This window comes from Homalodisca vitripennis, chromosome 6 (genome assembly GCF_021130785.1).
Source record: "Homalodisca vitripennis isolate AUS2020 chromosome 6, UT_GWSS_2.1, whole genome shotgun sequence".
Classification (NCBI taxonomy): domain Eukaryota; kingdom Metazoa; phylum Arthropoda; class Insecta; order Hemiptera; family Cicadellidae; genus Homalodisca; species Homalodisca vitripennis.
The window spans coordinates 97,378,626-97,450,714 of record NC_060212.1 but is presented as its reverse complement, the minus strand read 5'-3'; the positions used below and the strand labels follow the sequence as shown (position 1 = coordinate 97,450,714).

The 72,089-nt window shown below is 33.8% G+C and overlaps 2 protein-coding genes across 4 annotated transcripts in view; both read right to left on the bottom strand.

Moving 5' to 3' along the window:
* Positions 1 to 20,398, bottom strand: part of LOC124364602 (flocculation protein FLO11-like) — a 36,085-nt gene extending 15,687 nt beyond the window's left edge. The window contains exons 1-10 of one of the 2 annotated variants that reach the window (XM_046820197.1): positions 20,157 to 20,398; positions 15,217 to 15,297; positions 14,734 to 14,908; positions 13,507 to 13,688; positions 12,220 to 12,419; positions 10,478 to 11,092; positions 8,487 to 8,615; positions 6,843 to 6,969; positions 1,246 to 1,389; positions 528 to 662 (exon numbers count right to left, since the gene is read on the bottom strand). In XM_046820197.1, the coding sequence (XP_046676153.1) occupies positions 528 to 662; positions 1,246 to 1,389; positions 6,843 to 6,969; positions 8,487 to 8,615; positions 10,478 to 11,092; positions 12,220 to 12,419; positions 13,507 to 13,688; positions 14,734 to 14,908; positions 15,217 to 15,297; positions 20,157 to 20,175 (1,807 nt within the window). In that variant the 5' untranslated portion in view covers positions 20,176 to 20,398. Of the gene's footprint in view, positions 1 to 527; positions 663 to 1,245; positions 1,390 to 6,842; positions 6,970 to 8,486; positions 8,616 to 10,477; positions 11,093 to 12,219; positions 12,420 to 13,463; positions 13,689 to 14,733; positions 14,909 to 15,216; positions 15,298 to 20,156 lie in introns of those variants that run through there. The other variant, XM_046820198.1, reaches the window with a different exon arrangement.
* An 11,758-nt stretch (positions 20,399 to 32,156) lies between these two features.
* LOC124364601 lies at positions 32,157 to 71,119 on the bottom strand. 2 transcript variants are annotated; one of them, XM_046820196.1, is made up of 2 exons: positions 70,958 to 71,119; positions 32,157 to 34,203 (listed from the first exon to the last, which is right to left on the bottom strand). In XM_046820196.1, exon 2 carries the CDS (start codon positions 34,025 to 34,027, stop codon positions 32,477 to 32,479), a length of 1,551 nt encoding a protein of 516 aa, XP_046676152.1. In that variant the 5' UTR covers positions 34,028 to 34,203; positions 70,958 to 71,119; the 3' UTR covers positions 32,157 to 32,476. The 2 variants fall into 2 exon arrangements, with proteins under 2 accessions (XP_046676152.1, XP_046676151.1); XM_046820195.1 differs by lacking the exon at positions 70,958 to 71,119 and adding an exon at positions 46,626 to 46,725.
* Between the last annotated feature and the right edge of the window lie 970 nt (positions 71,120 to 72,089).

The window sequence follows — 72,089 nt, the reverse complement described above, 5'->3', positions numbered from 1 at the left end:
CCGTGGTCAGAATGGCAAATTGACGGATAACCCAAGGAGTAAAACCCTCTTTTCCAAGGCAAAAGTCTTTAAGTACTTGACAACAACCACTCATATAATAATATATAAGTGTACACAGTATTAGTGAAGTAATATTTAGAGTTTAATATTAATGAAAGTATATAACGTACTGTATACAATAACTAATTGAAGAAAATCCTAAAAGTCTGAACAAATAGTCGGACTCCAGGTTGGATATCCCTAGGAGTGGGTTATGCCGAGATAGGATACGAGGGGTTCTACTGTATTTCACTTTCTTTACAATTAACTACAAAATCCATTACTTTGACTGCAAAGTTCTGCAGTATATAACGTAAAGATTTTATAACATTCTTTTGATGTAAACTGTGGCAACAAAAGTATTAATAACATTAACACTTTCACTGCTGGTCTGTACCCAGTAACACGTACCACTCTCAATGACCATAAGACATCTGCTGCATTAAAGCAAATATAATTAAATGTGCTAAAATAAACTATAAACTTACCAACACTGGTGGCTATGTTGTGTGATCCCTGCGTTGGGTTGACGATGAACATGCTCTGAGGTTTAGGCAGGATCTTAGCATTCATCTTAGCAGTTCCAGGCACCACCGGAAGTCTCTTCATACTCGTATCTACCACTGTTCAGCAGTCATTTGTCAATAGTAGAAAATATATGCTCTCCGATATTGCATTTTATTTGCTTAAAAAGGCAATATAAACAATTATTGTTAGTGGGATCATATGATCACCAGGGCTACAGGTGCTGCACTGGATCACGTATTGTTGGGAGTAGGGTGAATAAAAAATTATCAAATAAAAGTAGAGTACCGTCTCTTTCCATTCTCTACTTTCTGTTTTAGTAACCTGCCAATATTCTGGACGTATTTAGCCAGTATAGTATACACCCACCCAACTAATCTCCCATTCTATCTTACCATGGTCACAAACTACCTGCATCCTCCCTTTTAGATTTTAAATCAGATTGTCACACCTTATATTCTGTCCTACTTACCAAACAGCCTGCACAAAGCGTTTTCTAGAATTTCTGTTCAAATCACAATATATGATGAATGGTACCATAAAGTAATTTGCCTTCATCCGATCTTGAGTCTTAGTTGTTAGTCTCTGTGTAATGACAATAGTTCTTTCATTCGTAAAAATTTTAAAGATTTTAAAGTTAAGAATTTTTCGCCATGTAAATGTTCTGAACGACTGACTCACCTGTGACATTGTCCTGTTTCAAAGTTACAGGGTTCTTCAGTTGGAGGTTGGGGATGATGAGAGGGCTGCCCTTGGGTCGAGCTTTGGGCACCGTCACCATCTTGGGTCTCAGCCTGGCTGTTCCTGCACTGGACTGTACCAACCCTGTACACGATACATCACTATAACTTGGACTAATAATAGAGTAGCAGTCCAAGTTTGCATACTGACATTGTTAAACAACGCTTTTTAATTTCCATAAATTCAAAATTTTACTCCAAGAAAAGTTAGAAAAGTAAGTTAAAAGAAAGTCACAGAGCATCTTGGAAGTGCTTTTGGGGATAAATATTGAAAGACTGTTTTTCTCCTTATAAAAATGAATCTGCAAAAGGATACTTGGAAGTTACAGGAAACTACAAAGTTTGTGGAGTAAAGTCTTATTTTTACCCTTTGAGTATGATCACAAGATATTTTACACAGGTTCAGAAATATTTTTCATGAGTATAAAGTCTTCTTCTTCTATGCGGCGGCCTACTGCCATGCACTTAAGCCTCAAGGGCTTTTTGCGCATCCCGGAAGCAGACCATGAGGCCTACCAGTCAATGATTTCAGCAGTTCCACAAACTGCCGAAAACATCCTTATTAGGTCCTCCTGGGGAAATTCACCACCTTGTCCAACCTACAAAAGATGGCATACTGCCTCCCTTGCTATTGTAGGACAACGAAAGAGCAATTGTTCAGCAGTATCATCCTGCTCATCACACATTCTACAGAGCGGACTCTCCCGAAGGATGGCGACTATGTCAAGATGCTTCCTCAGGTGACCATGTCCCGTGATCAGACTTATAACCCGAGAAGACATCGATCTACTTAATGAGAGAAGGTCCTTCGCCACTCTGGAGGAAGGCGACTGTTGTACCATTCTCATACCCGGATGCAGTCTCCTCCTTCTCTTATGTTCAGCGCGAACCCATTTCGAGACAGCCCCAAAGGATTCACACCTTGAAATGCTGCAGAACGGTTGAGAACCTGTCATAATTGACACTGAGTCCCAGTTGGAAAGGGCATCAGCTCTTTCATTCCCAGGATCCCCTCATGACCAGGAACCCAACAAACAGTCACAATGTTGATTCTGGCAAGGGAAGAAACGGCCAAAAAGTCAAACGACCTCAATCTGATGTCCCCATGGCTCATTAAAAAATGCTGCAAGCATTTAGTGAGACCCGTAACTGAATTAGTAAATTATTCATTCCGAACAGGAGTGTTCCCCTCTCTCCTCAAAATTGCAAAAGTTGTTCCAATTTTAAAGAAAGACGATCCAGCCTCTATAAATAACTACCAGCCTTTCTCAATTTTGCCAGTATTCAGCAAAATGTTTGAAAAGCTTTTTCTTATAAGAATGCTTTACTTTTTGGACAAATACAATCAGCTCTCAAATGAACAATTTGGGTTCAGAAAGGGTAAATCGACAACCGACGCAGTCGTTGGTCTTGTCGATATGATTGTAGAGGGGATTGAATGTCAGAACCACCCTATGAGTGTGTTCCTGGATCTGTCCAAAGCATTTGACTGCGTTGACCACAATATACTGCTCGACAAACTTGAGTCCCACGGCATTCGAGGCGTGCCTTTTAAATGGCTTAGCTCATTTCTAAGCCACAGATCCCAAGTTGTCCAGATATCAAATAAATCATCCAAACCAATAGATCTTAGATATGGAGTCCCCCAGGGGTCTATCCTCAGTCCTGTGCTTTTCCTGCTTTATGTCAACGACATAGAATCATCGCTTCTGCATGGAAGAACAGTGCAGTTTGCAGATGATACGACTCTTTTTTTCAATGCAAGATCAAGCGAAGTTTTGGAACAACAGGCTTTTGTTGATAACAACTGTGTCCATTACTTCAACAGCCTCAACCTCACAATAAACTCTTCAAAAACCAACGTTTTAAATTTTTCTTTGCGCACTGCGGGCAACCAGTGCGGACCTGCCATCTTGATGGCTGACTCCACACTGGACGAAGTCTACTCTTCAAAATTCCTTGGAATGTACCTTGATCGAGGACTGACATGGAATGTGCACATTGATCATGTTTGCGCCAAAATCTGCTCAGGCATCTTTGTTTTGAGGTCTTTAGCAAAATACTGCCCGAGTAAGGTACTGATTACGGCGTATTATGGCTTGATATACCCCCACCTGGCCTTTGGAGTGATCCTTTGGGGAGCTTGCGCTAACACTCAGTTCCAAAGAGTTTTCAGACTCCAAAAAAAAGCAATTCGAATCATCGCAAAAATCAAATTCAGAGAGTCGTGCAGACAAGTTTTCAAGAAATTGCAGCTCTACATATTGGAAACAACTATTTTTTGTGTGAATAAATGTACCTTAACCAGAGGACATGACATACACATGTATGAGACACGTGGCAGAGCAAACTACCGAACTGGTAGACACAGAACGGTGGTTTATGAATGCCTGCTTTCACAAGCGGTTCCTCAACAGACTGCCCAATCCAATCAAAGATGCTCCAACGCCAAAGGTGTTTAAGACTCGCCTAAAACGCTTCTTGGTGTCTCAAGCGTTTTATAATGCAGGTGAGTTTTTGGCTTTCAACTGGGAGGCCGCCCAATTTGAAGAATGACACCGCTGTTCGAAGTGGGTTGCATTGGTGATGAATGAAAGAGGTGTGACTTTAACACTTTGTACCCTGGGCCCTTAACCCTTATAACGTCACAGACGCCGTATGGAGCATAGACAAACTATCTCCAAACGGCAAAGACGCGGTACGGCGCATCGACACAAAACTGCGTCTATAGCAAATTTAAGTTCCTTTTAAATCCGATCAATGTCACTAACGGTATGCGTCAACCATGTGTGTGGGTTATTGACCTATGTCAAGCGTCAAAATATAGCTGTCGCGTTACATTGTTTGAAACAATAGAAGCGGTGTCTAGACACTCTCCCCGCCACACGGCACAGACGCCGTACAGCGCGCGCGCGCTTTTGTTTGCAGTTTGGCTTCAGGTAGTGCGTGTCTTAACCATCGCTGAGTCGGTTTCCTTCTTCGTGTTTTCTGTTTATATGGTTTTTATTTATTTGTTAAAAGTATTGATATCTTAGTTTTAGTATTTATTTAGTGTTTTTAGTGTTTAGTGTCACCTATTTAGTGTTCAGGTACTTTGGGATTATACCGACCACACCACAAGAAGAACACAAAAATATAAATTTATAGCTAAACAAACATGATAGAACAAAAAAAACAACTCTTTAATTACAAAATTACAAGCATTTCCAGGCATTGTGATCGGTATTGTTGTCGCTGTTATCTTATCTTTCTCGAGAATCCCGATTATGACAGGCCACACGGCATCACATGATTTGCGCGGTACATAATTGCCTTTCCATTACAATTCAATTTATATTTCTGATCAGATCCTCTAGAATTTGATATTTTACTGATAGGTACTATCTCGAGGGATGTTTTTCTTTCGTTGACATCAGCGAGAAGGCATGGCACTCGCATTTTGGGTGGCGGAGTATGATCAAGAATAAAAACAAGTTTTGAGTGGTTTTTCAATAAAGAGTTTAGTTTTAGTTTGATCATGTTTGTTTTTATTGAATTTTTGTGTTTGGAGAAATGTAGAGGTAAAACACGGAAGTACAACAAAGCGACGCACCAGCTGAACGGGCGGCGAGACTCTGCAATCACGTTATCTACTAGACCGCTCGACTTTGACCTCTGTCTGAGGATGGGGAGGGGTTTGCGATAAGAAAATTCCTGTTTTATATTGACGAAATATTGTTCTACGCTAATCTAGTAATCAGTAGAAGCAAAATTTCAAATAACGATTCATGTCTGGGTGTGGTCGGTATAATTCCAAAGTACCGTGTTCATTATTAGTGATAAATAACATGTCTCGTAACATTGACAATCCTGAGTACAGTGACTTTATAATTTTAAAATTTTTACTTTTTTATACTTACCATAATTATAGAAAGTAAAAATAAAAATGAACTTTACACATTAAATTTTTTTTTTTTAATATTGTGCCGTTTGCTGGAAGTCGTGAAAAGATATACTGACGTTATAAGGGTTAATACATGTTTCGGCGTGGCTCCCTGGGGGTTTTATGACGCTTTAAAAAAAATTCTGTGTTATTACAGTAATTATGTTATAAACTCATACTATATATCATTTTAAAGATAGAGATACATACTTTTTTTAAATGTATACAAATATAAAGTTTATTTTCAAAATAAAATTATTACATAATATTGAATTTTATGTAAAAAATACAAAAAAAGTTTTTGCTACATAGCTTGTTAGTTCAGGTAGTTCGCCTTAGTGTGGTAATTTTTAAAGCGCAATGGTCTGAATAAAATACAGGATCTCGCACATTTTTGTTTAGATCGTTCATAAAATCAATATTTGGTCCCAGGTGTGTATCAAAATCATCGTCACTTTCCGACTCGGAGTCAAACAAAAGATCGCGAATTGCATTACTTTTCTTTATTTGGTCCCAGGTGTGTATCAAAATCATCGTCACTTTCCGACTCGGAGTCAAACAAAAGATCGCGAATTGCATTACTTTTGATTTCATCACCCATATTATTTAAACTCGAAAATAATAAGTAAAGAATATAAAAGAAAATCAACGGAAAGTCAAGAAGAAAGAACAAAGCGAGTGTAAATACAAAACAAAACATACGGATAATCTCACATTGCTTGCCTTTACTCATTCAGTAAGAAACTAATGTTCTGATTATTTACAAACAGTTAAATTCACATTTAGAATAAATTATAATAACATTTGCTTCAGTATTTGTCGGCAAGATTTGTAGAAAACTTAGTAAGACATCACTAAGACTCACAACAACACACAAAGTGAAACACTAAAAAGCAAACTGACAGTAGGCCTACCGATGATCAGCCGCGGCGCCTACGATCAGCTGTCTAGACTCGCTTGTAGTACGATGAAAAATATACGTATTTCATTACTAAAACGTGACCCAGGGATCTCAAAACCAACAAATACGAACTTAGACAACCAATGACTGTAATCAAAATGTTTGAATCCAAAAATAAGATGACTGAGCTAAATAATACAATTTAATAACACGACCCGAGCTATACTCGGGCGCCGGTAGCAGGGGCTGCCGTCGCGGCCCGACCTATACTCGGGCTCAGGGTACAAAGTGTTAAACATTGTATGTCTGTATGTGTATATAGTATGAATGACTGAAATTTTAGGATATTATTATTAATTGACGTTTGCCATACGATGTATTATTGTCTCAGCAATAAAACAGATTTGATTTGATAGCAATCCCAGACTAGTTTGGAACTGAACACACAAGAGTCCAGCGCCATCAATGCCTGACTATCCGTGAAAATATTGATCGTCTTACTCCTATACAGCAGACGAAGATTCTCACGAGCACAGTCCATAATGACTGCGACCTCCGCCTGAAAAACTGTAGGAGTCTACATGAAGTCTACTTTCTAGTCCTTTTGAAATTGCTTTAATGCTTATTTAGAGCAAAACTGAGGAACCAACCAAGAAATTACAATTTAGGTAACTACGTGCTTTCGTAATATTGTTATAAGAACTATGTGGAGTACCTGTGGCCGGCTGTAGACGAGGTTGATGGCCCCGTACGACTGGCATTGCCACAGAACATGTGACTGGGACTCCATGGCGTTGGATTATTGGAGAGTTGGGAGCCGACGGATTTGATACAATAATCACCTAGACAGAGAAAACTGTAAATATCCAAACCACAAAGTCACTTTATATGTCTTGGAAAGGGCTAAAGGTGAATTTTAAAACATTAACTTTAGTTAAGAACAATCCAATTCTTGAGGCCAAGATGGGTTGATTTAGTATGGGAGAGGACAAATACGATATCAATGTTCACCAAGACTATACTATACAATAGCAAACACTATAGTCCTTTTAATAAATTACCTGGTCACATGAGTATTGTGAATAATTTTACAATTAGTTTTATTTGCTAGGCAATTCAATTATATTATTTCTTTGGTTATATGTAAAGGATGACTCCATTAACCCTTTCCCGGACCAGTTGTGCCACATGCTCCTAACAATACTAGGCAGAATTAATCTAGCCAACATTTCACGGAAGAACACTAACTACCATACCTTTTAGTTTTACAGAATCTGTTTGAACATAACATGTGTACATTATACATCGTTGTAAACCTTATTAAATCCTTTATACTGTGTTAAATCTTGAAAAGCTTAAGATTTATTTTAATATTACGCAATCCAAGATTAGGACCTGCCATCTTATCAATGAGAATAAACTGTCTTTGGTTAATCTGTAAAACAGGCATGAAAACAGGTGATGCAACTGATGATGTGGTTACATTAGTTTCAATTTTCAATAAATACTGTGAAGAAACAGGACAAGACAGATTTGTAGAACAAAATGAATATGCGAATGTCCACAGAGTACAGAATATGAGTGAATATGTGTATATGTGCAAGAGTTTAGGTCCAGTTCACCTTCCTCTTAGTGCAACGTTTGGAGTTTGGAATCTGATGTCACAGACTTGACTCCTGGAACGAAAAAGCTCAAAACGAACCCCTCAGAGACACCTAGACTGCAAAATATAGTTTAATCTAGATGTAGAGGTCTAGGTGTCTCTGACATCAAAACGATGTAAGAAGTTCAGTTCGAGCTTCTTCATCGCCGACCTTTTTTTTAATCTCTATAGACAAACATGATTCAACAAAAATTAGAAAAATGACACTAAAAATAAATTTTGTATAAAAAGTATATATATCCAAACTCTACAAACCAGTATCTGTAAAAAAAACAGTAAAAATTAATTCAATAAAACGACACAGTTAAGATACAAAAAGAAAACTGTTACGGGTTTGTGGAGGACTAGGCTGAAGAAATTGCACACTTCCAACCAAACAAGAGAGATTTTTGGTCACCAAAGGTATCAGAATCAACAACGACTCCACTTGTCAACCATTTTTTGACGAAATAAGAGTAAAATCAACCAGTCTCTTTTCATTCTTCCTTTCTTTTCGTTTTTAGAGCTGTCACATACAAAAGTGGAAGGTGAGCATCCACAGATATTCCATGCATGTGGAATATTTGACTTTTCTGCCGTAAACAAATTTTCTCACTTGATTTCAACTCAGCTATGAAAGAATGTTATATTTATCTCATTAGTAAAAATTAAATGATATAGTAAAATGAGAGACATAGAGTTCTCAGTTTAACTTACCTTCTGTGCTGACGAAGGGAGGGTGGACTGAGTGCTAGTGTTTCCCACCTTTGATCTGTTGATGATCGGAGTGACCTTGACTTGTCCTTGACCTGTGACCCCAGCTGCAGACACCATTATTGGTGTCATCTGTATCATCATTCAACACAAAATGTTACAACTAGATAAAATTTGTTATTGACAATAGAAGGTTTGAAAGGATAGTAGGATTTTGGACATTTGCCGTCATTACACGTTACAAAATGGATAGCACAAAGTATAGAGGACTGAAAACTACCCTTTCCCACAGGTGTACCAAAGACTTTTAAGATACTAAAAAACTAAAAAAATGCGACAAGGGACTGCCACTCAAAGTTAAAATAATTAATTAAGTGATACCTGACTAACTGGGTAAGTCCAGATTGGAGAGAATGAAACCACGCGAGCCAAAGGCACAAGTGTACCAAAGACTTTTAAGACACTAAAAAACTAAAAAAATGTGACAAGGGACTGCCACTCAAAGTTAAAATAATTAATTAAGTGATACCTGACTAACTGGATAAGTCCAGATTGGAGAGAATGAAACCACGCGAGCCAAAGGCACAAACACATCACACCTGAATTAACAAAGGTGAAGCAAATTTTATGAACCACAGATTAAAAAGTTGGATTTTTGTACAGATCTAATTTAGCAGGTTTTGTTCATTTACCTGCTTGTTTGAATGAGCAAAATACCAGATTACCCAGAGTGGTATTGCCTCTTAGTTTAATATCTGCCAAAGTGAGTAGTTTAATATCTGCCAAAGTGAGTCAATATGCAGGAAATTTGGATTTGTAACTCACACTTGCACTACATTTCAATTGAAACTAATTCTACTCAGCATTTTCACAGAGACTATGCAATAATGACGATTTAATTCATTAAATTTGTAGTTATTTAACAAGGGTATAAGAAAAATGTATCTCTCCCCAGAAACACCAGGAAGTGCTATTTCAAGGGTTCTGAAAAAATCAATAACATTCAGTTAATTTGGTATGTCAGTGAAACATTGGATATATACACATAATAATATTTTGAAAATAATTTTTATATTTATAAAGTAACATTTAAAGAAAGCCATGTCATATATTTTAGAATATTACATTTTTCAAACGTCTAGTTTAGTGAGGATTTTAACATTTATATTATACAGATTTTGTGATAACTGATGTAATACAAAAAGTGACTTACAGAAAATGACGTGACCGACAAAATAAAATAGTTTAAATACATTAAGCATATTATTTTATTATAATATATTACATTAACATTAAATATAATATACAGAACTGTGCTGTGTAACAGTGTTTTAACCTGGAACTGGCAGTTTCATTACTCTATGGTGGAGGACCAATTTTTATCATATTGCATTGTTTTAGATTTAAGTTTAAGTGTTACATTTATGTCAGAGCCATAAGAATAGAATAAAAGGAAATGAGATAATAATATTGCATTGGTAACAGACAGGGTCTTAAATGTACAAAAATATTGCTCTATATTTCAGTCACGACTAAAAGTTTAACCGTACCAGAAAGCTGCTTTGGTTTTCTTCCTTGACAAATTATTTATTAACACTCTATGAGTATTTACTTATAGTATTATTTATTTCAAAATTTGTGGTTTTATTTTAACAATTATGTCAAGTGAAAGTAAGGTTAGTTAAATTGCAAGGAATCATTGGAAAAGCAATGCTTTGAAAGTTCAAATTCTTGCCTGCAATTTTAACAGAGTTAAATTTGCGTACTAACGACTAAAAATCTAATTTTATTTATTTTTCTGGAAAAAAAAAGATAACGCCAAGAGTGTAATCCATCAGTAATATTAAATGAAGTCAATGAGAGTACTTTCAAAGTCATTTTAATTAGCAATTGAAGGTTTAATGATGATTTGTAACGAAAATAAAAGACAAAGAAGTATAACAATTACAATTTTTATACCTACAGAATAAAACTTCATTCTGAAATAGAATTACCTTAGTTATTTGAGTAAAAGCCATAGTCTTCACGGCTGGGGCACCGGAGTTGTGGGCGTCTTGTGGCAGAGTGCGCTTCCGGCTCTTGGTCTCCCCATCGTCCCTGAACTTGATGGACATCCCTGACGGCAGGACCAGGGTGGTGGATGTGGGAGTCACAGGGGGAGAGAAGGAGGAGGAGTGGGGTATGGTGATGACGGGTTCAGCAGGAGGGACCACAACCAGGGGTGGCAGGGAGTTATCGAGAGCCTCTGGGAACGAGACGAACTGTATCTCCTCCGACTCCGATAAAAGAGGTTCTTCATAGACAGGTACCTGCAGCTCCTCAGACACCGTGACGATGGGAGACGATACCGGAGACATCTGGCTTGGCTGTGGGGATGACGGTGTAGAGTCAGGGATTGAGGAGACAGGCAGGGTGGTCGGTTTCGGTGTTGTAGGCATGACCGTGATGCTGGAGGAGGGAGGAACGGTTATGACAGGAGTGGGAGGCACAGTTATCACAGCGGGGGGAGGGGCAGGGGGGAAGCTCGTGACGGAGTGAGGTACATTGACAATAGGAGGTGGTGGCGGCATCAGAACTGTATCAGGGTCCGTTTCTGACTTCTGTATTTCCTGAACAAAATAATGAAGTACAAGTTCAAATAAAGAATACCCAGGTCAATGCTACAATCAACTAACAAACAATTTGAGCAAGAGAGGTTATGATTTTTCAAATTGGATTCAAAGATTAAATGCGTTAATTTTTTTTGTTTCATCATGTCGAGATACAAGGTTCTCAGGTTGTTTAATTATGTAACCTATAACCTTTGAAATTATTTACACAAACAAAATAAATAAGGTTTAAAAGTGTCTCTCAGAGTTCTTAACACATGAATATTGATTTTTAATAATACCAATACCAAAACTTTAACCATATTATGTTTTTAGTTACTACTTATGACTAACGAAAACAAAAATTCAGGCTTTAACAAGAGAATTTAGATAGGACAAGAGGAGTAGTTTTACCTTTACCGAACTGGAAGTGTATTCCTGGTTTTTGTTCATTATAATCTCTTTAAAACTATCCTATCTAAATATATTAGTTACTATTTAGTTATTACTTATTAATAATATTATTTATTTGAGATCAAATTCAGAATTGAGACCAAATTTTGGTATTGATATCAGAATTGAATTTTTGTCCATCTTTTATAAAAATGATATAATTTTTACAACCACACTATACTTTTATTTCCTAGTAACAAATAACACAGGTATCAAAATCGTGACCACAAATTTGGAATCAAAATCAGAATCAAAATTTTGAAATCACTAAACGCTTTTTAGTTGTTTCAATATTTTTATCGGTTATTAAAAAATATCTCAAATATTTTTGTACTTCACGGTTTAAAAATTAAAAAGTATACAGTTTACAAAAAAAGCTAAAAAACGTTTGGATGTACATTTATTGTACTTTGAACTGAGAAATCTCCCTTAATTCTACAATCAAAAATAAGGGTGTAAAAGTGCATGAGATTTAACATTGTTCTTATGGGAGGGAATCTCAAGGCCATTTCACTACATCCGTCTATTAATAAATTTAAGCAGCGGTTATTTAACATAATCATTGTATATTGCCACATAACCAGTCAGCTTGTTGGTAGCATTTAAGTGAGATCCAGCTAAGGCAGAATTGAAATAACATTCTAAATGTAATTCTTTAAAATGTTATTATTAGTTAACTATGACTTAAAACCTACCTCAACTTTTTTTTCTTCCTCCATTGGCTGGTCTTCAATCAAGTCTGTGGTAGAAGAGACCAATGCGCTTGATTCTCCGTCCTTTTCTTCCTTTTTTACTTCTTTTACATTATTTACGTTGGGCTCTGCAGTTGAGCTGATGTTGGGACTGCTGTTGGTGTCCTCTAGACATCGCATTTTCAAATGCAGAGTTTTGGTTACTGAAACACACGATGTAGAGGTATTGTGGAGAGATGTCTAAATCATTCTGGCTAACTCTTAAAATACGAGAAATGCTACTAAAAACAAACTGGAATCATTAATGTCTGCTCTCTTAACTTTTAAAATATTACAAAACATGGGTTGCTAATTCTGCTGAGGACAATATTTATTAAAGCAAATGCCAAAATCATTCTTGTTTTTACTGATTTCTTAAAGAAAATATTGAATTCAAAAGTACCAGTAAAAAATCAAAAGCAATCTGGAGAAACGGAGTATTACATTTTTCAAATGTCTAGTTTAGTGAAACAGTGTTTTAACCTAGAACTGGCAGTTTCATTATTCTATGGTGGAGGACCAATTTTTATTATATTGCATTGTTTTAGATTTAAGTTTAAGTGATACGTATGTCAGAGCCATAAGAATAGAATAAAAGGAGATGAGATAATAATATTGCATTGGTAACAGATAGGGTCTTAAATGTACAAAAATATCACTCTATATTCCAGACTATATTCACGACTAAAATTTTAACCGTAGCAGATAGCTGCTGTGGTAAACATTTTGAGTGTTTACTTACATAATTATTATTTATTTCAAAATTTGTGGTTTCATTTTAACAATAGAGTCAAGTTAAAGTGCGTGAACAGTTTTATGTTTCCTGACTAAAATCAGCATTTTTATGAATGTCCTGACACTTTATTTAATGTTTTAAAATAAAAATAAATTGTTAAAAAGTATCAGGAATGTTGTACCTGCAATATTGAAGATATTGCGGGTAAAATTTTGAAATCTTCTACACACAAATTACATTTTATTAACATAAATGACAAGATAGGGAGTGGTGAAGAACTCCCCAATATCCAAATGGAAACAGTTTTGCAAGAAATTTTTAAACATTGAAGATATGATCAAGATATCATCTCTACCTATGCACAAATCTTTAGATGTGACTTTTGCTATAGAATTTTTCAGTCAGATAAAAGGGTGCTGGATAGTACAGACCATATCAATTCCTACGGGCACCCCTGAAAAATCTTAATTACCAAGTCATACTATTTGAGAGGCTGGTCTAGGTGGGTATATTACTTTCGGTATCATCATCACAGTCATCGCGTTCCTCCAATTGTTGTATGGCCTCTCTCATAAATTCAGCTACCATGTCGGCCATATGCAGATAGGCTGTGGGCACCGGGACATCGTTATACTGTAGCAATTCCTTATCCTTCCCCTCTCTCTCCCACTCCAGTTCGGTGTTCGGGCCCGCTGCACTGTGAAATCATACACAGAACACTGTTATTGGATCTATCGACTTTACATCACGATAATTTACAAAGCAAACATAGGATAACATATGTAGAAAGCAATATCAGACTATTTATCTGTTTTACAATATTACTACATTTAAATTAATCATTCATCATTTTGTCTAACTTAAATTACAAATTATATTATAAAATTATTTAAAAAATATTATCTCTAAAAATTGGATCTGTCAGGATTCAACAAGCAAGAATGCTCATTTACTAAAAATTCCAGCAAAATCCATCATAAGTTAGAGCTCTATTTTTAAAGCTAAAATATGAGGGTAAGTAAAATATTAACCATACTTTTTTCTTAGAACATATTTTACTGGAAGAGTAAATAAGATTTTTAACATGTGGTATTTTTATACATAACCTCCTCTTTTATTAACATACTTTTTCCCATCAAATTTAAAGTTTCTTTTAATGCAGTCATCAAAGAATTAAGCTGATCGCGTCTGTAACCAATTGCACAATATCATTTTCACCTCTCAAGTTGTCGTGACCCAATTCTTGAATTCCTCTTTGACTGCTCTAAACATGTGGAAGTTACCTGGTGACAGAACAGGACTTTAGGGTGCGTGTTTAACGGCAGGTCTTGGTTTTCGTGGTTTGACATGTCTGTTGTTTTCCACTAAATCTCAGCCATTGCAAAATTGTTTGTGCCGTGTTAGACTGATAAAATGTTTCCTGCGGCGCATTTTATCAGAAAACTATGGAATAAGTTGAAAGAAAATTTCATCACGTTAATGATGTGTGGTTATGTGTTGCTCAAAAGAAGTGTAAACCTTTTGCTCAGACATGAAGCTACTGACAACCTGTCTGGTGTGATGAGCCGCACCACCCCCTACCCTTCTCTTGATATCCGCACCAAACACATATCATGACATTGTGCTACCCACTAGGGAGTCTTGAAAAGAAAGTCCTGGTTAATATTTCACTCGCCCTCGTAAAAGTTAGGAAAAGCTTTTTGATATAAAACAAGAACATAAAATTCTTTCATGCAGCTCACACTTCTGCAATGGCATTGAGTTCATCATCATTGACAGCTATTCGACACTCAGCCTTATGCCTACTCTCAGGTATTTCGAGGACAGCGGCTACTTCCTTAAGAAGCTTCAGTTTCTCTGGAGTTAGATGGCCTTGAGCACGAAACACTCCACAAAGATGATGATAAGCCAGGAATTCTAAAACAAAACACAATAACAATAACATTATAATATTGAATAACAATATAATATTATAATTGAAATAGTTTGTTGGAGTTTAATACATGATTATTTGAGATCTGGTGGTTAAAGCATAATGAACCCTTTTATTATAAATGCAATGTGTACCCTGCTTACAGTTGACAAAGATATCCAGAAATTATTACAGTTGGATATAAATACCCGATCACAATTAATAACACTTACTTAAAATTAATTTACTATAAAATTGTAGGTTACACATATTTTTTAACTTAAATACAGTAAGCTATACAGTACAATGGTACCTTTTTTTCTCAGAAGAAGCATATAATCGTACTTTGAAGTCGGCTCTTTATTAGGTTTTTCATGATTTACAAATCTGGCAACTGAAAAAGGACATATTGATTAACGTGGTTAGAATATCAAAAATGCAATAAGTATAAGGTACAATCAAATAATAGTTATTGTATAGTCAAACTCAATTTAAACACCTATATTATGACTTTTATATTATTTTAAACTATGATTAACTTATTCAGTGAAATGCGCCACTAGCTGACACAATCTATTCTATTACTTAAACATTTTTATATAACATTTGTGATTCTGGACTGTATTTAATAATAATTTAGGCTCAGGACCTTTCTGGTAGAGATGAGACACTTTATAGGCAATAGAAACTTATCTTTACTGACATAATTTTTTAATTCAGTTAATTTATTTTATTAAATGAAATATTATAATTATATAATAAAATTATAAGAACTTGGTTTTCGATGGAGAAGGACACAAAATAACCGCAAGCTTTTGATCGAGACTAATGAAATAAGAGAAAAAAGAATTTTGTATTTAAGAGCACTCAAACGTTACAGAGATGAAGGACGTCCAATTATATACTTAGACGAGTCTTATATACTGACAAGTCATGTGTCAAGTTCATTGTGGTCTGACGAATCAACTAAAGGAATGCGTGTTCCCATTTCAAAAGGGGAACGGTTGATCATGATACACGCAGGAAGTGAAGCTGGTTTTGTTCCCAAAGCATTGACAATGTGGAAGGCATCGAGTCATTCCGGTGATTACCACGATAACGTGAATACGGAATCAATGATGAAATGGATGAGAGAAAAACTTCTGCCTAACATACCACCAAGATCAGTTATTGTTATTGATAATGCCCCCTATCACAATGCACAAAAAGACAAAGCACCTACTTCAAAAAGTAAGAAACAATTAATGAAAGATTGGCTTTCTAAACATCAAATACCTTTTTCGGATGATTTGCTAGTCCCGGAGCTGTACAGGGTTATTCTCCTAAATAAACCGAGATTTGTTAGGTATTTGCTTGATGAACTAGATGTACTTCGGCTCCCACCATACCACCCGGACTTAAACCCTATTGAACTTATTTGGGCTGAAGTGAAAAACTACGTAGCCAGTAGAAATATTCAGTGCAGTTTTTCAAGTATTAAGTCTTTAGCGGAAGAAAAGTTTTCACTTATAGGTGCAGAGGATTGGGCCAGAAAGTGCGAACACGTGAAAAAAATTTTAAATGATTATGCTTCAGCTGAGCCCCAAATCAACAATCTCGTGGAATCAATGATCATTTCACTCGGCAGCAGTGACAGTGAAAGCAGTGAAAACGCGCCAGATGACTTGAGCGGCATTGAAGATTTGGATTGAAGCGTATGTATTAACTTTGTACATATTTTATTATTATTTATTAACATGTTTTAAATTACTTCTGTCATTAAAAAACTGTGGAGAATGTTGAATACAACACTGTTCTGTTCTATTCTATTATGTAAGGATCTAGCTTTATATTTAAGCCATTTAAAGACAGTTTAAGATTTAAAATGTTAAAACTGAACTTTTATCCGTATTTTATCCTAGAAAATATATTAGGTGAGGTTTATAGGTAAGCCAAAATGTCATTGCTTTCACGCTAAAAGAACTGAAGACCGTACTGAGAGTGGGAGAAGCTCGTGCGCCGAGTGTTTATAAATATTAAGATAACGCTTAATTTCCCCCGGAATGAGGGGTCGTAGAAAAAAGTTTTTTAGACAAAAAAATGCAGTTTAATCGATTTTCTAAAACTTTTCCACAGGAAGTTTGATACTGACCGGATAATAAAAAAACTTCCTCGCAGAGCAAAAATTTCATGTCATAAAATTAACCAAACTAAAACTGTACTTGGTTTTTACTAATTTAGACATTATTATTTTAGAAATGACATTTTTTATACGTATTGGTTGGAAAGACAAGAATGTGTTCTTTAATTTGATATAACTTTTTTGATATTATGATAAAGTAATGGCAAAATGCTCATTTCATGTGTTGAATGGAATGAGTTTTGTGAAACGTTGCGCGTGACAGCGAAATAGAACCTCGAGCGAGCCGAACCTTAGTTGAACAGCTAGTAGTGCCAGAGCCGCACGCCCAGACTAATTATTTCATCTGTACCAAAGTTCAAGATAACCTTTACGAGCAATCATGTAATCCGAGTTTTAGATTGGGTACTATCTTGAATGATGATGTTCATTTTGCCAGTGTGTGGGATTGCTCCTGGCTCCACTGAAGTCCGGACTGATGGTTGGGGGCATTTCTGATCTGTACGTTTTCATTCTCAGATCATGTCACAAATCGTCCAAAATTTTCCGGTGCGAGATTATCCAGCATCGAGGATGGGAAAGTGCAATTGCTAACTTCATATATTTATAATAAGTACATATGTATTTACTTTTAATTCTATAGCTTAACAACATATAATAGATAGACGGTAAGAAAAACTTATCCAAATAGTACCCTTGTTTTTGTACATACATGTAGGCTAGATTAATTGTTCATTTCAGACAATCACAGTACAGTCTACCAGTTGATGAAGACTGTCCGAACCCGTGTCTTGGCTCCAGATGAACGTAGCCATTTCAAATTGGGCTTGTCACACAAACAAACGATGGCCAGTTGTTCATTCCAAGGGGTGCATGCCTCTCTAATCTCAATCTTAATATGTTCTGGTTAAAATTTTATTATATTACATTTAGCACCTAAATTTAAGCTCAGATCACAGGAATGCTCGTAAATGTTGACTTTATCTTCTTATATTTATAATACATATGTATGTATAGCCTAATAACGAATAGTAGATGGGGACAGGGTGGTATCATTGTCGCCAACATTGATTCCTTTCAGGAGGCAGAAAACAAGAAGGGTGGAGTACAATAACCGAACCTGGTTTTTATCAAGTAGTATAATCATTGATACTCGATAAAATTGATACTCATCCATACATTTGATACGATTCTATCAATCATATCAATATATCTATAGTCATAACAATCATATTTGAAATTTAAATAATGGTACATGAAGAAAGATTTTAGAAAACAATGAAATAATTGTTTATGTGCAAAATTGTGAAGCCTTCATACCTTCCTCGTTACACTTAGACGTTTGATGTAAAAAAATTACAGTGTTTTGCCATTATTATTGAAAAATTCAACGGCAAATAAAATAGTTGGGGATAAAACATCATGAAAGTGTTAAAATACAAAATGTTACATTTTCTGCCTTTTTAGATTTTGAGTCTACCCAACAAGAACCTTGAGATGTAATTTCTAAAGTATCAAATAAAGTCTTGTTTTTCCTAAAATGTAGTAGTTCTTTAGGTCCCTGGTAAGAAACACATATATAGTGGCCTCCGGATAATACCATTGTGCCCAAAACAGATGGGCAAGGCCTGTTCCATTGTGCTGTGTGACTTAGGCCTCAGTGTGTGGGGAGCTGATAGGTAGGTGCCTGTAACATGTTAAGTCTAGGGCCCAATCTCAAGATTCAGTAGCCTTGTTCATGGTTCATGGTTATCAATAGATTTATTTATATTCAATCCATGAGCTTTAAGAACCTAAAGCTCATAATTCAGGTTTAAACCCTCACTGGTGTGCAGATTGATTTATATGTTAACTATTAAATTCTTACATTCTTGAAGCTCTTGCCTTATTGGAAATGATATATTAATTCAAACAAACTCTCCAATAACATAAAGTTTTTTATTTTTGTGAGGCCTTTCGTACTCAATGAGTACATCTTCGGACTCACACAACTGAATGAAAGTAATAATAACAGTAGTAACATAAACAATTTTGTACTAAATAACACATTTTTTTGACGTGACAACGTCTTAAATTAGGTTGCGGCTCGGAGTCACTCATGAAAAAGTGTAACGCCCGGTAACGTTACGATGCCCGTCCAGTGGGTCCGCCGCACGGGATAAAGCAGATAACTATGTTTATTCGTGAAAATGTGGAGTGCTTAGATTCGTCATTTACAACAACTACAACAATAAAGGTAAATAATTGTACACTGATATTTCATTATCGTAAACTATGATTGATTGATTAATTGTTAGATTGACACAAAAGTTGAGAAACTGAGTTTGTAGGTTATGTCATACTATTGACAAATGTTGATAGTGTTAAGTAAATTATTAGTTTAAATCACTCTGCAATCAATCGTAATTCAGTCGATTGAGAAGAAACAGCGCGTATTGCTAGTCAAACATTTAAAATAACAAATTATAACCTCTAACCTGTCATAACAGTGCGACCAAACAAACGAACTAAACCGACCAATCACCACGCGCGGAGTTAGAATTTAACTGTGTTTAGCAAGAATTTCAAATTCCAATTTTAGTAAATGTTTTATTCAACTTTACCATTTACAATAAAAAATTTTAATTAATTTCAAATTATGTACAATGTTTTAGTAAACAAAATATATTTCTATAGTTAAAATTTGTGCAATTCTTATTTTCATTCAATTCCTTGTTCCTATTGTGCAATTTAATAATATTCATATCAATAAATATTCTACCGAGAAAAAGACGTTGTCACGTAAAATCTTCGCCCGTAAAACCAACTTTACAGGCAACCATAATTTTTTTTTTTAATTTGACAATGTTGTTATGTTTTTATTTAGTACAAAATTGTTTATGTTACTATTGTTATTATTACTTTCATTCAGTTGTGTGAGTCCGAAGATGTACTCATTGAGTACGATAGGCCTCACAGAAATAAAAAACTTTATGTTATTGGAGAGTTTGTTTGGATTAATATATTAAATTCTTTACAATGTTCTAAAATTACTCACTGTAAATGACAGTAACTAATTGAAAGTAAAGACTTAAAGCCAATGTTGAACAATCTAAAAAGTTTGACTAATTTTACACTGCAAATGAACAACTTACCAGGTTGCTGGGTGGGCATAATAATATTCCTGGGTCAATAATTCAAAATAAATGTTTAATCCCTTTTAACCGTGATTGAGGTGTTACTTTTCTTGCTGACTTTCTAACCAACAAACACTGGGCTATACGCCCCGTACAAAGCGAGTTGAAATGGTGCAACCTTATTATTATTACAAACCGCAAACAAACCCTATCCTTCAATTGTCAACAAACAAATAACGACTAACGAAAACAACTGACAAACAGAAACAGAGTAGTCTGCTGCAACGGATCAGAATAGCCAATATTAAACGCAAAAACTACCCACACCTGTCACCTCAACAACGTTCTGCATTTTGCATGTATGAAGATACTAACAAATTTATTTTTCTATTAGTTACTTAAAGTAAAATAGATACATCTATTGTGTAGCTTAATACTATAATTAGAAATAATATAAGTATATGTACGTCATATGAGTGAGAGTACATATGTAGTTATGTTTGCATAATATGTTTTTATCTACAGTTTTTCTTTATTATCATTTATAGCCATTTATTCATTTATGGTTTAGAATTGTTGTGGTAAGATAAGTTCAATGATTTTTAACTTTTACTTCTGATATGCTTAGTACTCATTTCGTAATCTATGTAATGTATTTAACAGTAATTATTTATTCTTACTTTTGTATTGTAATTTGGAAATTATTATGTAATTGTGGTATCAGTAATCTGTTCAATTCTAACCATTGCCTTTAAATTTTTCTCATATTACTGTATCATTGTTAATTGAAATTAATTCTGTAATCTGTGTGTTGTGTATGTGTGTTTTTTTACTTTATCACATAAACACAATTGGACCAATTGTGGCCATCTTATGGTTCATAGTTAACATTTAGTATATTTCCTATTTCGATATTTCGAAAATCGCTCTGACTTACGCCCCACTGGTCTCTAAAGTTTCGTAAAGTCCCATCTTGGTCTGTACAGTTCTATAAAATCAATAAGAATTGCATTAGATTAAACAATTAATGTGAATTGAAAGATCCCGTTAACTGGACTGTTACTAAATGTTTGGTGTAATTGTCGTTAAATCAAGTGTTATATGTAAACATTGTTTTATGACAGTACAATCGGATGTTTAGTTAATTTAAGTAGCATTTTAATTCTTCTGACATTTATTGCTTGAAATCACAGAATAAGCTTGAAAGAAACAACACTTCTTCAACATTTTCTGGAATCACATTTGAGTGAATCCCTACAGACCAGCAAGCCACTGAGCATGTTGCTCAGATGCTGCCCAACTCAGAGCTCGCGAGGCCCTCCTAGCGACAAGACAAGAGACATTTGAGGAGGTAACATTCAAAAGCTCACATGTCCAAAATTGAAAAAAAAAATCGAGCTGAGCACTGATTATAAACTGTTAGTGAATGTCTTTATGACTACACATCTTTTCCAGTCAAAAGCTCACACAATCTATTTTAAATCAATATATAAATATATCACTTTCCAAGCAAAACCTCACTTATTTTATTGACAGTTCCAAGCAAAACCTCACATGTACCAAGAGCCAATAGGAGCACGCCTTGCAGGTCACGTGACCTGTCAAAGACGTGTCAGCTGTTTTTTATAGCTGTCCATCAGTTTGAGGTTATGCACTGTAGATTTTGCATTTACAATAGTAGTCATAGTGTTTTCATGTGAAAATATGGAAAATATTACCTGTGAAAGTGGTGTATTAGTTAAAAATACGTCTCAAGGAAGTAGGAAGAAGTTTAAGAAACCTACAAAGCGTGAAATTGCTAAGAATTTAAGACATTCTGCTCCATCTGGTTGCAATGTTTTTTACCCCGTGTAAACATAATACTAAGGTATTTCAGTGCTGTAAAGTGCGCCCTCAGGATGCATTGAACTATCGAAAAAACCTGTACTGTTCTTCTAACAAACAACTACAAGATCAAAAAGTAAGTAGACTTATTTCACATTCTGGAGTAAAGCGACAGAGATCCCGCACAACTAATTGCCTAGGCCTAGGCCTACCTAAAAAAAGTAAATCTCACAGCTTTTTCGGCTCATTACGTGTTTCCTGTGGCTAATGGAAGTAATATCACAGTCTGCAAATCATTTTTTCTGCACTTAACTAAATTCAAATCAGACAGGGTTAGGCAAATTTTGAAGAAACTTCGTCTTGGCAAGGACTTTGTAGAAGAAAACCGAGGTGGGGATCGAGTAAGTGGTAAGAGTATTCTAAAGAAAAATTCAGTTAGAGAATTTATAGGTAATTTAAAAGGTTCAGAGAGCCATTACAGCAGGAAAAAAACCAAAAGAGTCTACCTCAGTAGTGACCTGTCAATTAAAAAGTTGTGGACTATTTATGATAGCTCTACAATTTTCCAATGATCTTAAAGTCACAAAATCTATATTTAGACGTATATTCTGCAATGAGTTCAATATCGGATTCAAATCCCCCAGCATCGGACATCTGCAGTTTTTGTGCAATGATGGATAATAAAATAAAAAAGCGCAACACCTCATGAGAAGCAAGGACTTTTTGTCCAAAAGACTATTCACAAAAAACGCGCTAAAGCATTTTATGAACTCTTGAAAGAAGTTAAAGGCAATGAAGTAACATTATGTTTTGACATGCAACAGGTTCAGAGTCTTCCACGAACACCTGTACAACAAGCATTCTATGCAAGGCAGCTGAGCCTATACAATGTTTGTATTACGGATGTGAATACAAAGAAGCCTGAATTTTTTATGTGGTCTGAAGAGCAGGCGGGACGTGGATCTACAGAAGTTGGGTCTGCTCTGATAAATTTTTTGAGCTCCTACAAATTCGATGAATCTATCACCCATCTTAGACTTTTCTGTGATGGGTGCACGGGCCAAAATAAGAATAACCATATATTTTGCATTGTTTGATGTACTTTTTTGGCTAAAACGGAAGGGAACTTGGAGACAATTTCAATTACTTTTCCTGTCCGTGGACATTCTTTTTTACCCGCAGACAGAGTGTTTGGCAGAGTAGAAAGAATATTTGAAGAAAAAACCAACAATAATAAATAAAGAGGAATATTTGGAAGAGTATAGGAAAGTGGGTCCTGTCAAAGTTCTAGGCACTGACTGGAATCTAAAGGATTTGAAGAGTTTGGGGGGGAAAGAAGGTTTTCTCAAACCATTAGCTATGATCAGTGAAAAAAAGAGAATATTTATGACAAAGAAAGTATCCTCTAAAGGCACCATCTCAGTGAGGGTAAAAGCCCAACGAATATTTAGGTTCGAGGATGAAAACCTTAAACAGTTAACCCTACTAAAAAAGGGAATGAATTGGGCAACTATTTTAAAGGCTCCGCTTCGAGAAGTGCCTTTGATTCACCCTATTACCAATGCAAAGAAAAAGGATGTTGATGGCCTATTGAAAAATCCTGTTTGGTGAACATTGGGGTAGGGATGAAAGCCTCTCCTGGTACAATGATATAATACACGGAGAAAATACACCAACCATTGAGGAAGAGATCGAGGTGCCCCAGTGTGACTGCCTAGAAGACGATTGTGCGCTTCACATTTAGTGTAAAGACTTATTAAAACACAATGAGAGATTTTCATTTCACTTTATACATGATTTTTTAATTCCTAGAATATAAATTCAACTCTTTAATATTCTTTAAGTAATTTATCTTTTTGGTATTTTAACTTTGTGGTGTTAAAATAATATAATATTGTAATCTGTATATAATGTTCTTATTAAACCTTTACCTAGACATAAATTTGTGCTTACTTAAGTTTAATTTAATCATTCAATTACTGCAAATGAATCCAGTCAAAACAACACAAAATGAACCTCAGTTCTGAACAAAAGCTCTCACATGTCCCAAAGATTCAAACAAAACCTCACATGTCCAAAATTTATAAACCTAAATATTTAGTGAACCTAGCACATTTTAGGCTCGAAAGCTTTAGAAAATGTGTTTTGGGGACAAGGAAAAGGTTTGTAGGGCAGCTTATTTTTTTGTTTCAATTAACAAGGTTGCTGGAGAAGAGTTTTTCTCTTTTCGTGTAAATTTTGATTTGATGGACATGTGAGGTTTTTGAATGTTACCTCCTCATTTGGGCACAGAAGTCATCTAAAATCAAATTAAATTTATTTATTGAACAATGGAAAAATGTATACTTTTCTGTGTAGACATAGAACAACATTCCATACATATAATATAATAATTTTAAGTATTAGTCTAAATGCTTAAAAATACATCAAAATGTAAATAAATTAAATACAAATACATTAAAATACAAATATAACGTATAACATAGAGAGATAACAAATTAATAATAATCACAGTGCAGCGTTTTCTTAATTAATTACAATATATAGTAAATTGAGTTTAATTTCAATGTAATTCCAACGGTTGGAATTAAAATAAAGAACTAGAGACAATTCAAACACGTGGATTTGTTTTATGTTCTGAATTTAAAAAAAAAATCAAATACACAAAGCTTTTAATAATTCTTCTTGTTTTGAATATGAATTTCATTCAATCACAAAAAACTAAATGAAGGGTCTGGCTACGTTCAAGATAAAAGTTTCTTCTTGTAATAAATATTCGACTAAACAATTCTTTTTAAATCGTGATAAAATACTAATTACTATTTTACTTTCCTTTAAAAAGACAATATTAAAACTTTCTTAAAAATTAAATACAAGCGAAAATTACAACAAATACTAAAATATAACAATATTATAAAATTTATCCAAAAGGTGAAAAGGAAAAATGTCAAAAGGGTAACAAATTTTAAAGTTAAATGATCAAAGAGTTTTAAAATTTACTCAGAAAGTCTCCTGGAACGAAACAGTTACGTTACACATTGACTAACATTAAACAGGAAAATTCCAATTTCAATATCTACAATTTTCAATTACAAGGGCATTTTAAATTTACAATCAAAGTATTAAAATAAAATTATGGAATTAGACGGCTACTTACAACTGATGGCGATTAGAGAAACGGCACAAAATAAAAATTAGACGCAATTATTACTATATATCAGCTTCGGTCCTGATCAAGGTGCTGGCGGGGTAGGGAAGGGTAATACATAGGTATGATGGTTAGGCCGTAATAATGAAACATTAAAGAAAAAAATCGAGCAGGTCCGCTAACCGAAATTGGCCGCAGTTCCGATTTAGCAAACCGTCCGCTGACAAACACTAGACACAAGCCATTGCCTGATTTCAACAAAGTGACCTGCCTATTCATAGCCCAATCATCGCTAAAAATATTCTACAGTACAACAGGGAGGAGTCACTCGAAGCCTTTTGAAGATATTAAAGTTCCCTCACAGCCAGGTGACATTTTAATTTTAGACTCGAAGAATTTAATATTTTGAATTGTTTTCAGTTTTGTAGGAAGGCTATTAAACAGTTTGGGTTAGTAGAAAAAAATTGTTTCAAAAATTGTCCAGTCTAAACCGTTTGATGATTATATTTGGCCATGTACGATGTCATAAAAGTAATTACAAGTGTAGAAGATATGTAGAAGATATTCTTTAAGACGATTATGGTATAATAGACAAGAAGAATGGCAAGTATAATTATGCCACTTTATTGAAAGAGCCCCATAAAGCTATCCCATATAACAGCGCCACGGACAATTCTGAAGACTATTTTGTGTAAAATTAAAATTCTTTTTAAAGATACCCCACAACAGAAAACAATATTACAACTCAGTCTGGATTCTATTAGATCACAGCAGTCCAAGGTGGGAGCTTCCCTTCAGGAAAATTTATTGTGAAATGCATTTTAAAGCAAAGAATTAATTGCTTAACAATCATATCATTGTGGTTAGTCCATCTGGCATTAAAACCAGAATGAGTACCAAGGAACTTTGTTGTTAATGAATTACTAATGATGATGTCATTTATAAAAAGGAAAGGGAAATTTTGTTTATGTTTGAAAGTGAAAGTGAATAGTCTGTGTCTTAGAAATATTCAAGACAACATTTGTTTACAGAGAACCAATTACACAAGTCTTCGGATAGTGAGTCAAAAGATTGCACTAGTTTCTGAAAATTATTGTGACAAACTACCACGTCGTCAGCAAAAATATTCAAGGCAATTGAATCATTACAATTTCGATACATTATAAAAATGGGTTAGTTGGAATTGAACCCTAAATCACCTGTTTCACGGAAGTAATAAATTGACCCGTATGTACTTTCATTGCTTTGGATTTGAACATATTGTAACCACCCTCTCTAAAGGCCATGTCACACTGCCGTGGCGTCGCGTCCGTCCATCTGCGGATGGATTTTTAAAATAATCGCTAACCATGTTATCAAATAGGACAAGTCACACTGACATAACCGACGTGGCGCAACGTTCGTCGCGTCGGCCGCCGTCTGCTGGGATATGCGGCTGGAGCGATTCTTGGCCGACGTCGGCGAAGCTACGATGGCTCGCGCATGCGCATAAAGCACCTCAACCCCCTCACCGGGGCACCGCTCATGCCACTGCCTACTCCTAGTAGACACCACCACGTGCTTGTTTATTTCCTTAAAATGAAAGTTTTAATTTAATTGGTTCGTGAGCGTCATGTACTGTGGGACAGTTCCTTGGCAGACTACCAGGATAATCTGTTGAAGGACAAAGCACAATAGTGATCTCTTTGTGCCACTGAATATAATAACACCAAATCATCATCACTGCTGCTACTATCGTTGCTGGAATCACCCAGCCAAGGAACTGCTGAACGTAAGGTAGGATCTCCTGGTTCACTAAAAAAACACCGGCACAGACGACATTTTATTGTGTACTGAGCTCCCAACCTCCTAGAAAGACATGGCGTTGGCCGCGGACGCGGATGCGTGTCTGGTAATTTGACGGGATTCGAGACCGTCGCGCATACGCGGACGTTCATACTATGGATGGACGGACGCGACGCCACGGCAGTGTGACATGGCCTTTATAAGATTAAAAAACCAAGCATCGACGAACCCAATGCATTTATAGTTTATTTAACAGAATAGAATGGTTGATAACGTCGAAAGCTTTGCTGATATCGCAAAAATCAACTGTGTGATCGTCAGCATCGAGAAAAGTAAGGACCATCCTCATACCAAACGCAGTAGCATCTGATGTATTTAAACCTGATTGAAAACCAAAGTGACCTGGAGATAGAACTTTTTTATACAAAAGAATCAACACGCCTACTGGGAATAATCTTTTCAGAAACTTTAGAGAGAATTGGTGTAATGGACAAAGGTCTGATTGGTATTAGGTGATAAAAATCCCTAAATGTACTAGATTTTAAAGAAGAAATTGTATTTAGCGTTTCAAAGCAGTTAATTTTGTCAAAAAATGAAGAACTTCGGACTTGTTGTTATTATTATTACAAGGCCGAAGTTCAATAACAAAAAAATATTCTCTGTTGAAGGATGAAGGTGGATTGGTCATTACTGTACCTGATAGGGTTTCAGCAATATTAATAAAGGAATCATTAAAAAAATGTTCGATTTCCTGAGGATTCTTAATGCAATGACCCCCAATCATAAGTTATTCCACTACCAAAACACTACCTGGACTTTGTATTCTTAATGGGCAAACGATGACGTCCTCTCAAATGTGTGTAGTACTCCTTCAAATGAGGAGGGCCTTCTAATTGCAAGATGTAAGCATCCCGAAATTTTCCACGGCTTGCAATGACTTCATTGTTAACCACTTAGGCCGTCTTTCTTGGTGGTCTTTTTTAGAATGAAAAATCAGAAATTGAAAAAACTTATGCTTTTATCCATAAATGCAGAAAATAATTAATCAGCTAAAGATTTGGACAGAAACAAGCCATAACTCTTTCAAAAAAAAACTTGAACTAAACGTTCGGATGTATATGGTCGAGCTCTTTTGTTTTACTAACTCATAATAACTCCGATTAAAACATTAGCAATTTAATTATAATTACATACTGTAGATTTTAGTAAATATTGAGTATCCAGCCAAATGTCTTCTAACAAACACTAGACACAAGTCTTTGCCTGATTCCAACAAATAGGCTTGGGCGAAATGTTACTAAAACTTTTACTCTACTGTACAACAAAGAGCCCTCACTCTGGGCCTTTGAAGAAAGTAAAATGCCACAGCAAAGTGACATCTTAATTTGGACTTGGTCAGTACTGTAACTTGTTAAGTACTGTACTTGGTCAATACTGTACAGCAGATATGAAAGACAAAGTTGCTATCTAACTTTTACTATAAATTTAAAGGCTGTTATAAAACCCATCTTAGTCATCTTTTGACAGAAGATGACTTCTCAGACCTGCTTACGTATAGAACTTCTTGATCATGATAACACAGCAAACTTAATTGTGGCACCAATTTACAATGGCTGCAAGTAAACACTTTAAGGCCGAAGTAGACTTAGCAGCTTGTATATGAGGGGCGCACAATCAAAACCTAAAAACTCCTAAAATAACAATTTTGGGATATCATAAAAAACTGTATTTTTTGCTTATATATATATATATATATATATATATATATATATATATATATATATAAGCTGTTTCATTCCATATAAGGCAGTAGTTTGTGAACAAGATATATGTAAAGGGGGTTTGAATACCTACTTTAATAAAGGTAAGCTGTTAATGAGTTAGAATTATTTTATAACTTGGCTTAAATATGCTGAAACAATTTTTAAAATTGATTACTCCTAAAAGTACCAATATCTTAAGAACAAATAGAGATATACTGTATAAAACCGAACTGCGGTAAGGACGTAGGTAGGAAAGAGGTCTAAGGGGTCCGCTCCCCCAAATTTGCAATGTTTCACTTACTTTCTTAGCAAACGATTATTATTATTTAAATAATTCATGTACTGCTGAAAAATCGTTCTCAACATTGAAACGGGTTAAGACCTTTTGAAGAAACAAAATAGGAAATAAGCGGTTAACTGCACTTGCCTTACTTTCTGTCGACTACAGGAAAATATCAGTCGTATTGACCCCTCCCCCAAAAATTTTCTCCTGGTTACGTTCTTGATCTGTGGCATTTTGTTTAGTGCAAAAAATACATTTAAATCATGTATCACAATACCACCTAATTTTTTCAATTTATCTAATTACAATATGGCTGTAAAAAGTATGAACTGCTTACTACTTAATGATGGTCACTGCCTGTTTGGAGACGCTATCTGAAGGTTGGTGATCAGGTAATCTGCAGTGCTTCTATTCTGGCCAGCTTAAAAACTGTGATGTAAAGATTTCATTTGCAAGCAGCTTTTCCGAAATAAGAAGGGAAGAAGATATTTGAAACTCACAATGCATGTATAACAAATATTGAATAGATATTATTATAAGTGTGTAAAATGATCGATATAGGTAAAGTATCACTTACAGCACATATAAACAAATTTTAGAAATATTCAAAACTATGTATAATATTTTGAAGTCCCAAAGATGAGATAAGATAGTATTTTGCATTGCAGATATAAACATAATTCTGTTAGGAATATGTTTTTATTTATGGTTTTATCCTTTTTATTCTAAATTCAATTCAATATCAAAAATATTGCGGCTTAACTGGTTTATACAATTTCTACTATACTAGTACATTAAGTTTTATAGGACATAAAAAATGTAAAGATACAACAAAGAAAATAATAGTATTATGAACGTTGAAGTAAGAATGTTTTGTTCCACTATATGGAAATATTTAAAACTAAAAATAATTGTCTGTTCAGCCACCTAACTGTGCTAAAATAAAATTTAAAAAAATCATTGATTGTGTTGTTAAGCATTAATCTTGAAAAAGGCTGGACCAGTTTGACTATTTCTTTTTTTAAATATTCGTTGAAGTCCAAGGAAGGTTTATATGAAGAGAAAGAATGGAAAAGCATCCTGCAATAATTTATAATTTGGATAAATAATGATAATATTTATATTTTATACCTCAAATTTAACTAACCCGGAATAGCTTTGATACTTTTCCAGCTGAAGTTTGTCAAAGAGAATGAAACATTTGTTTCATTTAAATTTAAAAAAACTAAGAATCAGTTGTGAAATAGATATAACAAAGACAGAGATACTATATAACTTTTACTCCATGTTGTGTCAGTAGTGAATTAAAAATATCTAATTCTTTGTAAATACTATTTACACACTGCAATGAAACAACTTAAGGTTTCCTTGACATTGTAATATAGGATTTTTACAGTGGCTTCAGCAAAAATAAAGGAATAAAAACTAACACTCCTGAATTAGTCATTCTTTCCCAGACTACTATCCAAAAAACAACAAGACATATATAACTAAAATCCTATTATAAATGGTTATTTGGAAATATTTCATTAACTTAGTAAAGGTTTCCTCATACACTGAAAGAAGATGCTTTTTTGACTTTTTAATATGAATTTAATTTGGTAGGAACAAGCACTTAGTAAAAAATTATTGTCTGTACACTTTCAACTCCTTGAACATGGTAGTACTTCAGTCATGATCAAAATAGGATGGGGTCGTTTGGGATTGGTAGTGGGAGGGGAGAAACAAGGAAAAATGGATAAAAAGAGTAAATGTTAAATAAAAACATATTTCTTATTCCAATCTGGTCTTTATTTCAATTAAAAATTGTAAATCAATGTTTGAAAGTTAAATATAAATCACAAATTTGTGTGATGATAAAATTAAGTAAATAATTCAAGGTAACGTTGCAATGAAGTGATGTTTAAAGTTTAATTAATGACAGTTTTCTTTCATTTACATGTTCAATTAAATAATACAGAAGGAGGTTATAGCATAATAATTATTCCCAACTCTTGTAAACTGAGCTATTCTCATGGTTCTTCTGCTTTAGAAACCAAATTCTTAGATACAAATATTTTCTTATTAATTGTTCAACTCGAATATTCTTTATGTATATAGTAAATATTACATTTAAATTGTGTGAAAAAGACATTTTAATTGTTATATTATCTTTATTTTTTTTTTTTAAATATTAAGAAACTTGTTCAGGTTTAAGTTTTATTTTGTGCAAATATAATTTAAAATTACACCTGATATTTTAAGGACCAGTTTGGGGATATTTTAAGGACGATTATATAAACCTGTAGAGTTTTTTCTCATGGTGCTTAAACCTTAGATACACTATTACTTCAATGTGAATAATATTTTCTTATTCACAAAACAAACACACAGTTACATATAATCGAGTTGTGGTGCTATCCTGATTATCTTGTACCGTATCCTTAATTAATTACAATACACAATAAAATTGTAATTTAATTAAATAGTATTTGATATACATAATTCCAAAGGATGGAATTAAAAATATTATTCTTTTTAAATGTGGTTTTATTTGATGTTCAATGAATTTGTTTGTACCAAATTTATAAAATTATACAATTCTTTTTATATATAAAATTCATTCACACACAAAAAAACAAACAGTCAGCTATCTATCAAAATAAAAATTACTTCTTGTAATAAAAATTTAACTAAAAATTCTTCACAAAATTCTCAATCTTATTAAGACTGTAATTACTAGTTAACTTTACCTTGAAAGATTGAATATTAAAAGTAAACTTGCTTGAAAATGAACTACTTGTAAAAATTGCAACAAACATAACAAAATTATAAAATTTTCTCAAATTCAAAATTTAAGAGGTTAAAAATCCAAAAATTAAACAGGTAACTTTTTACTTTAATATATACGATTTTCCATACACTCAAATTACTAGGAAAATATTTTTAATTTAAGTTACAATGCAAATATTAAAGCAAGATTATAGAATCAGATAGTGACTTAAAATTGCTTATTATTGAAGAGTAGCACTGGCACACTTATTTCTGGAACCTTCAGAGACTTATCATAGCTAAAAGTGGTTCATCAGCTTGAGCCGAGAGCAAGGATAGGATGGTGTAGGGAAAGGATAGGTGAGATGGTTAGGCTCCACTGATTAAACATTAAAAAAAGAATTGAGCTGGTCTGCTAACTGCAATCAGCCATGGTTCCGATCCCAACCAATAATACACTGACAAATACTAAACACATTTTAATCTATGATACTGTGTTAACATTTTGAACTGCACACACTCAATTTGTTGACATAAGTTTTACTTTACTGAATCGAAATACATAAAATATTTTACTGCAGTTAAATGGCTTACTGTAAACTTTATTTTTAGGATAATCAAGAACACATTGATAATTGTAGTATCACTAGATAAAGGTGATACTAGATTCCAATGCTCCAAGATTCTACATACAACACATTGGTATATTAATAAATGTTTTGGTTTCACACGACATAAGCTGTCCCAAGTTATCAGTCAATTTTTAAATAAAAGAACAGATTTTTTAAAACCTTAGTATTCTGAATTCTTCTTTGAGTTTCAAAACAAGTTTAGAAGGGTACTCCAAATTTTGGAAATAATCCTTAAATCTAGTCCCTATGTTCACATTTTGCCACGTTACCACTTCACGAGAATTCGATACATCAATCACTGTCAGTGCTGTGTCAGTCGGGTTCTCAAACGTATCATACGCCAGTAATAATGATGGCTCTAAAAACCCTAACATTTCCAAGTTCGGCCTGATTGTGCACTGTAATTGTGTAACTGGTTCTTTCAGATTTAAGACAAGCACCTCATCATCACGTTTCACTAAGACTCTGTTCTTCTTAAAAAGGATGTTCTCATTGTGGCGAGGATTCTTACTGGCAGGGCAGCTCAGAGAAATCAGCTGTTCAGGAACTCCATTATTTGTATGTAAGGAGTACACAGAAGCAAATGATTCAACTCTCGTTCTTTCTTCGACACAAATTTTATTTGAATACATCGAACAGACCAACACATCGTTACGTATCTGGACAACTGAGTGAGTTAACCTACCGGTTGTCATGTCTAAAATGTTAATCTGACTCAGTCTTTCTTGATTAAATGTACACTTTAAAACTACTATGACAAAGGGAAACTCTCCTGGGTATACGTTCATCGTACAAGCACGCCCAAGATCACATTGCCCTCCACCGTTTGACGTTATAAAAGACACAAATTGTTCACTAACTTCTGTATAATTGGCCAGATTGATTCTGGCAAGTTTTTTGCTTGAGGACAAATCCCACACGTGAAGCACACATTTTAACTGGGGATGAACTGTGGTATCGCAAGCAATGTATAAATCTTCCAATAGTATCTCACAAAATCCGAAAGTAAATTCTTCTGGTGGTTGAATATTAAGAGCTAAAGGCGTGTCCATGCAGTAAACAAATTTAAATCGAAAATCCAAACTCAGTGGTTGTTGATTAAAATGGTAAACAGCTCTTAGTCCATTATTTACTCTGGAGGAACAATCGTCAACCAACATTCCTCCAGGGAAAATCTTTATACCAGAGTAAGCACCAATGTCAAAGACTTGATGATGATGGGGCATTTCGGGCAAGCTTGTCATGTCCCATACGACGATGCTGGTCTCTAAACAAAAAAACATCCAGTGCTCGCCAGAGTTGTGAACAGCTTCTGCCATATGTGAAACAGACCTGAGTGACTCAACTTGAAGATCACTGGCCTGTATTGTGTTGAAAACTTGAATACGATCATTTAGTAAGTTCTCTACATGACAGTTTTGAAGTTTGAAATAGCCATATCCTTTTGAAATGATTTCCTGTAAAATTCTATCCACAATATATTCAATCCTAGGATGATTTGACTGGTCATTACAATCACACAAATAATATTTCTCTGGATACAACAAATGACTTCTCCAAAGACTACTGTCTAGCTGACAAACAATTCGAAAACGTTGGTGAATTTTCATTAAGTCAGTCATTTCACGTAATGACAGATATGAAGCAATAGTACCAATAACATTATCTGGCGCATAATTAAAGTTAATTGATAAATGTGCCATTGATTTTATTCACAAAAAACAATAAGTAGGCACCTTAGGTTTCCTGGTTATTTTCACTGTGTTGCTTAGCACAAACAATATTGCTCTTTTATTCAATCTGAAGTCAAAACTAATTTTTAAAAAAGGGATGTTGACTGTTTATTCTTCTCAGAGTCCATTTCTGATTACATAAGAATCTGAAACAAAAAATACACAAAACCATATATAATAGCAGAAAACATGATTTGTTGTAATTTATGAACCGTATGATCACTGAAATTGCTTATAAAAATTTCTCTAACATCATTACATCAGCACTGAACCAAACATGTCCTTATAAAAAATATAATCAATGCAAAGGCAAAGAAAAACTATGGGACCCTGAACTGAACACTTTGAGCAATAATTCTTAGGCGCCAGTGAGCGTAATCTTCTTATGGGCTCATTAGAACACAAGCAGGAAGTTGCTACTAAGAAAAAGAATTATGACTTGAAGATAAAAGAACTCAGACGTCAGTCAACGGTCGACCAAATAGCACGTTCAGAAAATAAAACTAAAGCCCTTTGGAATATTATAAATAATGAAAGAAGAACCAAGAAATCGTCTGCAGGACTGAAAGAACTTAAAATTGACAATAAAACTAACCATGATCCTCAGCAAATTGTAGAACATTTCAACGCTGTTTTTACGACCATGGCTGACTCTGCTATTTTAAACAACAACCCTCTAAAGAACAGAACTCCAAGTCCTATTCAGCAGCTTGACACTCGCTCTTTTTATCTCTATGGCACAACAATTGAAGAAGTCATCAAAACGACCAACTCACTCCCAGCTAAAGTCTCTGCAGGAATTGACGAATTCTTACAAAAGTTGTTGAAGGCTTGTAGACATGAAATAGCTTAACCTTTAACCACTCTAATAAACATGTCCTTCCAATCCGGTAGATTTCCACATCAACTAAAACTATCTAAAGTAATCCCCATTTTTAAACAAGGTGATCAGTCAGAAGCATCAAACTATCGCCCAATCTCGCAAATTTTAACATTCTTTAAAGTTATTGTAAAGATTGTGCTTAATCGTCTCCTAAACTACATGACATACAATAATCTGCTTACTGATCAACAGCACGGTTTCACCAAAAATAAATCTACATCGACAGCTTTAATTAGTTTTATTGAATACATAATAGATCAAATAGAAGCTAAAAATACAACAACAGCAATATTCTTAGATTTAAGCAAAGCCTTTGACACCCTTGACCATGAACAACTGCTGATCAAACTAAATACCATGAGAGTACGGGGCACTGAAGCTGAGTGGTCAGGAGTTATCTAACCAATAGAGAACAGGTAGTTGAAATCCGGCATACTCAAAACAATAAAATTGCACAAATCAGATCCAGTCCACTTCCAGTTCTAAGGGACGTCCCCCAATGATCAGTCCTGGGTCCTGTACTCTTTACTCTATTTACGAACGATTTACCTAAGTACTGATACCGTTCTACTTTTAGCCAATAGAACCCCAGAAAACCTGCAGAGAGTCATTCACTGCAATGAACATGGCGGTACAGTACTGCCATATTAATAACCTGGTAGTTAATGAAGCTAAAACCCAGCAACTCATATTGGGCCCAAAAAAGGAACAAACTGTGCACCTGCCTAACGTCCAAGCAGCATCAGAGGCAAAGTACTTGGGAGTAACAATAGATGAAGATCTCAAATGGACAACGCACATTGACAACCTGTACATGAAATTAGGTACTGGACTGTATGTTGTTAAAAGAATAAAATCAATAAGTGATGTACCCTCTGCGAAAACAGCCTACTTTGCTTTATTTGAATCGAACCTTCGCTATGGTCTCCTGGTCTGGGGTAATTCGTCTGCAGGAAATCTCCAACGTGTGCTGGTAACACAGAAAAAAGCAGTGAGAACACTTGCTGACTTACAGCCAAGAGAGAGTTGTCGACCAGCTTTTATCAACCTCTCAATTCTAACGGTTGTATCCTTGTACGTGCTGGAGGCAGTAACCTGTGTGCACGAGAGAGGTTTTCCCAGAGGATGTAACACACATCATTACAACACAAGACGAGCGACAGATTTTCACCTTCCTGGGCATCGACTTTCTCTGTTTGAGGAGAAGCCCTATAACATGGGTTTAAAACTGTGGAACCACCTGCCAGAAGACCTTAAGGGACATGATGCGGCAAAATTCAAGAAGGAGGTGAAGTTGTGGCTGCTGCAAAATCCATTCTACTCATTAGAAGAATACCTGAACAGAGAGCAAAACTAACAACCAAACTGACATTTACCTTCTGTCATTGTTTGTAAACTATGCAATTGTATTTATATGATCTGTAACAAATTTTGACGAGTTACAATTTGAGAATTTGTAAATAAAGAATTTGTCTATTGTCTAACACAATTTTACGGTTCTTTTGTTCTTTAAAATTATAAAAGGCTATATAATGACAAAGATCCAACTAGACTTGATAATCAAAATGAACGAATTGTTCAATTAAACGAGTAAACAAAGTATTATACAAAATAAAAACTCGCAATTAAATAACATCAGCTTGTGAAATGTAACATTGTTATAATATACTGTTCTCTTACACAATACTGAAATTAGTTTTAACTGGTAAACACAAAACATTTATTTAATTAACAGAATAAAACTGACACCTCAATGACTTGAATACTGATGTTATTATAGTAGGCATAGAAATATAACTAGATGTTTCAAAGTAATAAACATCTATTCGGTTGCTTTAGATTAGTAGCAAATATAATTAAAATTTGTTTTAAAATATTAATAAAATATAATATTAATAAAAATTGATGTTATTGTTATTAATAACAACACAATTCCAATTTATTGTTTATGACAAATAACAAATGTACTACCTTATGTAAATTATAATGTTATAGAATTGTGTGTATTTACGTGAAAACATATTTTTAAAGTAATAGCGTTTATAAAAGGCTATTATTGGAGTGAAAATTATAGCAAACTATCATGTAGATAAGTTGCTGAGAAGTATGAAATCCATAAAAATGTGTTATGCTATAGTAACAAGGAGACAGAAAGTCAAAATGAGAAAATCATAACACAATTAAAACATTCTACTTTTATAATATATTTCTTATACATTTTAGAAGCTCTTTTCTTATTGGAATTTTTTATAAATTAGAAAACAAATGCTCCAATAATATACTTTTTATTTTTTGAGGCCTTTTGTGTTCACTTTCATTCAGTTATGTGGGTCTGATGATTTGTTCCTTGAACATGAAAGGTCTCACAAAAATAAAAAGTATATTATTGGAATGTTTGTTTTCAAATTTATAAATTTTTCTGTAAATTTTAGTTTTTCTTACCATATGTAGATAACTATATTCAAAGATCTAAACTAATTTTGTACGTTAGATAAAATAAAAATCAATTTGGAACAAAAGTATGATTTAACAATGCAGCATCCTTCACAACATTTGATTAACCTACAATTTATTTTATTTAATTATTATAATTAAAAATAAATGATTTTTAAAAATAAAATTTTAACTTTGTTTTAATATTTAATTTGTATACAGGAGATCAAATATTTGTTGTAATTCCTCAAAAAAGGATATGGTAGAAAATAGCAACATGTCCTTCACTTAGTTTTTCAGGGAGCATTGGGAGACATAAGATTGTTTACAAAGTAATTGTTCTCTTGGGTAACACCTTAAAAGAAATGATAGAAATGTTTTTGAACTGTATTTGTTTGAATTTTGAGTTTAGCTCCAGTTCACCTTCCTTTTATTGCAGCATCTAGTATCTGATGCTGTCTCAGACTTGACTCTTGGAATCTGGAATCATGTTTGTCTGAAGAGATCCAAAGAAAGTCGACGACGAAGAAGCTCAAAACAAAACATTTACATTGTTTCGGTATCAAAGGTAGGTGAAGTAGTAGTCTCATTGTCTCATTAGGTACACAACTGAGTGCACTACGATGTGATAGACATGACCTCTAAGCATGGTGGTGCAAACGAGTTTTCTACACATAATTTAGCTATGGTAAGAAGAGTTGAGTCAATTAATTTTGAGTTTAGCTCCAGTTCACCTTCCTTTTATTGTATTTGTTTGTGGTTGGAAGCATGCCCGGATAAGAAGGGAGGTACTCATACCCAGCTCGAGCTTGGAGCCTTTCTTGTAGTTTTGGTGCGCAAGTATCTGCGTACTATTTATTTTAATTTTTTAGCTTTCAGATCAGAGCTGCATCAAATTTTGTGCTAGTGTTCATTTTATTAGATTTTTTGTATATTGATGAAAGTAGGATACTCAATACTAATTTAGGGATTTTGTCCTGTTTTAGAGATTATTTCATATATTTAAAGGAGCGTACAGTAAATATTAATAATTCTACTGACAACCAACAATAGTGCAGGTTGAGTTTTATATCAATTAGATTTAAAAATTTAAAGATAGATTTGATTCAATTGGAATAATATTATTCACAATATAATAATAATCGGCTACATTATATTTTGTATGTGGTTATTACTTTAAATTTAAGAAGCTTTGTTTATTTTAAGATTGTTAGTTGTATGGTCTTTGGACAGAATAGAGAATATAGTTGGTGGTGAAAACTTTATTTGATTAAAGATATTGTTTTTATTTTGATTTGAAATAAATTTCAACATATAACTTTATTTTGTTTTGTGGAAATATAATAAAATTATATTTTATGTAATTTTTGAGACGATAATGCCTTTTAGTTGTATTTGATCCTGAAACTTTGTTTTATTTTAAGAAGTCACAATCTCATTTTGATTTTTTTTATTTCCGAACAATAACCTGTCTTGAGGAAAAGTTTTAAATAACATTAGCCATGTGAAGTTGATTCTGAAAACATGCATATTGTTAAAAACAATTTTTAATTGATTTGGTGTTAACATGGCACATTAAACTACAATGTCTTTAGTTGAGGTTTACATTAAATTATCTCCCAGTAAAATGGAAATGGTTGGGTTTTGAATCGACTTAAAACTTTAGATATTATTATAAACAATTGATACCAAAAACAATTATAGAGCAACGCCTTGTCCTTTGGAATTAAATTTTAAAAAGAAAGTTATTTCAATCAGTTCAATATTCAGTATTATTTAAAAATCAATGTGTCTGTTAAGTAGAGTCTATACAGTTTTATTTTGTTACATGTTTAATTTATTCTCTGTACAAGTTTTCTTTGTCCATGTTTTCTTCTCCATAATCATATAAAGATCTTTTAAATTCCAACGTGGAAAATAATACTTTTAAGACTGTACAATACATTCTGTGTACTCATAACTTGAGATAGTTAATATTAACATATACAGCAACTATTAGTTTCATGGTACAACAACTTATATTGAGTTTAAATTGTATAATATTAATGATCATTATCTCACAAAATATTAAGTATCTTACTTTTTCTCCATCTCTCAAATAAAAAAAAATGATCCGAGTTCTTGTTTTCCCAGCTTTATTCACAACCACTCCCGACATGTGGTATGAATGATAAGAAGAGAAATGCATTTATTAAAGAGGCAAAATGAGGAATTAAGAATAGTCCAACTTGAAACAAATATTTTTACATTTTGGATATTTTTTGTTGATTACCACTATTTTGAACTACCTTTTTCCAGTGACATATATTTTACTTAGTGCATACCTTCAGACAATATATAATAGAAAACTGCTAAAAAAATCTATGCATACACTTTGTGACTGTGATTTTACACCAAATATCTAAATAATGGCAGTTTGAATAGTATACCACAGTTGTTAGTTCCCAACCCTATGGTCCTCATGTGGAAATAAAGAAACTAGACTTTGTGGTCCATGTCCAAAAGAGGATGGGAACCTGATTTATGTCTCACATTGACTTAACAAGGGTAAAATTTTAAGACATGTGTTTTAAAGCTTTTAAAATACTCAAATCATTGTTTTGAAACCAATTATACATTTCTGTTATGGAATTCTCACTGCCTTTTAGTGATAACTAGCTGTTACCCACGGCTTCGCACGCAAATCTTAAGAACCGAAGTCCTTATATTACTTAGTAAAAGCAATTATGCGCGATTGGCTGCGGGTAACAGCTAGTTCGTCAATAAATTCGTAGTATTTTATAACGAAAACTCTTCATTTTCAATAAAATACCAATTACAACCAAATACCCACGGCTTCGCACACGATTTCCTACAGAAAAATTGTACACACCATACAATTGGAGTTTTGAGAACCATACTTCTGTAAAAAAAAAACAAAAACAACTAAGGGTGGTTTTATAACATTCTTTATATTTGTAGCCAACGTAAGATAGTAATTTTGATATCTGCATTGCTCTTCTGATCAAGCACGAGTATGGTTTATATTAGATAAATATTGCAGTTAAAGGTGAATTTTTACGTCAAATTTGAATTGTATTATCGGGATAGTAAAGTCTACGTTTAACAGTGATTGCAGAAACAGTTGAAACAAAATTTGCTGTTTCTCTTAAGCTTACTCTATGCTTTCAAACTATAAGTGTAAAGAAATTTAAAATAGTAATTAAATGATATAAACATATATTTCTTTTGTCGCATTATATATGTTTACAAAGAACAGCTGATTAAATTTGAAAAGGCTCTTTCACTTAATAACGTATGTTTGCTGCAATGCATTTCTTACGGATATTTCTGTAACTTTTAGAGACCAGTGGGGCGGAATCCTGAATCGGGAACGGGATAAAAAGTATCCTATGTCCTTCTCCCAGTTCTTAGCTACCTCCCTACTAATTTTCAGCCAAATCGGATCAGACGTTCTTGACTTATAAATAGTGTAACTAACACGACTTTCTTTTATATATATAGATTTATTTCTATTTATTGTTAGGAAAATAGTGTCTTATGCAAAAAGTATCAGTTTTGATCTAATATTGTGATGGAGATCATTTACAAACATAAAAAAATAAGGCCAATTATAGAGACCTGTGGCATCTAAACAGTTGTTGTCCCTTCATACTGAGAAAAGATTTCATCTGTAATTTTTAAAACATTCTTGTAACATTAAAATGTAAATTTGTAATTAAAATATAGCTCTCTGTTTGAGTTGTCACATTACATTTTCAGAAAGTATAATAATAATACATTTGTTGGAAATAAACCTTTAATTTCCTATTCAATACTTATAAATAAATATTTAACTTCACAATATATATCAATGAAACACAATTTGATTATCAATAATTGTTAATTATAATTAATTAATGTAATTAATAATTAATTAATTATAATTATTATAAAACATAGTGAAATAAATATTTTCCATGAATCAAACACATTTATTAAACATATTCCTTTACCTTTAGGTTAAAAAAAATTACCTACCGTGTTTTACCAGCCATAGTTTTTCCATATACGACAGTATATCAAGGGAACAATAATTGAAATAAAATAAAATATGAAATCCATTCAGCGTAGTACATTTAATATTACAAAGTTTACATTTTTGTCTCCATAATCCAGATTATTTGCATGACTGCTTTTTGTTACACCATAAACTTTAATGTCTAGATTACAGAACACCCTCATTCAAGGTAAATTGTTTAACTAAAATTATTTTGAATAATTTGTATCTTCTAAATATATAAACCACTCTGGTGAATGAGGAACTCCTAAGGTAAATTAGCAGTTGTAAAGTTTCATCTTGCTTTATTGACAGAAGAGCCATACGTTTTTTAAAACAACACTATCTTGTTAACAGGTTCATACAGATATTACAGTAATTAAAAAATAAGGGAATTAAAATAAATTATGAATCTGATTCATTCACTGGATCCTTCAATTACATGTTGAGTTAGTAGTTGTTTCTGTATTACAATTAAAAGTAAAAACTGTTTAACTGAAAACTGTAAGAAATTTCTTAGAATACTTTCAGAAACAAATAACGCACTGCTGAAAGAAAGTGTGATAAAAGCATTTGTGGTTAAGGAGTCAGAACGCAAAATAGGCAAAACAATTCTTTTGCTTTTATTTTCTACAGATATTTATAGTTAATTTAAAACAAATTTGAATTAAATCGGGTGGTTAGAACAAATTCTGCATTGATTTTTGTGAGACAATGTCATACCGTTTTCAGCATAAGTAACTGCAATCACAAGATTTAAGAAGACATTTTTTGTTATACATTACTTTGCTGATCAATGGTATTTTTACCCTTTATGTTGGTAATGAATGGCCATCCATTATACTGAGCAGATCTCACATCTCTTAGTTGTTTTGATTGTTTGTTGTGAAGTGAAATATGGTTATTGTTATTGATTGTTAGAACTGTGGTTTTAGTTGTATAAAAGAAAAAAAAAATAGGGAGGTCTTCTTTTATACTCAAGAAGAAAACCTGTATTTGACACTGTTGTTTAATAAAGACAATCTTGCTAAGTGCTTGATTTTGAGAAAACTAGGCATAAATGTCAGAAAGTATTGTACTCAGCAGTTGAGACATTGATGTAAATAGAATACACAAAGCCTAGAAACAAATTTTGGAGCTACAAAAAAAGGCACAACAATCAAGAACAGCTTTAAAAAGAAAACTAGAGGAGTTGTACAATGAACAAGAGGACCCAGACTTCCTACTCATCTGGGTACTATTAGAGATCAAATAACATATAAGTCAAATTAAGTTACTGCAAAATAAAGTTTAACTGTGATTTCCCGCAAATTCACCTTTTTCTTACTTATTTACCTTTTTCTCAGGATCCACGGATAGTATTGGGATGAATTTTTTTACAATAAAATATAATCTAAATACAAAATCAGATAATATTTAATTAAGTTAAACCTGATCACCAAAAAAGAAATTTAAAAAATTATAAATTTTGTTAATAACAAAAATATAAACTGCAAATAGTATTGCTATCAAATTTTATAAAATTGTACAGAAAAATTGTCTTAGAAAGTTGGTAAAAGTTTCAAATATCTAACTGTTTTCCTTTTTGAGAAAAAGGTGCATCAAAACTGAAAATTTAACATAAGAAAGATTGGGCGTTCTGACCTTCCTTAAAGAAAATGGTTACTGAAAACCAAGAACTGATAATCAGTTTGTATTTGTTTATTATTGTAGAAACAAGGCAGGCTCGGGGGCTCAAGCCTTCCTCGGAATTTTGAAAGACAAATATTAAAATTGCACTCAGTAGTTTTTTAAGTTGGACACATTCATAAGGTTGTAAGGCTCAACATTTTCCCAGGAGAAAATTCCAGATTCTCTGTTTTTGGAGGGTATTTCATACCTCCTAAATCACTCAGTGTGTCAGCCTCTCTGAAATAATTGTCTATATAATTTACTGAAACAAGATAGATAAACGTTCCGATTATAACTGTCAACTATACATGTGAAATAGAAAGGATTGTTTGTTATTGGCAACAAAATTCCAAAGTGATTTGACTAACAAAGTCTTTAACAAATTATTAGTGATTTAATGTGTGACACAAAAATCATTGTTTATCAAAGTCAATGTCAAAATCACCCAAAAAATTACATTGACTCTACAACAAACAATTTGAGAATAAGAAGGTCACCAATATAACTTTAAGAATAATGGAAAATAAAAACTATTAGTCATTCGTTCAAAAACACATAACAAATTTTTTTAACATTATATAAAGTGAAACCAAAACGTAGTATTAGTAGTAATTCAAATACATCAAATATTCTAGACATTTTGAACAAGCATACCAAATAGTCACACAATCAAAATTGTCTTATTTATCTATCACCTACATCTATACTACCATAGTTTAAACATATGAAGGGAACACCGGGAAAAGTGGCATTTTGATTTTTTTGGAATTTAGGGTTTTGGTATTGTCAGCTCCTAGAGCAGCAATATAACTCTGTCTTATTTCCAATGGGAATAGAAAAATAAGTGTAGAGAAAATATATTAATAAAAACACTGTCCTCGGGAAAAAGGTGCGCACTTGAAACATTAATTGGAATAAAGGGGCTCATTGTAATACTTAGAAATTCTTGCAGATTCTTGTGTTGGGGAACAAACACATTTTACCTTCATTCCGTTTATTTATAATTTGGTCAATCAGGAGCAAAAACTTAAATCTGTGAAAGTAATGTTCCATTTAAAAGACCATTCCTATATGGAAAACAATAAAAATATGAGCTTTATCAATTCCAAGTCACGAGCTGAAACGGCCTCAAATTGGGTTTACACTGTTAAAGATTCTCTTTGGAATCCAACAAATTTTGAAGTTGAAGAGATTGACCATACATTTTTCAGAGGATGGTCTTCTCTCTTTGACAACATGTACCTATTCCAAGAAATGCATGTTTCAAACAAGACCAATTAAGAAGCTTGAGATTGTAAGAAGTCATCATCTCAGATATCGAACAACTTATAATGCAGCATGGGAATATGCATTGGTACTTCCTTCTGCCAAATCAACCTACTAATAGCATAAGTGGAATGATTAGCCCCTGCCACAAGTCCAGCTTTGTATATCCAATGAATTATTCTTCCTGACCAATGCATTATTCATAATCTCATAGTTTAATGTTTAAACAAAGTAAGCATTACAAAGATCTTTCTAGAGTGGGTAAAAGAAATACAGTGTTGCCTAGCTATTGCAAAATCCTTCATTAATAATGAATTTGGATTAATTTGATATAATACCAAACTTTTAATATTAATTATTATCAAATTAAAATAGGATTTGTTGTGACCTCCATTATTATTTATATTTTGGTTGGTTTTGCATATAGTTTGCCAATAACCGTACCCAAATATAAAGACCTACAGGACCTTAAGAAGTTTGGTAGCCCTTCAACAGCTACATTATTTATGAAAATCTGCCTCACAAATAAACAACATATGCCTACTTTAAATTGTTACCATGACAACAAGTATTGTTGTATTTAGCAGTTGTATAAAATAACTTTCTTATTGTATTAACCCTTTGACTGATACGCAACGATATATCGTTGTGAGTGAATTTACCAAAAAGTGATACACAACGATATATCGTTGTTGATGTTTCAGGCGAAAATTGATATGCAACGATATATCGTTGTTGCATTATAAATTTATTTCAGCGTTATTACTTTGCCAAATATATCTTACTATATTGCCAAAAAAGTAATACTTAATGTTTTTGGACGCATGGTACTGAATGCATATGTGTTGTACAAGTTAAATACAACACAAGGCCAACTGAAGAGGGCTGAGTTCATGAAAGAAGTGATAGGAGATCTTTCTTCGGAATGGCTTGCAAGTAAGCAAATCCTGCAAAATCTCCGGGGTGGTGGTGATGGTCCATCAGTTGGTTTCGGACTCAGGAAATTACCTGTGAAGAAGGAAAAACTGTGCCGAACCTGTTCAGGTGACAATCATCCTGAAGGATAGAAGCGGAGGTCTCGGACAGTGTGTGTAAGGTGTGGTCTTGGTGTACATGCTGAATGCCTCGGCAAGCATGTTTGCCACTGAAATTATAAAAACTAAAAAACTGTAAATATTGTAAATAATAACTTTTTTATTAGTGTTGTGTTTTGACAATAAAGTGTATTTTTAAGACAGGATTCACAAACAAATTTAATTAATATAGAACATTCAATGTGTTTGACTCCAGATTTCCAAACAGATTGCCTCAAATTCACGTAAGTAAATTTTTATTATTTTACCAATAAGTCATGCATTTTTCAACTTATATGCTTCAAATTTTCTGGATTTGTTGACAATAATACGTACTTTTAGAATAAATTACTGTCAATAAGAAATTTTAAAAAACTATTTTAGTTTACTACTGACAAAGTAAGAAAAATGTTTTTTATAAATAAAAACAAAAACAAAAATAAAAAAATATTTTTAAGTAATTTTTTTGGCTTTTTTATATTTTTTTCCTAATAGACCATTTAAATGTCTAAAGAACAAAACTACTTTCAAGTTTCTATTATATTACATAATAAAGCTACAAATTATCTAGTAAAACACTACAAAAAAGCTAATTTTAGCCTATCAATTAAGGGATAATCCTGTTAAAAATCATATCAATTTTGGAAAAAAAATAAAAAATTGTAGATCAGTCAAAGGGCTAAACCTAAACCAAGTTTTTCTCCAGTTTCAGTAATGTATTCCCTTCCTCCTTGAACACTGGAGGAAAAAGGGCTCATTGCTGTAAATAAGCCCTTTCTTACATACATTGGTCTGATTTGTTTGTATGATTGTATACTTAAATTATACAATCACTGAATTTTGTAAATTATTTCCATTACAAATTAAAACATATTGCCTAAGAAAGGAAACTATGATTTTATCTATAATTCTATAAAACTACAACAATGTTATAAAACAACCATTGGTATGTTAAAGGAACATTTTTGGAATAAATTGCATAAATATTATGTCAGATTGCTTTGTTGCAAAAAGTAACATAATGTGTAATACCTACTTTATCCTACCTTATCAGCTGTATGATGAAAATATTAGGTATTTGCCAACGTAAAACAAACAAATAAAAAAATGCCCATTAGCACAAACAGTTCCATACATCATAAAAAAGTATTTTAAGAACAGACAATGGTAATAAACCATTACATATATTGGAGTTTTACTTACGTCTGTAAGTGAGACTTATGATTTTCTTCATAATTCAGTAAGCAGTCTGGCAAACAAACCAGTAAACTGACTATTAATGTCCTCTACTGCTAAAAAACGTTTCTCTTATCAATGAATAGGTTATCAGGAGAGGCTATCGCCAAAATTGAAATGAATAAATTCGTTTGTTGCACTTGTTAAGGAACAATGAAACATTGAATTAAGTTTTGTGTACGGTAAATATTTTCAGGTCGACTACAATGTACTCATATTTCTACATTCTGCTTTGATAAATAAATCATTACTTTGATTCAGTATCATAAATACTAGTAAATAGTTGGGGGTGTGTGTGTTACAATATATTTTCCAGCCGTTCTCACACATGCGCGTGCACACACACACACACACACACACACACACCTCCCTCTCCCTCTCCCTGTCCCTCCCCCCCTCTCTCTCCCTCTCCACCTCCCTCTCCCCCTCCCCTCCCTCCCTCTCCCTCTCTCTCTCTCTCTCTCTCTCTCTCTCTCTCTCTCTCTCTCTCTCTCTCTCCTCTCTCTCTCTCTCTCTCTCCCTCTCTCTCTCTCTCTCTCTCTATATATATATATATATATATATATATATATATATATATATATATATATATATATATATCTATATATATATTTGTTATGTTATTAACTCCACTTATAGGGTTATCTATATATATATTAATGTAATGAAAATAACTAAAACCCTTTAAATTAAAACTTTTTATTACATACATGTGTTTCGGTTTTTAACCATCAGTGTAAATTAACCTCTAAATAAATAAATAAATAAATAAATAATATACACATGTGGACCTTTTAAACATATGTTAAATTTAAATGACACAGTTGTAATTTTCTTATTAGTAATCTGTATTTAATATTTTAATTTTTTCAAAAATTGGATTTGTCTTATTTTTCAGATTACTATTTAAAATGTTATGAGGATCTTTATTATAATTTAGATAAATATGTAATTCTTCTTTTGTGTTTAATTTCTCTCCTTTCCTTTCGATATCTAAAATTTCCATGTTCTTTTCAATATTTGTGTAGTTATGGTCAGTCTCCAATAAGTGTTCAGCAAAATTTAATTTTATTGTAGACATATTATTTGTTTTTAAAGCTTGTATGTGTTCTTTAAACCTTTTATTAAAATTTCTTCCAGTTTGCCCAATATAATAGCTTTCACAGTCACTACAGTTAATTTTGTATACTCCAGATTGTTTGTATAATTCCTGTTTGTCATCATTTTGGTTCACTTTGTTTTCAATAAGTTTAAATGTATTATTTCTTGTTTGGTGACTGATGGAGAATTTTGAATTTTGAAAGGTTTTTCGAACAGCTTTGTTTAATTTAGTATTGAATGGTACACATATATATTTCTGAATTTCTGTAGTATTATGATTAGGTAGTATTTTGTTGGTTTTATTAATTTTTCTTGTTTCTTCTTAATCATTTTGTCTACAATTTTGGGTTAATATCCATTTTTGACAGCTAGGTATTTTATTATTTTTATTTCTTTATTTTTATTTTTATCACTCATTGGTATATTTAACATTCTGTTTACCATTGAGTGAAATGCTGCTAATTTGTATTTCCAAGGATGGTTAGAGGATGATGGTATTAGAAGATCTGTTTGGGTTGTTTTTCTATAAATTTCAAATGAGTGATTTCCATTAAGATTAGAAATACTTATATCAAGAAAGTTAATTTTGACTTTTTGAATTTCTTTAGAAAACTTAATTGTTGGTGATATAGAATTGAGAAATGTTAAAAAGTGTTCTGCCTGGTTCTCATCTCCATTGAAAAGACGTAATATATCATCCACATATCTAAACCAATAAATTATTTTGTCTTTAAATGGATTAGTGTCACTCATTATTTTTTTTCTTTTCTAAATGTTGCATATATATATTTGCAAGAAGGCCTGAAAGAGGAGATCCCATTGCCAACCCATCTTCTTGTTTGTAAAAGTCCCTATTGTATTGAAAATAATTTTGATTAACAGTTGCTTTTGTCAATGATAAGATATCGTCAATTTCATTCATATCTAGTTGGTTAAAAACCGAAACACGTGTATGTAATAAAAAGTTTTAATTTAAAGGGTTTTAGTTATTTTCATTACATTAATATATATATATATATGTTTAGAACCTCAGCACTTGCTGGTCCAGGAGCGTAAATCGTGCGTACCTTGTTGGTCATCGCGCCTCATGCTGGTCCGGGCCTTGAACGTGTTGGTCCGGACCCGCAAGTTACGAGGCTCTGTATAGAGCGTGTAACATCCTGGACCAAGAAGTGCTGCTTGCCTGTAAAATTCATTTGATTGTACAGTAGCTCGCCTAGCGTGAGTATAATGAACTAAATACTCGAATGAGGGGAAATCCCCCACCATTCTCGGACCAAGATTTGACGGGTTTCTGTACAGGGCATACTGTCGAACATTGAATAAAGTGCTTTTTCAAATCAAATCAGTCTTTATTGCCTTTTAACAGCATACAATATTGTATAGAAGCAGTCTGTATTAGCCAATGTATTAGCCTATCTACTCATTCACACACAATTATACATACAAAAGGTTCCTCATCCAGACAAACATGCAATGACTAATCGGATCCTGTTAAAACGTGTTTCGATTTTAATTTTCTATTCACAGGCGGCTTTCCATGAACTCACATACCGTGTCAAAAGCAACTGACACCAATAGGCATTGAAGACGAGATTTAAATGTTTTGGTACTACCTATGTTTTAAGATCCTCAGAGAGCCTATTAATCAACCTAACACCAACCTGCGATGGCAAATTATGAGACGCCACCGTTTGATGTGGTTGACTGCGATAGTTGTCCCTGCCTCTTGTCTCATACTGGTGAATGTTCTTTCCCTGAGCCAATGTGCTCTTTGATTTACAGAACACAGCCACCTCGAAGATGTAGAGGCAAGGCAAGGTCAGTAAACCAAGCTCCCTGAAGGCATCCCTGCACGTCTCTCTTCTCTTTAATTTTAAAATGATTCGTACACAGTTTGCACAGCTGCCACAGAGTCTTACTCCATAAGCAAGGTGCGGATAAGCAAGGGCAAAATAAGCCATTCTCAGGATGTCGTGAGAACAGTGTTTTGCCAGATTCCGCAAAGCATACAAACCTAAAGTTACTCTGGAACAAACACTTTCAACATGATTGTCCCAGGTCAGACCTCGATCTAGGTACATCCCTAGGAATTTGATGGAGTCAGATTCCTCTAAGAGTTTGTCATCTACCAGGACAGCAGGTCGTGCACTACCTTCACGCTGTCTCAGACAAAAATCAATTGTGTTTGATTTTGAGCTGTTTGTTTTCAAATTGATTTCAGAAAAAATTGGATGCATGAATTCACTGTGACAAATGAATTAATTTCAAGCTTCTGCAAAGAATTTGCAGTAACGCAGAGAGTCGTATCGTCAGCATATTGAATCACCTTTCCATTCTGGACCGATGAGTTTAAATTGTTAACGTAAATAGTAAAAAGCACTGGCCCATGGATCGATCCATGAGGGACGCCATTTGCCATTTTCAATTTTCCTGACATGGCATTTGAGATCTGCACGCACTGGTCTCTATCCTTATGTAGGACGAGATCCACCTGTGTGGTAGACCCCATATTCTTCATGACGCTAACTGATGCATCAGTGTTAAAAGCCTTAGAAAGATCGAGAAATATGCTGAGCAACTTATCCCGTCTCTCAAAACCATCGACAACAATATCCACAAGACTTGAAACCGAATCAATTGTTGATTTGTTTTTATGGAAGCCGAATTTTTCAGGACACAGTATGTCAAATCTTTCCAGAAACCTTTGTAGTTCATTCCAAAATGCCTTTTCAAAGATTTTGCTGAAAATTGGCAAGATTGCGATTGTGCGGTAATTTTTGGTTTGATGAGGATCTTCTTTCTTAAAAGTCGGGGCAACTTTTGCTGTTTTCAAATCATTCAGGTAAACTTCAGTTAGAAATGAGGAGTTTACCACTTTTTTAGTGGAGTCAAGATACGCTTGGAGCATTTTTTGACTAGCCACATGGACATACCACTGTTGTAACAAGATTTCTTTTAATTTATTTTTTGCACAATACCAGCCATCTCAGCCCCATCGACAGGGGTCAAGATCATAGACGATACCGGTTCTCTACCAAGGTTGCGGGAGAGGGTTTCAGTGAAGTACTCATCACACGAACCAACTGAGGCAAAATACTTGTTAAATTCGTCAGCAATTTTTGATGATCATCTATAAGTTGGTTTTCAACGAGCAGTAAACATTGCTTTGATTTTTGTATTAGATGTTTTCGTTTTACGGATTAATGAATTATTTTCCATGCTGTTTTTGAAAAGTTCTCGGTATTCTTTAATATTTTGTTTAGTTCATAGGCTTTAGCAGCTTTTATAACTTTCCTATATATTCTTCTATAATTTTTGAAAAATCTTTGAAAATTATCGTTGTTTGTATTAAGAAAAATTGAGTGATAAAATTTGAGATTTTCACGAGATGTGAGAATACCTTGTGTAACCCAAGTATTCTTATGTCGCTTACTGCGTACTTAAAATGTTCTGTAAGGACATGAAATATTTAAATAATAGAGAAAGCGTTCATCAAAAGCAGTGTAAACTTTATTTGGACACTGAATGTTATTTCAAAAATTCCAACTTTCTCGCTTAAGGTGATAAATTAACTCGTTAATATTTTGAGGGTTTAGAGCTCTTTGGACCGTATTTTCTGCAAGCCTAGTCACCGGATCAAGTCCATTAATCAATCTCCTGAGCGAAGTGATCAGAGATGGCAGGATTGAACACGACAACGTCAACTTTCGGGATGTTGGTGATAACGTTGTCGATGGTTGTACTCGTCGTGGCACATACTCGTGTAGGAGAGTTCACTGACCAATTTAGACCAAAAGATTGAAGAATATCACGCAGCCGCCGAGTGTGGGGGTCGGGGTGGTCCCGTGCGTTTATATTTCAATCGCCAATTAAGAGAAATAGTTGATTGTTTGAAAACAAAAATTGGTTAGCAGGCTCTCTGGTTTTCCAAAAAAGGATGAAATAAAACTTCGGTTGTTGTTTGGACGGTATATTTCAACAATATTAACTTTTTCGGATGAATTTAAATTATATATTTATTATATTATTACCAGTAGCCTCAAAATCAAATTCTAGAGTAAGAATTACTTAATTTTTTTTCAAATTTCAAGGGGATTTTTACAAAGATTGCCACACCACCTCCCTTAAAATTGGAACGAAGGAAAATATGTGCCAATTTATAATTTTGCATTTTTTTAATGTTGATTGGTTGTAAAACAGTGTTCCGATATTACAATAATATCAGGTTTTCGCTCATCGCACATGATGTCCAACTCTTCTAACTTATTGGTAGCGGATTGAGCATTTAGGTGAATAATTTTGTATTTTGAAATTTTATGAAAATTTTGAGTGGTTTCTGAAAACGTGTTCTGAATAAATAGCAGGACCTGGTACCCCTCTCTCGTTTTACATTCGTCATAGGCTCTTCGTTTTTTTTAACAGGAAATCGTATATTGTTTTCGTCAGGTTTTACAGGCGAAGTAGCTTTGTCATGCTGCATGAGACGGTTCTGGGCAGGACTGGCGAGCGACTCACAGGCATCAGCAGCAGCAGGTGAGGCAGCGGGCACTAGGCAATGTTAGAGACAACTCAGGCGCAGCAGGCGGTCCGACAGCAGCAACCAAGCCCTCCACTATCATTTCGACCAGCAGCTCTTTACCCGGCAATTGCAGATTCATGCCATCCGTGTGAACCAGTTTCTTCCGATATCATTGATATCAAGGAGCTTGAGGTTTGAGTGTCTCACGCATAGCTACTCTATGTAATAATTGGCGAGAATGGTCCGTTGGTTCACAGGATGGCTAACGAGCAGATCGTGAAGATAAGGGATCATTACCAAGATGACATCGGGCGAACTCAGTCGAACGGTGACTCTTTCTTCCAGGCGATTATAGATGTTGTGTGACTCGCCGGCAGCGATGTCGTTGGCTCTGGCGAGCAGGATGAAGCAGCTAGAGGGAGGCGAGGGGCTGCTGGACGTTACATTCAGGAGTTTGGCCCTAGGCTTACATATGCCAGTCACTTTGGCAGCCGATGACACGCGGCGCAGAACAATGAGAGCCAGGAAACGGGTATGACTGTCACCCTCAATCACAACATTCCTGAAGGAAAGCAACTCTCTTTTAATTTTGCCTTTCAATTTTGGCCTTCTACCAGGAGAAGACTTTTGGAGGAGGGTGTTGGCCGGATGGTTTCCTATTGTTGCAGGTTATTGTATGGGAATATTTTTGTTGAGCTGCATTAGTGGCTGCGATGTTTATGAGAATTGGTAGTTTTTCGTTTGTATTTTCGAGGGGTTCAAATCTATTGCTGGTCGTAATAGGAACATATTTTTTATTTTAACAGACAATCCAATCACCCGTCGCCTGAGAGTAGCCACAGGAACACCCCTGGACCTCCCTCTCGGTCCGTAGACATTCAATCTCTGCCTCGAGTACCTGAATGTTACCTGAATGTGTCCTCAGATTGGTGACGAGGTCGCGAGTCTCGGAGCACTGTGAGACCTGACAGCAGGTGGTCACCGGTGGCTCGCACTGAACAGCGCAGTCTCTTACAGAAGCTCCCACTGATACTCCGGACAGCGAAGATCTCGCAACAAAAATGTCATTTGTATACCGAAGAAGCCTTGTGTCCGATTCAATGGAATGATCGACAACCCTCATCAGATCGACATTGAGCTGCCTTATCTGCTCCTTTAATCTGCAGTTTTTTTGACGCAAGTTCGTCAGCATCAGAGGCTCCCGACGAGGCGACAGGCGTAGGCACTTCGAGCGAGTTTGTAGTAGCGAGCAGGTCAGGTTTTGTTGCAGCTACAGGGGTCGGTTTCTCTCCCGTAGACGCGTGGAACGCAGTAGTCTCGCCCGCCGGTGAACTGATCGATGTGGAGGATCTGGATGGAGTGGCGCTCAGCGCAGGGTCCGGGCCAGGCGTGGAGCAGGCAGGCGGCGAGTCAGATGCAGGCGGAGTAGGTGAAGCAGCGTTGGTCGCAGACCGAGTCCTGGCAGCGGTGACAAAAGCGAACGCATGGTGACTGGCTGTTCACCGCTGTGTTTTTTATGGCAAACAGTCAGTGACGTTATATTTGGATCAGTTTTAATCGATGCGCTGCAAATTTTTTCCGAGACATCGCCAAATATGTCTTCATTTTTAAAAATTCTATGTTGTCTGTATTTAAAATTGTAAATAAATACAGGGTATCCCGGTTTTTGTTTTTTCTATTGTAAATTGCATATTTTTGTCAATAATAAATTAATGAATAAATAAATAAGTAGATAAAATGAAAAGTCACGATTATTAAAAGAATCTAAGTAATAAATTTATAAGAAATAAAACTTATTAGATTAACAATAAAAACAGTTTCTCTACAGCAAAAAGGTGCTTCTGTCGGTGGGAATCGAACCAATGTTTACTGAGATGCGGTACCGCAACCTTACTGTTGCTGCCACGCAGGTAGACAAGAAGTGGTAGTTCCTTTTTGATCATACGGCTCGTCGCTTTGTGGTTGTGTCAAAAATGGAGTTGCACAGTTGTATTGCAAGTCTAACCTTACTATTTTTGCGACTAGGTTTAGGGCTAAAACTTACAAATAAATAAACTATCCAACTCATTGTAAGGCGTTATTTATCGGTAACTTAAAAGTGTTCTTCAGTAACTAATTCTAACAAAACTGTGACGTAAAACCTTGCAAAATTTCGTCTGTGGCAGTACCGCGCTCGTGTGTACTTTCTTGACAGTATACTTAGATTATCAGTAGCATATTCATACGTACAGATTCGCAGACCCTAATGTTTCATTTCATAGAGCCAAAAAGTTAGTTTTGCTTTCAAAAATTATTTTTCAAAGTTTGTTATTTCACTTTTCATTCTTCATGTATATAAAACGAGTTCAGGTACATTAAATCAGGTATGCTGATCGTCTGATTTTAATTTCTAACATTCACTCTATTCGCAACAATTTGAGTGCGGAATTACTAAATGTATAACTGTATACTTATTCTATTTCAGTTTCCTTATTCTATACACCTATTGTTATATTCATACATGTATTTCTTATATATGTTAGAACCTTTTATCATGTACATGTTAAAAATTTTATTTCTGATGATAAATAGACAGTTTATTAACCATATGAAATACCTTGGATAATTACTTACTCAGATCAATATAGACCAGAAATTATATGAGCTACCGTTTGTAAAGACAACCTGTCGACACTGCGTTGAAAACCCAATTTCAAATGGTCCTGACGTTTAACAAAAAAATTAGTTCCTCAAAAATTTAGGTAATTACCGTAATAAAATCAATTACTCGAAAAATTAAAATATGTGGGAAAATATTTCAAAAGCCATGGATATAAACAAAGATAAACAAAGGATTCCTATTAATTGATCATTTCAATCAAGGGTCAATGAAAGGTTAAAACTCTACGATGTAAAAGATGAAGCAGATTTATTCAAGAAATATTACGCGAACGTCGGGGACGCCTAGCCCGGTCTTTCCTGTAACCTGGGTCGTCACGAAAGATACTGAGTACCTGGTAGACGCTTACTTCCGGGTAGAATCTATAACGGGCCAGCATCCCCGAACTCCAGCACGTATTCACGGATGTGAAGGGCGGCTCGGCTCCCGGCAGTGATAACATTCTAGCTTAATTCCTTCAAATTTATTTGGCCTATTTAATTTTTCCCTTGCTTCATAATTATAATAAGTCAGAATATTAATGAGGGCATTTTCCCAATCACTTTCAAACTTAGAAAAGTAATCCCGTTTTATAAAGGGTAAAGTAATGATCATGATTTTGGGCGGACTTCCCAAGTACGTTCATTATTAACAGTAAATATTCATTAAATTTATCTAGAGTAATGAATGTGATTGAATGATAACATATAAAATATATCTTCTTACTGGCCGTTCTTGTATATGTTTATTCTTTACGCCTCTGAAACTACTAAGTTACGTATTGACTGTTTACATTTCTTTCAGTGGCAATCCAAAATTTACCCAAAGAATTATATTGTTTGTTTTTTACGGTTTTTAACTATTGAATTATGGTATAAGAGCACAATCATATTTTTAAATTTTTGCTATGACCAATTTTAAAACGGCGGTAACTCATCCAAGCAGCTGCCACGCTCGGCGTTGCTTGATCCCGAACCGTTACACTGTGCCATTGGCAAGAGGAAATGTTCGCTGCCACAACAATAAAAAAACTAAGGGTCCTATGGGCTAATGAAACAAATCATAGGATTTGGTTAAAAATATTGCTTTATCTAAACAGTGGTTTGCAAGAAGACCTATAATATTTCGTGAAAGAATATCCGTATTACCTTATAGTACCTTGAGAATGAAATTATGTTCAGATCAAATATTTCCCCCATATCTGAACTTCCTAGTTTAAATGAGGATAAATCAATATAATGACCATAGTAGGATATTATTAGTATTTAGGAGAACATGATAATTTAGAAAACAAATTTTCCTAAACCAAGCATTTTTCAGACATAATATATTTGTATGTTAAACTTTTTTTTATTTTAACCCCTAAATATATTTTAATGAAAGGTGGATTTATTACCAAACAATACAAACTTGGAGATGAACTATTTCGATATATTTTAGCGTTATGCTCCTTATAAGTATAATGTGTATTTTTGTGCTTTCAATAAATTAAGGGAAATCAAGTTATATGAAATTAAAGTTTAGTTTACCTGATTTCTATACAAATATTTCAATATATTTTAATTTTATATAGTTAAAGGACGAAACAAACACGATAATAGCACTCAAGAACCAAGTACTTAATGAAATACTTAATAAAACCAATATCCGCCAAAGATTTAAGGGTATCGTAGGGGTAACACGTTCACGGTCAAAATTTGTTCAAAGGACTTTTATAATTACTTTCTTAGAAAGAGGGCTGTAGGGTGACTTGAGCAAATTAGCAAAACATCAATGAACCGCAGTTTACAGAAGTTGATAATAATGAAGCAATGGGTATTTCCAAAATGGTCATTCCAATGTATGCCCGCTATATTTTTCACTAGACCAACGGATGTGTTTTTTAATGGGTGAGAGGCATTACGGTGCAGTAACCATATTAAATAAAACCAAAGTCGCAGTTATTTCCGGTGAACGATTCCCTTACGGGGAGATTTGTGTTCATGGAAGGTTTGTGAAATGGCCATATACTCATTTGATCTTTACATTCATGCAAACAATGTTTTGTATAAATAATTTACGGAGTGTTGAATGAGTAGACTGTAGAAAACAAACAACACATGGGCGTTACAATAAATATATATATTTAAGATATAAAAACATCCTCACTACATGCACAGCACATAGAACGCCATTACGCTTTATTTAATTCTTACTTATGTTAACGAAAGTGATGTATTGCATTTCTCAGTCAACATAATTTGTTTTAGATAAAATATATGTTAAGCGAAACGTGCAACTTTCCTATATGACTATATTATCATTCCTATCCAAAGGCGTATCCAGGAGGCATTTGGGGTAACCCCCCTCCGCTTATTGATACAAACATTCAAAGTAGGCTTATATTTTAACTTACGTTAAACAGAATTTATACTCGTTGTCAAACAATGAATCACACTCGTAGTTCAGTTTTGTTTTTTATTTGTTTCGATATTTTAACTATAACAGCTGACATAATAGTAAAACACAAAATTTGTGCTTTATAATTTCTCTGAATGAAAAGACCGTCTGCTACCTCTAGGGGTTGACAAATATAATAAGACACCGTCGCTTATCAAAAGGTGTTTTATAGTTGACCAACATTTAAAAATCAAATAATGAACTTCAACCACTTGGTAGTGACTTAAAACACACAAAAAGTTACGTAAAAACCCATGTAATTTATTTTATACCATCTTTCAATCAAATAGTTACAAAAACCATTATTCCACAAATAACGTAAAGAAATATCATGTTAATCATAATATTATTGTTATCATAATATCTGACTTAAAGTTCGTATATTTTTATTTACTTAAGTTTTTATTTAAATAAAAGAACATATTTTATTTACATGAAATTCCACAAACAATATATAAATAAAAGACTAATAATATCAAAATATTATCATAAAGTAAATGTGAAACTCTTAATGATATCAAAATGATCTCGAGAACTTTATGCAAACAGTAAAAAGTCTTTCCGATCAGATAACTTTTGAGTTTTTAGGCATAAATAATGTAGGACTTAAGTAAACAATTAAATGTTTATAAATTTCTAAGTTCAATTTTTTTAATTTTTATATAATTCTAGTTTCTATTTATGAAGCTTTGTTCTGGACTTTTAAACATGTGTTAGTTGTGGAAAGCAATATAATTGTAATAATAAATTAATTAATAACAGAGAATTGAGATGCTATATCACGAAAAATATTCAAGTATTTAATTTTAAGAAAACATATATCAGCCTAGAATGAAATATACTACCGTAAGTACCCCTGAGAGTATCATGGTCGGTAACGTCAAAACCGTAATTAAACAGAACAGAGAGAAATATTATGCTCATTTCACTCAACGGCGGTAACTGTTTTTCGAAGAAATAAAGAAAGGCAAAAATTGTCGAGGTATTATGAGGATTAGGATTTAGACGAACAAAATGTATTATTGTTTTTAATAAAATAGTGCTTTATGGTAATGGATTTGAGTAATGTATTCTAGTCCAGTAACGTACAGTAGATTTTACGTTATTCAGAAATGTATGTTCTCAATATTAAAAAAATCTTATGTTATCGAGATATCAAGGTTAAAATTTAATTTTTTAGAATTTGAAAGGCCTTGCTAAATCAGTTGAGAAAACACCATACATGTTTGAGGATAGTAAAAAAAGTAGAGTTAAGGAATAGAAAAAAACATGTTGTTTGACTAGAAGAAGACAAGAAGAAAGCTGGATTCAAATAATTCGATTTTGTAGAAATAAAATTAACTAATGTAATGAAAATAACTAAAACCCTTTAAATTAAAACTTTTTATTACATACACGTGTTTCGGTTTTTAACCATCTTCAGTGTACATTAACCTCTAAATAAATAAATAAATAATAAACAATGAGATATACACATGTGGACCTTTTAAACATATGTTAAATTTAAATGACACAGTTGTAATTTTCTTATTAGTAATCTGTATTTAATATTTTAATTTTTTCAAAAATTGGATTTGTCTTATTTTTCAGATTACTATTTAAAATGTTATGAGGATCTTTATTATAATTTAGATAAATGTGTAATTCTTCTTTTGTGTTTAACTTCTCTCCTTTCCTTTCGATATCTAAAATTTCCATGTTCTTTTCAATATTTGTGTAGTTATGGTCAGTCTCCAATAGGTGTTCAGCAAAATTTGATTTTATTGTAGACATGTTATTTGTTTTTAAAGCTTGTATGTGTTCTTTAAACCTTTTATTAAAATTTCTTCCAGTTTGCCCAATATAATAGCTTTCACAGTCACTACAGTTAATTTTGTATACTCCAGATTGTTTGTATAATTCCTGTTTGTCATCATTTTGGTTGACTTTGTTTTCAATAAGTTTAAATGTATTATTTCTTGTTTGGTGACTGATGGAGAATTTTGAATTTTGAAAGGTTTTTCGAACAGCTTTGTTTAATTTAGTATTGAATGGTACACATATATATTTTTGAATTTCTGTAGTATTATGATTAGGTAGTATTTCGTTGGTTTTATTAATTTTTCTTGGTTTTATTAAAACCAACGAAATACTACCTAATCATAATACTACAGAAATTCAAAAATATATATGTGTACCATTCAATACTAAATTAAACAAAGCTGTTCGAAAAACCTTTCAAAATTCAAAATTCTCCATCAGTCACCAAACAAGAAATAATACATTTAAACTTATTGAAAACAAAGTCAACCAAAATGATGACAAACAGGAATTATACAAACAATCTGGAGTATACAAAATTAACTGTAGTGACTGTGAAAGCTATTATATTGGGCAAACTGGAAAAAATTTTAATAAAAGGTTTAAAGAACACATACAAGCTTTAAAAACAAATAACATGTCTACAATAAAATCAAATTTTGCTGAACACCTATTGGAGACTGACCATAACTACACAAATATTGAAAAGAACATGGAAATTTTAGATATCGAAAGGAAAGGAGAGAAGTTAAACACAAAAGAAGAATTACACATTTATCTAAATTATAATAAAGATCCTCATAACATTTTAAATAGTAATCTGAAAAATAAGACAAATCCAATTTTTGAAAAAATTAAAAATATTAAATACAGATTACTAATAAGAAAATTACAACTGTGTCATTTAAATTTAACATATGTTTAAAAGGTCCACATGTGTATATCTCATTGTTTATTATTTATTTATTTATTTAGAGGTTAATGTACACTGAAGATGGTTAAAAACCGAAACACGTGTATGTAATAAAAAGTTTTAATTTAAAGGGTTTTAGTTATTTTCATTACATTAATATAAATAGATAACCCTATAAGTGGAGTTAATAACATAAAATTAACTAAATATACTTGTATTATAATATGACAGTTAACAGATCTAGATTGAATACTATAAGACTGACCTGTTTATCTATAACTCTGGTCTAAAATCACAACACAGTAACCTTAAACTAATGTCACTTTTGACATAAATAGATAAGATTCTCGAGAAATGTGTAAGAATTCAGTTACCTAGTTACCTAAAGCAATTTCACATTGTAGCTAACTAACATAATGGTTTTAGAGAAGAAAAAAGTACATCCAATGCTTTAATTGATGTTACTAAGTTAATTTCACATACATAAAAAACACGTTATAGTGACATTCCTAGACCAAGATAAGGTTTTTGATTCCGTTAATAGAAAAAAAATCATTAGAAAACTGGAAATTACTGGAGTTAAGAACAACGACGTGGAGTCTCTGCAGGAATTATTCCAGTACATTTATCTTTTTACATTTCTGTAAGTCAAATGTATGTATGTATTGTTTGGAAAAAAATAAACGAAATGAAATGAAATGTTTACTGGAATAAGGGTAATTTGAATTATATGTAGCCGAGCAGTCCATTCAGTTAGTATTATAGTTTTACTGTATAAATTTCTTTTAGATCGTGCGAGATAAATTCGTTGAGTTTAAATTCTTACATCTCACTTTTTATCACGAAGATTAGTAACAATTTTCCAAGTTGCAAAAGGGTCCCCATCTGTCAAGATCTACTCTATGTTAGTTAAAACTTCTTTAACTGTGAATAACTATTAATTATATCGGGCCATTGAATTGTAAGATATAAAGTATCTTGAAGTTTTTTTTTGTCTATTAATTAAAAAAATTATTAAACAAAATTAGCTTCTTACAAAGTCATAAGTAAGCTTTGTTTAAATAGTCTCTAATAGTTTCGAAGACATATTAATGATTTAACGATTTCTCTAAAGATCTAACATCAATATATCGAGAACACTCTACTCCAATTTGTATTATGCATTGTTTGTCGTTTGCTTTCTTACTAAAAACTATCATCTTTACATTTTCAGCGTATCAACGTTCTAAGAAACTGAAAAATAAAATGCTAATTTGCTACGAAACAGATTTACGAAAATGTTGTATATTCCGTGCCAGGGGAGGAAATACACTATCATCTCAGATCTATCTTATTGTCAGATCTCAGTTTGATGACTAATAGTTTGTCTAAAACTGTAAATACAAAGAGTATCTAAATTTAAATTGTCAACAAACTAAATAGATTTTTTTGTCCATTTATATTGGTATATGAGCATTAACTTTTATGGTGGTTATTTCCCTATCGCTATAATATGTTTGTATCACACTTTATGTGTGGACCCTAAATTTAGACAATGGAGGTCAACCACTCACATACAAGGCGGCGGAAACACATACAATTACTGATTGTTTGTCTAAAGACTTGTACAGTTGTATATACAGTAAATATATCCCTTATATTGCCTTCGTATTAATAGTATATCGGAGAAATTTTAACCTATATTGGTTAGAATGTAATTTTATTATACTTTATAATCTGTCCTGCTGTGATATTTTAAATTGCAGACTTGCCCTTAATTCAAAAATAGTTACCTTAGTGTGTCTTTCTGTCTATAAGGACTTCCTGATACTTGGGACTCTTTGCAAGTCACGTTAGTCCGGGCAGATAATCCCCGCGGCGCTCGGAGTATCGATTAATTTGGATAAATCTGCGGGTAAACACACGTACACGAAAATACTCTGCCACTAGCTCGTAGAGCTAACATAGTCTTTGTTTCGACACTCTAACAAATAAAACAAAAACAACATAGTATAGCATGAAAATAAATATCAATAAATATGGTCTTTTACCTAATATGCTAAAGTAAATAATTGTGTGTTATACACTATCATTGTTAAATACATATTTGGCCCATATCTGTTGAAATTTATAAAAATGTTGTAGGCCGTTTCACATTACAAAACATATTTGGTTGGAGTAACTTTTGTTGTAACTTAAATAAATCTTTTATAAATAAAAAATGTGAGACAAAATAATTTTTAACCTACAATTGTTTATGAAAATTGTTTATATTCCTTCGTTTATAATGCATTTTGTATGCAGTAATCTATTTATTTTTGATCATACTCTATTTTGTTTAGTCGTTAATATTCTTCAAACAGTTGACCTAGCAATATTTATATTTTGTATTACAAAACTAAATAATATAATAACTATTAGCATTGAACATTTCTATGAGCCCTTGATCAAGGTGAATTCAGTTTGCAGAGCAGGTAAGTATTCAAATAAACACTTGCATTTTGCAGGCGCAATGACAAGGGAATCGACCAATCCCAGTTTCCCGAGTCAGCAGCACAGTCCAGTCCACACCGTCATATTGGACATAAAAGTTTATAACCACGCAGAAATGCTTTAGCTCTCAATATCCCTTCTCGACAGTCGGGCATTAACACAGCTTTATCATTAAAACATTACTTTTAATTGGATAGTTCGAATCAAATTCAAGTTATATTTCATATTCGAATCAAGCCTTTATATTTCACAGGCATAAAAAGTTGCAAATGTAGTAAATGCATGAAAAAAGTATAACAAACTTTTTAGTAACAAGATTACTGCAAATTATGTGCATATATTTCGAATTTCTATTGTTACTATTTATATCCAGTACTACTAAATCTAAATATAGTAAATTTGTATTCTGCAATATTTGTCCTAAAGGATACCGTCACGTTACACGAAAATAAATAAATAGCATATTTTCACACCCAAAGAAAATTTAAAATATTTGATGATTTGTAAAAGATAAAAAATATTGTCTACTTATAATGCTTATAACATAGTTATTAATACTCAACCTAAGTAAAAATACACTGATGCACGATATGACTTTTAGCAATCATACTAGTAATTTTCAACACTAAAAACAGTTTTCGAGATTTTATTCAAAAGCGGTCAGAAATAGACATGGCTTTAATAAAAAAAAACTACTGTTTGAAAGACGTTTAAAATCAGGTTCTACATACTTATAGATGCAAGTGACGTACTCCTAATGAACATTGTTTTGAGATACACCTATTCTAACCTTTTCAACATTTTTATTCTTTCGGGATGGTCAAATTCGAGGAAATAAGTGTATAATTAATTGTAATAAAAATATAGTACGCATTAAAAATATGTTAGTTAAACTATTTTATTTGTAAAAGCATGGACAGTGGGCTACCGGTTTGTTGTTTGTAAAACATCTATTTCATAATGTTTTGGTAAAAGGTCATCCAGAGGAAAAGCTTGGAGGTGAGCAGTAAATAAAGCGAACGTTCTGGTTCTCTTACCGAACGGAATATCCGATGACAAATATCTTAATGCAATATTTCTTAACACAGGATCGAAATTTAACACGTTCGGAGCGAAAAGGCATGCATGATTCAGTCCCACTGTGAAAGCAAATATCAACAACATTCTTCTGAGGGCTTTTTCGACAATTCCAGCCACGATTACAGTTCAAAGTGATAAAAGGGTGAAATACTAGGATTTAAGCAGCGTGACAGGTCTGGATCTTATGCGAATCTTACGCTAAATAACCAATTTTATGGATCATAATTTTATGTAATATACTGTGACATAATATATGTTAAAGGTTCAAAATGTACAACTGAAACTCATCACATCAACTTGGGGTTTTAAATAAACCTAAAGGTATTATCCTTGAAATGAACCACAGGACGTTCCATAATCCATTGTGGTGACACCATCGACGATTATCAGTTGGTGCAGAATTTGATTGCATCAGGGCGCTGAATTCGTAACCACCACAAGCGTTATTGAAGACAGCGTGTAGATATTTTTCTATGCAGAATGAGATCATTAGACTCCACCACGAGAACTGTACGGTGTCAGGTACCTCATCTCACACACGCGGGGGATGTGGTCGAGATAGTCATTATTGTGACTTCTAAGGAACCGAAACTACGGAGTATCAAAGGACCCGAGAAACGTACGAAAGAGTCGGATGGCCTGACGGACGAACTGTCATTTGATGATCTTTTGACCCCGAAATTAATAGGACTCTTCATTTGCCCAAGAGGATTCTACGATCCAAGTTAAGTATCAAATCTTAAGTAATTCTTAGAAGTCATCATACAGATGGGCAGACAAACGGAATGACATTTAACCTTATGAATTAATACAGTGAGTGCTTCCTTCGAACAATACACTCATATACACCAAGTGTATCAAAGTCACAGACGGACGGAATGCTTTGAATTTCACCTATTTGGAACAAAATCAATAGGGCCATTCCTTCGACAAAGAGGAATCAATAACAGTTATCGCACATGCAGACAGAGTACTGACAGCAAGATGAAACAACGCACATTCTAAGAAGGAAACTTAATAATTAAAGTTTCTAATATTTCTCACTCCACTCATTTCTGTTCTTATCGTTACACTCGTGTCTATGCATCTGGTAATGGAAAACACGATATTAATACTGCACTCGATTATTGAACTGTTATTATTCCCTTTGAAGTACTTTTCTTTTGTGCAACCAACCCCGCATCTCTCAACATTTACTGCCTTTGAATACCCAGAAGTACGTATTGTTCGATCAAAGCCTCGTAGAATAATTCTTAACCTGAGAGAACGATATTAACTCCTGACTTTTACATGCAATTTATATGGAACCAGTAAAAAATGGAATACAACTCCAGTTGCGCATGAGATTAGTGACCATTTTGTAGTGACCTAATCGACGAAACGTCAGTAAATAAATGTACGATTAAAAAAGATTAAACGTTGCCTTATACATTTCTACGAGGTATTATATAGAATAATTTAGTTATATAACTCTTGTATCGTTTTAAATTTACTGTATGTCAAACAAGAAAAATATTATATTTAATTAACACAGGCTGTATACATATGTAATATGCGATGGAATTATTCTGTAAATGTGGAGAGATGCGGAAAACCCGGTTAGTCTTTGAGACGGAACAATACAGAGTAGAGATTTATTTGTAAGGAGAGAGCTATCCTGCTAGCTATCCTTAGCCTAATTCTGCCCGTCCCCTTGGGCCATTGGCTTGTGCGAGAATCATACAGGCTCCTGCAGAAGCGGGTAATTTTGGCGGCCAATAAGCATAACCATATGCAGCCGCCTGTAACTGTCCTTCCACTGACCCCGTGTGATTAGGTAGTGTCCGGATAGTACACTGCAAGGGCTTACAGGCGTGTCTGCAGGGGCCTACAGGCGTGTCTGCAGGACCTACAGTCGTGTCTGCAGGTGCCTACAGTCGTGTCTGCAGGGGCCTTCAGTCGTGTCTCCAGGGCCTACAGTAGTGTCTGCAGGTGCCTACAGTCGTGTTTGCAGGGACCTTCAGTCGTGTCTGCAGGTGCATACAGTCGTGTCTGCAGGTGCATACATTCGTGTCTGCAGGCCTACAGCGGTGTCTGCAGGGCCTTCAGTCGTGTCTGCAGGGGCCTTATCTAACAGACTAAGGAGGAGATTCGCAAAGTGCAATGGTCATACAGAATATTTGTACCTGTTATATTTATATAACAGGATATTTATATCTCAGACACAATGTCCAAGCGCATTAGGACATCGGCTATTCCATTGATTAATTTTTGCAACGTTGTAATGCGTGCTCTTTTACAATGCAACAATTTCAACATTCAATACAGTATGCGCTTACTGTATATGACGTTTTTGTGATCCAGATCACAACTAATGTAAATACATGCTCTTTTACAATACAACTATTACAACGTACACTACACCCTGCTCAGATTGTCCATTGTGTGTTTATGAAAGTCTAGATGTCATACCCTTACCCCAGGCACGTCATGACGTCACAACTAATGTAAATACATGTGCTTTTACAATACAACAATTGCAGCATGCACTACAGCATGCTCTGATTGTCCATTATGTGTTTATGGAAGTCTACATGTCATACCCTTACCCCAGGCACGTCATGACGTCACAACTAATGTAAATACATGTGCTTTTACAATACAACAATTGCAGCATGCACTACAGCATGCTCTGATTGTCCATTATGTGTTTATGGAAGTCTACATGTCATACCCTTACCCCAGGCACGTCATGACGTCACAACTAATGTAAATACATGTGCTTTTACAATACAACAATTGCAGCATGCACTACAGCATGCTCTGATTGTCCATTATGTGTTTATGGAAGTCTACATGTCATACCCTTACCCCAGGCACGTCATGACGTCACAAGTAATGTAAATACATGTGCTTTTATAATGCAACAATTGCAGCATGCACTACAGCATGCTCTGATTGTCCATTATGTGTTTATGGAAGTCTACATGTCATACCCTTACCCCAGGCACGTCATGACGTCACAACTAATGTAAATACATGTGCTTTTACAATGTTCCGATTGTCCTTTATGTGTTTATGGAAATGTACCTGTCATAGCTTTACCCCAGGTATGTCATGACGTAGATCACAATTAATGTAAATACATGTGCTTTTACAATGCAAAAACTGCAGCATGCACTACAGCATGCTCCGATTGTCCATTATGTGTTTATGGAAATGTACCTGTCATAGCTTTACCCCAGGCATGTCATGACGTAGATCATAATTAATGTAAATGCATGTGCTTTTACAATGCAAAAACTGCAGCATGCACTACAGCATGCTCTGATTGTACTTACAATGTGTTTGACGTCATGACCCAGATCACAACAATCGCGAATCAGTCAACATGAACAATCAGCAACGAGAACATCAAACAGTAACAATCAACCGCTCCCACTAGTGATTGTTAAGGGGATCCGCCACCTTTAAACGGCATTTTTTTGAAATTTTTTACTTTTTCTGAAAATCATATTTTCTTGTTGTACATACTATTCTGAACACTTTTACTAATTTTTAAGCCATTCTGACATTTTTTTCTAAAAAAAAATTGCATATAACAAAATATTCGCAAATCGTAATTTTGCCTACTTTACCATAATATTAAATTTTAGTGGCTTACTACCAATGGTTTATTCACCAGCTATCTTGAATATTTTTTATTTATAAATAGTAGACTAACTTATTTATATGCTTATAAGAATGGTAAAGTATTTATAACACTCATTTTATATTATTATAGTCATATATTGACCTACTTTTCATTTAGTTTCCGGAGGTTGGCTGCACTGAGTCTGCGTTGTTTCCCAGCTGATCAATCAGATGTTTGAGATTGATTTGTTGATGCCAAGTAATTGTCACTTTAGGTTATGTGCACAAGTGTATAACCTAGGTTTCACTTTCATGTTTTACAGTTGATCCTGATTTACTTCAATTCTTAGTAAAAAGGCAACGCTTTATTTACAGACAATATTATTTTAGTGTAGTGTTTTTAGTGAAGTGATTTTGTTGCAATAAGACATAAGCCTATAAGACTTGCTGAGGAGGAGAATAAAAAAGAAAATGAAGGTGCTACATATGGTGCTGGACAGTTTTAGTAGTAAGGATAGAACTTTTATCTTTAGCGGCTATTTCCCGTAAATTGATTTTTCCATGTTTTTATACATTAATGTTTGAATAAAATCTAAAATAATTGTCTTAGAGCTTTCTAATTTTTACACCTTATTCTTAATATTATAATAAAGATTTTTGGGTATGGAAATCCATTTCCTACAATAATTAATATTTTTTTCATATGTTCATACATTTACGATGAAAAAAACTTTAAATCTAAAATTTTATTAGCGTACAGTTTTTTTTAATTTTGATGCTAACGTCAAATGCATACCCAAAAAGTTTCTTTATCTTATAAGGAACAAATTAAAAAAACAAAGAACAAAATTGGTTAAAAATTAAAAAAGTTATTGAAAAATAAAAAAAACGCGAAAAAACACGAAAAATTTAGCGAATTTTAAATTTTGCTACCTCATGGAATTTTTTTAATTTTTTTTAAACACTCAATAACCTTCTTTCTAGTTGTGTTTGACAATATAAAAACAGTCTAATATGTGAAATTTAAAAAAAATTTAAAAAATGCCCTAAAGGTGGCGGATCCCCTTAAACACTAGGACTAAAGCAATCCCTACAGACAACTAAAGCAGGAACAATGTTCGATTGGAATGAGTCGAAATCACATTTAATACTCTAGTTGATGCTGTAAAACCAACAACATCATTCAGTACTTGGAATTAATAATGCACAGGCTTGAAAGCCGTACCTTCCTGACCTTTTAAACATCTACACGGGGATAGATTGTTATTTTATAGTTATTTCTTATATGTTAATAATTGTCATTGTTATTACTCGGGTAATAATAAACTAAGTGCTTTTCCCGGCATAAATATGCCTATATCATAATAAAACGTGGTTTAAAAATTATTAAAATTGTTAATATCAGAAAGTTTATATTAAATATTTAGGCAACTATGTCTATTGTGATTTTTCTTGCAACGTTCCAAGAGATCTTCTCAAATCTTTCCATATTTCACCGACTGTAGTCTGTGTTCAGAATGCAAGCGAACACTCCCTGTAGCATACCGTACTGATATACAGTTGTGTAACAACAAAGACAAAATATTTGATCTTTCATTCTTATATCACTGTTTTATACTAGTTCACTTTTTACTGCAGTTAATATCTTAGGACATAAGGAATACAGTATGTATGAATGAAATTTTATGTCATAATTTATATTTCTTACTAGACAAATGTTGTTTTTATCTAAAAACTTGCAGAAGGTTATAAATTGGTTGTATTCCTAGTATGAGTTAATTAAAGAATTAGTCAGAGAATTAAGTTCCAAACTAATATTTCAAACAATTAAATAATTTTGTTACCATAGTAATACTTATTTAAAAATTCATTCTAAATTCAAAGTTGAAGGTTAAAACACCGCTTTATTTTCTAGCCCCTTTAAGCTGAAATTAGACAAACCAGCAGGGCTTCAATAATACCAATCGCAAGAAGTGGAGAAATTTGTCGTCAGATTAACCAAATCCACGGTCACTCACTTCGCGTCCAGTCAAGAACAGCGAGAAGTGGAGAAATTTGTCGTGAGATTCACTAAATCCACGGTCACTCACTTCGCGTCCAGTAAAGAACAGCGAGAAGTGGAGAAATTTGTCGTGAGATTCACTAAATCCACGGTCACTCACTTCGCGTCCAGTCAAGAACAGCGAGAAGTGGAGAAATTTGTCGTGAGATTAACCAAATCCACGGTCACTCACTTCGCGTCCAGCCAAGAACAGCGAGAAGTGGAGAAATTTGTCGTGAGATTCACTAAATCCACGGTCACTCACTTCGCGTCCAGTCATGAACAGCGAGAAGTGGTGAAATTTGTCGTGAGATTAACCAAATCCACGGTCACTCACTTCGCGTCCAGTCAAGAACAGCGAGAAGTGGAGAAATTTGTCGTGAGATTAACCAAATCCACGGTCACTCACTTCGCGTCCAGTCATGAACAGCGAGAAGTGGAGAAATTTTTCGTGAGATTCTTTAAATCCATGGTCACTCATGAATTCATAGGAAGTGAAAAACATTTGTTTGAGATCCTGTTTCCAAAATATTGCACTTTGTGTCCAGTTACCAACTTCAAGGTGGGAGGAGAATTCCAGATGTGAAACCCTCTGTATTCAAACTTGGCATGATTTGGTGTATCCCATTTGGCCAACTGCTTCAAAATTTACAGTCTACGAGTTGTCTCAACCTTGGATCTGACACAAGACTGAGGGGTGGCGGAGGGTTCATTTTTGTTTTTGAATTGTGCAAATTATTTTTAAATATATAAGTTATGAAAAATGTACTTTTTCAATGGTTATTTATCAAACTAGGGTCACACATCTTGAAAGCTTGCTTGTTAAATTGACTAATGGTTTTTTGACAGAAAATAATTTGAATGAATTTAACAGTAACGGATGGGATAGAGCAAAGAACTATAAGCCATGCTTGGCTTTGCCATATCACAAGAATAACTTCTAGATAATATTTTTTTTAATTTTAGGCGTTAGATATTCAGCACAATGCACTAAACAAGCCGATTAGAACATATTAGCTCTCATAGTAATATAAAACAAAAATCTTAGACCTATATTTTTGCTGAAACGTCGTAGTAGAAAATACTTAAATCAATCCCTGAAATAACCTTTCTTGCATAGTCTTGATTGTAACATCTTTGTAACCGCGGTTTCTATTTCAGACAACAGTTTCCAACTAAAGACGACTTTGTACAAGTATCTGGAGCATCTCAAAAGACTCTGTTGAAAAATGAACAGCAAGGATTACAAATTAATTCTTGAATCAGCATTGCCTTTATACTAAGAAAAGATCAGGTTGGAGTCTACGTATGTGAATAGAAGAAAGTCTACGCTTGCCCAGGGTGGTTACCAACCCTTGAAACGCTAGCCTAACCTCAAAGTGCTTTTCTACAGCCCACGTGCTGGTTTTATTTCCGATTGTAATGCAGATTTAGGCCTGCTACAACATATTACAGGCTATAGTGTGGTCAATCAATTATTGTTAGCCTACAGGAACAAGCCTTGTGACCAAAAACTTCTGTTATTAGAAAATGTCTAAAATGAAAGATTGACGAACCAAACGACAACTTCTATAATTGCCCTGTAATAAATTTGTTAACTTGTACAACCGTGTACTTTAGGCTTCCTAGGTATTAGCGTGGGGTGTAAATTATGTCATGGGTGAAATAAAAAAACACTCACCAACTTGCTGCTCTTAATCCAGTTCTTTCTTTAAATCAATTACTGTATCTTGTATAACTAAGCAGTTATATTAATACGGTATCTTCCACCAAATGCGACAAATTTCAACAATATCGTTACAACGACAAAACAAACATAACCCGAAAATTTTTCCTTCACTTGATGTTCCATTCCCGTTCCCAGTTCTACAATGCAGACAGCTGATCGCTTGGCCAGCTGATTAATGCACAGCCTGCTAATAATGACGTCGCTGATCGCGAACATAACCACTGCCACTAGCTGCCGCAACATTGATCCACTGCCAAATATCTGTGCTTTAATCCTCGGAAAAATTTGCCTCGTTACAACATTGTAAAGGGAATTATTACAACTCAGCTATTAAGAATCGTAAGATTTCATGAAATAAATACTAGAACAATTAGATTATATGTGAAGTTTGTAAAACCTGGTAAATCTGTAACATAATTCAGGAATTCTGCTCATCCCCTTTCCAACACCCACCATCCTGAATGTCTGTCCAGGTGTCTTCCTCTACAGTGAGCAGTCATGACGTGGATCATACTATGATGCAATTCAACGCTTATATGCTCCATTTACTACAGTGCCAACTGCAGCAGAACATTTGCGTTGAGTTGTATTTTTACTGTAGTTATTTTGAATTTGGTGCCAGTTTAGGTGGGGGCAAAGTCAAGGCCGCATTCATAGTTTTAGATTCATTTGTCTAGTATAACTCTTGGCAATTTTTTATGTTTTATTTTCCGTGCTTGGATGTTCTAATAATGAAGAAGTGGGCAAACTCAAGTTCTCATAATTTTGCGGTCAGATTTGTACCATTTAAGGATGCACATGATCGAAATCCTGTTATTCTATTCCATTATCAGTATATATTTGGTTAAAATAGGTTAACCAACATTGTCAAGTCATAATAATTCCTACTGAAAACCAGTATGTTACGCTACTAAAATGTTTGTTATTTAAGGGTGCGCTCTACCACTCTGGTGAACGCTGATGCAAGGGTTTTGAATCTGCCTAATTGTAGGTTCATTTTTTGAGCTATTACAAACATATTGATGTCATTTAAGTAACTAAATATTTGTATAGGTGTATTAGTTTTTGAAATTTCAATTTCGAT

Bases quoted from the DNA above. Each gene is read 5' to 3' on its own strand.
- LOC124364601 (XM_046820196.1), bottom strand. From the start codon at position 34,027: ATGGCACATTTATCAATTAACTTTAATTATGCGCCAGATAATGTTATT.